This window comes from Pan paniscus, chromosome 23 (assembly GCF_029289425.2).
Source record: "Pan paniscus chromosome 23, NHGRI_mPanPan1-v2.0_pri, whole genome shotgun sequence".
Lineage (NCBI taxonomy): Eukaryota > Metazoa > Chordata > Mammalia > Primates > Hominidae > Pan > Pan paniscus.
The window spans coordinates 60,721,695-60,793,783 of NC_085927.1; the positions used below are offsets into that span (position 1 = coordinate 60,721,695).

Genomic DNA, 72,089 nt, shown 5'->3' on the forward strand with positions numbered 1-72,089 from the left:
CAACTATACTGCGAGCAAGAGAGCCCTGGCGTGCCCTGGCGCCAGCAGGGGGCGCTGGACACCACTGTAAGCAAGAGGGCCCTGCAGTTGCCCTAGTCGCCAGCAGGGGGCGCAATGGCACAGCACCGTGGGCAAACGGGTCCTGTTGTGCCCGGCTGCAAGCAGGGGGCGCTCGAACCGGGCTTTTCAGATTACTCAGGTTCCACCCGTCTCTGCGGCCGCGCCGCCGGGGACGTGTGTCTCTGCGCTACACCGCCCCACCCCCGCGCTCCCCGCCCGGCGGCGTGCGACTGTGCGCCTGCAACACGCCCCGCCACCCTCAGCCCAGCGACGTGCGTCTCTGCGCCTGCGCTGCGCCTCACCACGCCCGCCCAGCGACCCCTCCCCTCCGGGGACGCGCCGGCGTGCGTCTATGCCCTGCGACGCGTCTCCCCAACAGCGCTGCGCCTCCGCCGGCGCGCCGCGCCTCTCTGCGCCTCCGCCGGCGCGCCGCGCCTCTCTGCGCCTCCGCCGGCGCGCCGCGCCTCTCTGCGCCTCCGCCGGCGCGCCGCGCCTCTCTGCGCCTCCGCCGGCGCGCCGCGCCTCTCTGCGCCTCCGCCGGCGCGCCGCGCCTCTCTGCGCCTCCGCCGGCGCGCCGCGCCTCTCTGCGCCTCCGCCGGCGCGCCGCGCCTCTCTGCGCCTCCGCCGGCGCGCCGCGCCTCTCTGCGCCTCCGCCGGCGCGCCGCGCCTCTCTGCGCCTCCGCCGGCGCGCCGCGCCTCTCTGCGCCTCCGCCGGCGCGCCGCGCCTCTCTGCGCCTCCGCCGGCGCGCCGCGCCTCTCTGCGCCTCCGCCGGCGCGCCGCGCCTCTCTGCGCCTCCGCCGGCGCGCCGCGCCTCTCTGCGCCTCCGCCGGCGCGCCGCGCCTCTCTGCGGAGGCGGAGTTGCGTTCTCCTCAGCACAGACCCGGAGAGCATCGCGAGGGCGGAGCTGCATTCTCCTCTGCACAGACTTCGGGGGTACTGCGAAGGCGGAGCAGAGTTCTTCTCAGGTCAGACCCGGGCGGGTGGGCTGAGGGCACCGCAAGGGCAGAGCTGTGTTTTGCTCAGCACAGATCTGGGGGGCACCATAAAGGCGGAGCAGCATTCTCCTCAGCACAGACGTTGGGGGCACTGCCTGGCTTTGGGACAACTCAGGGCCGCATCGACGGTGAATAAAATCTTTCCCGGTTGCAGCCCTCAATAATCAAGGTCAGAGACCAGTTAGAACGGTTCAGTGTGGAAAACGGGAAACCAAAAGCCTCTCTTTTGGTTAGGGTGAGGCTGAGGCTGAGGGTGAGGGTTAGGGGTTGGGGTCGGGGTCGGGGTCAGGGTCAGGGTCTAGGGTTCGGGTTCGGGTTCGGGGTTACGGGTTAGGGGTTAGGGTTAGGGGTTAGGGTTAGAGGGTTAGGGTCAGGGTTAGGGTCAGGGTCAGCGGTCAGGGGTCAGGGTCAGGGTTAGGGTTAGGGGTTAGGGTTAGGGGTTAGGGTTAGGGTTAGGGGTTAGCGTTAGGGTTGGGGTAGGGTTAGGGGTTAGGGGTTAGGGTTCGGGTTAGGGTTAGGGGTTGGGGTTAGGGTTAGGGGTTCGGGTTCGGGTTCGGGTTAGGGGTTGGGGTTGGGGTTAGGGTTAGGGGTAGGGGTAGGGGTGGGGTTGGGGTTAGGGTTAGGGGTTAGGGGTAGGGGTGGCGTTGGGGTTGGGGTTAGGGGTTAGGGTTAGGGTTAGGGGTTCGGGTTCGGGTTCGGGTTAGGGGTTAGGGTTGGGGTTGGGGTTGGGGTTGGGGTTAGGGTTTGGGTTTAGGGTTAGGGTTTTAGGGTTTTAGGATTAGGGTTAGGGTTAAGGGTTAGGGTATGGGTTAGGGGTTAGGGGTAGGGGTAGGGTTAAGGGTTAGGGTTAGGGGTTAGGGTTAGCGGTTAGTGGTAGGGGTAGGGGTAGGGTTAAGGGTTAGGGTTAGGGTAGGGTTAGGGTGAGGGTTAGGATTAGGGGGTTAGGGTTAGGCTTAGCGTTAGGGTTAGGGTTAGAGGGTTAGGGTTGGGTTTGGGGTTGGGGTTGGGCTTAGGTTTGTTAGGGTTAGGGTTAGGTTTAGGGGTTAGGGGTTAGGGTTACGGTTAGGGTTAGGGTAGGGTTAGGGTAGGGTTAGGGGTTAGGGTTAGCGTTTAGGTGTTACGGGTTAGGGGTTAGGGTTAGGGTTTAGGGTAAAGGTTAGGGTTTAGGGTTTAGGGTTAGGGTTAGGGGTTAGGGGTGAGGGTGAGGGGTGAGGATTAGGGTTAGGTTTAGGGTTAGGGGTTAGGGTTAGGGGTTAGGGTTAGGGTTAGGGTTGGGTTAGGTTTAGGGTTAGGGTTAGATATTTCCATGTAAATATTTCCATGTTTATAGAGATAGCGGTGTAAATATTTCCATGTTTATAGAGATGGCGGTGTAAATATTTCCATGTTTATACAAATGGTGTAAATATTTTCATGTTTATAGAGATAGCGGTGTAGATATTTCCATGTTTATAGAGATAGCGGTGTAAATATTTCCATGTTTATACAGATAGCCGTGTAAATGTTTACACGTTTATAGAGATAGCGGTGTAGATATTTCCACGTTTATACAGATAGCGGTGTAGACTTTCCACGTTTATACAGATAGCGGTGTAGATATTTCCACGTTTATACAGATAGCGGTGTAGATATTTCCACGTTTATAGAGATAGCGGTGTAGATATTTCCACGTCTACACAGATAGCGGTGTAGCTATTTCCACGTTTATAGAGATAGCGGTGTAGATATTTCCAAGTTTATACAGATAGCGTTGTAGATATTTCCACGTTTATAGAGGCAGCGGTGTAGATATTTCCAAGTTTATACAGATTGCGGTGTAGATATTTCCACGTTTATAGAGACAGTGGTGTAGATATTTCCACGTTTATACTGATAGCGGTGTAGATATTTCCACTTTTATAGAGACAGCGGTGTAGATATTTCCAAGTTTATAGAGACAGCGGTGTAGATATTTCCACGTTTATAGAGACAGCGGTGTAGATATTTCCACGTTTATACAGATAGCGGTGTAGATATTTCCACGTTTATACAGTCAGCGGTGTAGATATTTCCATGTTTATACAGATAGCGGTGTAGATATTTCCACGTTTATTTTGGGCAGGAAGAAGGTCGAAATAAGAAGGGGCAATGTTTTTGGCCATATCATTGGCTTGACTATTTTATCTGGGTAACTTTATTTGCTAGGCAGGCTAACAAAACTGAATATTTAGCTTTTAGCCTTTGGAGTGGAGGTAAGTAAGGAGAACAGATTTATGAGTGGAATAAGCAAATATATTTCCTACAGAAACTGGAAATCAACAATGTTTAGAAGTAAACTCCAACTTTCTTTCAAAATCTGTTCCCTCTTGTTCATTCCCTGTTTTAGTCATTGGCAGTTGTTTTTTCTCACTCAAAAAGTTAAGAGTAATTTTTACATATTCTTCTCTTTTTTTCACCTTTATATCAATTTGGCTAAAAAATATTATGGAGGGAATGTCCTACCTTATTTCTTAAATTTTCTCCTCTTATTTATTACTACTATTTATCCAACCCTGACTTTGTTCCAGCCCACATTTTTCCCCCCTATGGGATATTTTTTTTCTTCCAATTTTAATGTATTCTACTCAACAATCTACTTCCAACAGATTGTACTTTATAACAGACACCTATGGCCAGGTCTCCACTTGTCATAGATCCATCAATAAGTCTTACAGCCTCCAGGACAGAATTCAAATATTTTATCATGATATTAGCTCCTCACGATACTGCTCTTTTTCAGTAGTCCAATGTCCTCCTTCACAATTCCCCCAAGAATCCCATACCCTGGTCAAAACAAATTACTTGTGAGTTCAGCAACACAGTGTCCTCTAATTCTTGGGTATTATGCAAACCTCTTTTCCTCTGCCCGAAAGCCTCATTCCATGACTTTTCTTTTTCTTCTTCTTCTCATTTTTCCTCTCCTTCATCCTCTCCCTATCCTCCCCACCTTCTCTTCCCTCTTTTCTTCCCATTCCTCTCCCCTCTGTCCTCCTCCTACATTTCTCCTCCCTCCTTCCTCCACCTCCCTTGCCTTCTTCCTCTCCTTTCCTTTTTCTTCCTTCTTCTCCCTTCTGCCTTCTTTGTTCCTTCCTTTTCTTTCTTTCTTTCTTTCTTTTCTTTGTTTTTGATATGTCCTTCCACCATTTATGCTCAGGTTTCTGAGCAAAAGTTTCTTGTGAGTTGAGGTTTCTTGTGCAGGGAATTTTCCCTTATAGACTATCCCTCCACATTGCCACTACCACCCCCTACACACACACACACACACAGACACACACACACAGACACATGTGTATTGATTTATCTCCATGACTAAATTCTAAGTGCCTTGAGGCATAGTTCCTACCCTGTCTAATTCATTTGTGGACCCTAGAACAGAACAAGCACTTAATAAATATAGATTGACCAAATGATTGAACAAAGAACATGTGCAGTTATTCAAATGCCAAATATTTGAGATTTTGGATTATTTGTTCTTCCTTGTGAGATACATATGCTCTATTCCATAAAAAAGCAGATTTAAATGAAATATCAAGGGAAGAGGTTTTTAACAGTACTTACATTTGTGCTAAGAATGTTATATTATTTCTAGGTTTTTGTTTTAGTATGAAAAATGAAGCTAAGTCCTCAAACTATATAATGAGGCTTTATTGAAGAAGAATTAATCTGGGCCAAGCATTTCCCATATTTTAATAGACATACAGGTACTTTTGCCATATTATAACAGAATTATTGTATTTAGAAATGAGTGGACTTAAAGAAAATGAGTGGACTTAAGTTGTAACATAGCCGTCTTGTGGTAAGTCTTTTTGGTTTATAGAAATGATTGTTTAGGAGGCTGAGGTGGACAGATCACTTGATGTCAGGAGTTCAAGACCAGCCTGGCCAACATGGTGAAACCCCATCTCTACTAAAAATACAAAAATTAGCTGGGCATGATGGCGTGCCGCTGTAATCCCAGCTACTCCAGAGGGTTGAACCTGGGAAGTGGAGGTTGCAGTGAGCTGAGATGGCACCACTGCACTCCAGCCTGGGTGACAAAAAAAGACTCTGTCCTGGAAAAAAAAATGATATTTAGATTTCCTAAAAAGACTTCTTTTCACATACGTAGGCCATAATGCACCTGCCCTACACAAACCAGGGCTAGTATATTAGTCTATTATGGCTGCCATAACAAAGTACCTCAGACTGTGTTACTCAAACAATAGAAATTTATTTTTTCTTGATTATTGAGGCCAGACATCCAAGTTCAAAATGTCAGCAGGATTGATTGAGTTTTGTGTCCTTTCTTCTTGGCTTATAGATGGCTGTTTTCTCCCTGTGTCTTCACATGGTCATTCTATACCTGACTATGACCTAAACTCTAGTTTAAGTACACCAGCCATATTGGATTAGGGCCACCCTGGTTACCTCATTTTACCTTAGTTAGCTCTATAAAGGCTGTATTTCCAATACAGTCACTTTCAGTAGTACTTTGGGTTAACACTTCAACATAGGAATTTTGGGAGGCATGATTTAGCCCATAATAACCAAGTTCCAGACATCTAGAAACAGCTTCTATGTTCTAGGGCCTGCTGACATCATTAAAACTAGCCAGTCCTAGGCTTGCTTACCCTGCCTCCCCTGCTTCTTCTCCTAGAAACCAGAAGAAAGTTTCTTACCCACATTTCACTCCTCTTCCTCTGCCTCCTGACTGACGCTGGGACTTTCCCACGTGCTCCCTCTTCTTGGAGAGGAGGTGTCTAGAGACACCCAAGAGGAGGTCTATACTCTGGGTGACCAAATAATCTGTATAACAGACCCCCATGACACGAATTTACCTATATAACAAACCCACATATGTACCCCGAAGTTAAAATAAAAGCTTTTTTTTAAAAGTAAAAAACAACTCATAGAGCTGAATACTGGAAAATAGGAACTTTACCATATGTAAATTTATAAATAAATTTGAAAATGAAATGACCAACTTTTAAAGTTGAAAAATTCTGAGATGAGGAAGTTTATAATATATGGCTTATTTATTATACCGTTATTTATGAAAATGAAACTATTATTTTACCATATATATTTCTCTTTACTCTAAAAATATATCATGAAGTCAGGAGTTCGAGACCAACCCGGGCAACATGGTGAAACCCTGTATCTACTAAAAATATAAAAATTAGCCAGGTGTGGTGGCACATACCTGTAATCCCAGCTACTGGGGAGGCTGAGATGGGAGAATCGCTTGAACCCAGGAGGCAGAGGTTGCAGTGAGCTGAGATCACGGCACTGCACTCCAGCCTGGGTGACAGGGTGAGATCCCATCTCAAACAAAAGAAAAAAGAAAAAAATACATATAAGCTATTTTATTTATAAAACTGCTTAGTATTAGGTATGTTCACAGTTTCTGAACACTTTGCAAATTGGACAATAAAACTAATTTTTAATATGAAAGAAATTGTTTAGCCTATTTCCAGATTTTCAAACAATACCGTTCTAACCTCTGCCCCTTCCAAGATATGAAATTTTATTGTACATTTATTGAAAAGAGGATCACTTTAGATTTTACCAAAGTAGCTAGTATGAAAAAAAAATCAAGCCTTACTATTGTGATTAAATAAGAACATGTTTAATCACTGATTCTTGAATAACACTGATTCTTAAAGAAACAGCTGATTATAATTTTGTATAACGATTTCATGCTGTGGCTCACAATCAGAATATTTTGAATATTCTGTGAATATTTTTAGATTGGTTTTTCAGGACTTTGCCTAAGTCTCATTTGTAAAGCCCTCAAATATACCAATCATCCCTTTATTAGAATCTGAATGATGCATATATATTATCCAGTTAAATAACTAAGGACCTTTTTTATTTTAGTAGCTTCCAGTTCTCTTTTAAGAGACAGTAACTGTTCCTTCCTTGAAATCCACTACAAATAAGGATAACTGACACATTGTCTAAAACCTCTGGAGTAAAAACTGGATGTCAATTATAACTTTTACCACAATGGCCTTGAGACTTGGACTTCATTTTCTACCCTCTGAGAGAGTCTGGACAATTTCATTTAATCTGTTTGTGCAAGATAAGATTGGAAGGATGGCAGGCCCTAGACATGTGACTTTAGTGGTACAGACACCTTGAAATGGTTGGCAAAGCCGTATTCCACTAATCATGTATCATTGATGGAGGATTTGAAAACCCCTAAAATAATATTGTACTGCCAGATTGTGGTACAATGTAAGAATAAGAGAAAGAGAGTTGGGCACAGTGGCTCACACCTGTAATCTCAGCACTTTGGGAGGCTGAGGTGGGCAGATCACCTGAGGTCAGGAGTTCGAGACCAGCCTCAACCTGGCCAACATGACAAAACCCTATCTCTACTAAAAATACAAAAATTAGCCAGGCGTGGTCTTGGGCCCCTGTAGTCTCAGCTACTGGGGAGGCTGAGGCAGGAGAATCGCTTGAACCTGAGAGGCAGAGGTTGCAGTGAGCCGAGATTGTGCCACTGCCCTTCAGCCTGGGCAACAGAGTGAGACTCTGTCTCAAAAAAAAAAGAAAGAAAGAAAGAAAGAAAGAGTGAGAGGAGAGAGGGAAGAAGGGAGAATTAATATGAGTATAAATAACTGACATCTTTAAATAGCTTTGAGCTCTGGGATTGAATGCACTAAAATAAAAATAGCTGTCCAGATTTATTAATTGACAATTTATGCATACCAGGCCAAAATACTTACTCATATACCACTGGTTTTATGGTTGTAAATTCCAGTTTTCAGGCCAAAGGTAGTTAAAGTGGTAGACACTGGTGAAAGAAATGAAATACATTTGACAAAATCTACGTTTTTAATTCCATGCAATTTGTACTCAACTGTTTTGCTATTTTTGTTTATAGTGCTTCTGGGTTTTTTTTTTTGTCTTGTGTAAATAGTGATGAATTAGAGATAATATGCAACATTTAACTGAACTATGGCCAATATTTAGTTATGTAGCTCTAGGGACAGAAGATTTGTAGCTATTATATGAATCTACAAAAATTACAGTTTTAATTATTTCATGGTAATCGTTATTGTGCAATCTTAGCTTCATTTATTGCCAACATTCCCTTAATTGCATATGCAGCTTTGTTTTCAGTGCATCTTACATTCTAGAGGATTTGCATATTCATCATTTGTAAACTCCCATTATGAGGAACCAGATTGTGGATGCATTCATAAATCATTTCCATAACGAATTGCTTCAGTTTTATCACAAATAAAAGTGAACATGATGTATATTGAGTCTACAATGTTTTAAAATTTTTCATCAGGTTGTTCTTAGGCCATTTATTCATTTATCAAACAAGTATACATTGAGCACCTATTATGCCAATAAGTTTTTTAGATAGTCATGTGATAGCAGTGAAAAAGCAAATAGTAATCATTGCGTTCACCAAGCTTACAATTTAGTCAGGGAGAAAAATGATAATAAGCAAATAAATAAAAAATATACTTTATGTCAAGTGGTGATATTTGCTATGGAGAACAGTAAAACAAAAAACTGTGATAAGAAGTTCTAGAAATGAGGATGAGATGGTGATGTTTAAATAGTCAGTATGGTCACATTAAAACATATAATCTGAGAAAAATAGCCAAACAATAGAGGAAATAAGCCATGTGAATATTACATATGTTGACAAAAAGAGTCAAGCTCTGTAAAATATTAAAAGAGATTTATTCTGAGCCAAACATGAGTGATCAATGGCTCATGACACAGTCCTCAGGAGATCCTGAGAACAGGTGCCCAAGGTAGTTGGGCTACAAGTTGGTTTTACACAATTTGGGGAGACATAAAATATCAATCAATGAATGCAAGATGTACATTGGTTGAGTTTAGAAAGGCAGAACAACTGGAAGAGGGGGCTTCCAGGTCATAGGTAGATTCATAGATTTTCTGGTTGACCATTGGTTGAGTTATTATCTGAAGACCTGGAATCAATAGAAAGTAATGTCTAGGTTACAGTAAGAGCTCGTAGAGACCAAGGTTTTACCATGTAGATGAAGCCTCCAGATAGCAAGCTTCAGAGAAAATAGACTGTAGATGTTTCTTATCATACTTAGTTTGTTCTACCAGTAATTGCAAAAGGGAGGAGGGTATAATGAGGCATGTCTGGCTTCACTTTCCCATCATGGCCTGAACTAGTTTTACAGGTTAACTTCGGAATGTCTGTAGATAAGAGGAGGAGTCCATTCAGATGGTTGGGGGCTTAGGATTTAATTTTTTTATTTATATATCCAGCTATAAATGCAGAGGCCTTGAGGAAAGAGGCTTTGGTTTATATGAGGAAGGTCGTAGTAAGGCATTGATGTTTACTTCATGTAGGATGAAAACCCATGGAAGGGCTTTAAGCAGAGGAGACATGATCTGACCCTCAAGATTATAGTGGAGCAGGGACAAGGACAGAAAGACAAATTAAGAAGTTACTAAGATGATCAGGAAAGAGATGATGTTTCCTGAGCCAGAGTTGGTAGTAGTAGTGGAGGTCGTAAGATGTAGTTGGATTCTGGATGTGGTTTATTGATAATGCAGAAATTTGCTGATGGATTGCATGTTTGGTGAGAGAGAGAGAAAGAGATGAGTCTTGGAAGACCCCAAATTTCTCACCTTAACTAGAAGGATGGAGTTTCATTAACTGGGATAAGAAAGGCTGTGGGAAGAGAAAGTTTACGTTGAGAAAAATCAGAAGTTTATTGAGATAGTAACCGCCCAAGGGGTTCACCTTGCCAGCTGCCTGGGCAGAGCCAATTCATCAAGATGGGAATTGCAATAGAGAAAGAGTAATTCATGCAGAGCCGGCTATGTGGGAGACTGGAGTTATATTATCACGCAAATCAGTCTCGCTGAGCATTCAGGGATCAGAGTTTTTAAGGATAACTTGGTGGGTGGGGGGAAGCCAGTGAGCCAGGAGTGCTGACTGGTCAGAGATGAAATCATAGGAAGTCGGAGCTGTCTTCTTGTGCTCAGTCGGTTCCTGGGTTGAGGCCACAAGATCAGATGAGCCAATTTATTGACGTGGATGGTGCCAATTGATCCATCAAGTGCAGGTTCTGTGAAATATGTCAAGCACTGATCTTAGAAGCAGTTTAGGGAGGGTCAGAATCTTGTAGCCTCCAGCTGCATGACTCCTAAACTATAATTTCTATTCTTGTGGCTAATGTTAGTCCTACAAAGGCAATCTAGTCCCCAGACAAGAAAGAGGTCTGCTTTGGGAAAGGGCTGTTACCATCCTTGTTTAAACTATAAACTAAGTTCCTCCCAAAGTTAGTCCAGTCTCCACCCAGGAATGAGCAAGGACAGCTTGGAAGTTAGAAGCAAGATGGAGTCGATTAAATTAGATCTCTTTCACTGTCTCAGTCATACTTTTGCAAAGGTGGTTTCAAGATTTAGACCTATTTCTGTGACCCGAGGGAAGAGGCTTAAGTCAGTATCAGGATACTGCTGGAGTGTAGAGTTGGAGTCCACAAAAATTTTGGGCCTGAGGTATAATTTTATGAGTCCCCAGCATTTAGGAAAGGGTTTAATAGCATGTTACTAGGTGATATTAACAAGGTTGTGGGTGTGTAGAGAGGAGAAGAGATGGAGGGACTGAGCTTCCAGGCAGTCTCATGTTGAGCAGATGAGGGAAAACCACAAGAGAGACTGAGAAAAAAAATAGGTGGTAACACAATCAGAAAACCAGAAAAGAGTTTTATGCAAAAGCCTGGTGAAGAAAATATTTCAAGAAAAAGGGAGGGATCAGCTCTGTCCAATATTACTGATATGTCAAATATGTTGATGAAAAAAATTAAATATGAGATTTAGCAATATAGAGGTCAATCTTGATATATGCAGTTTCAGGGGAGTGGTAAAGGTGATGAAAAAACAAACAAACAAGGAATAAAATACTGATCCGTGCTACAACATGGATGAACCTCAAAAACATTTTGCTGAGTGAAAGGAAGCAAGCACAAAGGCTACAGCCTGCATGATTCCATTTATGTGAAATAGCAGAGTCGGCAAATCCATAGAGATAGAAAGCAGATGTAGTGGCTGCCAGGGTAGGGGGGAGAAGAGAGAATGGTGAAGTGACTGATGGGTACAAGTGATGAAAATGTCTTGGAATTAGGTAGTTTGATGATTGCACAACATTTCAAATTTAATAAAAGCCACTGACTTGTACACTTTTTTGTTGTAGTTGTTGAAGCAGAGTTTTGCTCTTGTTGCCCAAGCTGGAGTGCAGTGGCACGATCTCAGTTCACTGCAGCCCTGCCTCCCGGGTTCAATTGATTCTCCTGTCTCAGCCTCCTGAGTAGCTGGGACTACAGGCATGCAACACCACACCTGGCTAATTTTTGTATTTTTAGTAGAGACGGAGTTTCGCCATGTTGGCCAGGCTGATCTTGAACTCCTGACCTCAGGTGATCCATCTGCCTCAGCCTCCCAAAATGCTGGGATTACAGGCATGAGCCACTGTGCCCGGCCTTTTTTTTTTTTTTTTTGAGTTGGACTCTCACTCTGTTGCCCAGGCTAAAGTGCAGTGGTGCGATCTTGGCTCACTGCAACCTCCGCCTCCTGGGTTCAAGCAATTCTCCTGCCTCAGATTTCCTAGCTGGGATTACACGCGTGTGCCACCATACCTTGCTAATTTTTGTATTTTTAGTAGAGATGGGGTTTCACCATGTTGGCCAGGCTGGTCTCGAACTCCTGAACTCAAGTGATCCACCTGCCTCGGCCTCCCAAGTGCTGGGATTACAGTTGTGAGCCACTGTGCCCAGCCTACTTGTACACTTTAAAATAGATAAAATGGAAATGGTTAATGATATGTTTTGTGAAGTTTATCTCAATTAAAAAAACTGTTATTGACATAGATTCGAGAGAGAATAGGAGGGGAAAGAACTGGTGTTTGAGTCAGTGTGAGAATAGGCAGAACTTTGAGAAGTTAGTTGGAGAAGGTTGTCGGATCAGGAGAATGTTTTTCTAAGATGGATGAAGTTTTGGCCATTTAGGTCCTGAAGGAAATGATCTTGTAGAGAAAGAGAACACATCGTTGTAAATGAGAGGAGAGGAAATTGGCAGCATGATTCCTTAAATAGCCGAGCAGAGATGAAATTTCTGTCTAAATGGAAGACGTCATCCAGAGAAGGGCATGGAGAGTTGACCCGCTCCTACAGGGGGCGAAGCGTGTGGACAGCTGGCCAGTGAGATTGATGATGCGACTTGTAAAGTTTTCTTCTGATTTCTCTCATTTTCCCAATGAAATGCGAAGCAAGGTGGTGAGCTGAGAATGACAATAGGGAAGGAAGAGCTGGAAGTTAAAAGAGGGAATAGAAAGCTTTGAATAGTTGTCTAGGAATGCGGAAAAGGAAAGAATGAGGGTCACCCTGATGCCAATGGAGTGAGTAGTCATGAATACGAAGTCATTTCAGTCTGCATGATTGTGGACAAAGTGAAATCTGCATGATTTCTTCACTCATTCAGCTGCACAGATACAGGCTAGAGTAAGTGAAGGGATTTATTTTCTAGAGTTTTTGCCATGAGAGTATGGAGAAGTATGAGTGTGGCCAGGGAGTGATTGCTTGTCTGACATCTCTAATAAAGGAAATGAAGACAAGATAGGTGAGGGAAATAACTGAAAATAATTTAGGATCCTGGGCTTGTAGAAGCTGGCGCAGCTGAAATATTGTTAGAGTAGAGATATGAAAAGAAGTGAGCTGGACAGATAGGGATGATGGTTGGTGAGTGGACCACTTGAAATGAAGACAAGGAAACGTTATCATCATTAGTAATGGTAATACTTCTTTTGAAGAGTGGTGGCAAAGGTTGTTTTTCATCAAAGTTCTCCTTCAAAGTCATCAATAAGAAGAGATCAAGAAACTGAGAAGCAAATAAAAGTGAATATTTACATGACAGAGAATGACAGTGAGCTCAGAGCTAGAATCTTCAGGGGTTGAGGGGCAGGGCATCCTCAGGGCTCACCTACAGTGTCTGTAGGTGATTGTAACAAGCTGGAACAGTGAGGGGTGCCATTTGACATGAGAGTCAAAGCTTGGGTATTTAGGAAGGTCAGAGGGAGAATTGTCTGCAAGTGGTATGGGCAGAAAGGACTCCTAGTCTACCTTCAAGTCTTATATTGGGGGGCTTGGGGAAAAGAAAACAAAAACACAGGCACGATTTTTTTTTTTTTTGAGATGGAGTCTCGCTCTGTCACCCAGGGTGGAGTGAAGTGGCGTGACCTTTGCTCACTGCAACCTCCACCTCCTGGGTTCAAGCAATTCTCCTGCCTCAGCCTCCCTAGTAGCTGGGATTATGGATGCATGCCACCACGCCCAGATAATTTTTGTATTTTTAATAGAGACGGGGTTTCACCATGTTGGCCAGGCTCATCTTGAACTCCTGACCTCAGGTGATCCACCCTCTTTGGCCTCCCAAAGGCCAGCCCATGCCTGGGATTACAGGTGTGAGCCACCATGGCCGGCCAACAGGCACAATTTGGGAAGGCTCCAGAGAAAGCAGTTCCAGGGAAGATCCACCTTCCACGTTTAAGGGGCACCATATCTTGTATTGGACACATGTACAACTGTCCTTCAAATAGTAGACTCTGAGTTCCAACATTAGGGCAATTTTTTTACTCCTATGAAGGATTGGCTTTGGGGCTTGCTTGTCATTATGGAGATATGATTAAAATTCTGAAACATTTGCGTAGTTGTTTTGTTCTGTTTTTCTCTGTCTCTATTTGAGTGGTGTGTGTGTGTGTGTGTGTGTGTGTGTGTGTGTGTGTGTGTGTGTGTGTGTGAGAGAGAGAGAGAGAGATAGGGTTACCTAAAGGGTGATGATACCATAAAGAGAAATTGGTTACAGAGTGCTTTGTAGAATGAATATTAACATTAAAGCAAAATACTTGAGTCTTACCAGTTGCACCTGCATTTCACTTCTTGCCAATCTTTAAATTTAACAGATGGAATTTTACTGTGTCAAGAAGCATTGAATGCTGAGCGGGAGCTATGTCATCCAGATACAGATCTCTGCAGATTTGATGCTACAGATGAAGAGTTGAGATGTAAGTGTTAAATTGAGATATTCACTTTTCTGGTATATGTGCAATATGTGAGACTCAGAGACCACTCACAGGAAAGTGCACACGCCAACCTTTGTTGCCATTAATGTCCTATTTTTAGCTGGAGTGTTATTGGGAGGCTGTGGTGGTTTATACTAAATACATCAATTTAAGGCGATGTCATTTTGTGAAACAAACTAAAGCCATTGTGGAATGATATGCAATGTTTCTTCTATAAAATTTCAGTGTGATTATGAATAGTAAATAATTTAAACTAACTAATCTAATCCCATAAAGTAGGTAAGGTAAAATATAAAGCCATTTTAAAAATTGTTGACTGGGTATGGTGGCTCATGCCTGTAATCCCAGCACTTTGGGAGGCCGGGATGAGAGGATTGCTTGAGGCCAAGAGCTCAAAATTAGCCTGGGCAATATAGCAAGATGTCATCTCTACCAAAAAAAAAAAAAAAAAAAAAAGAATTACCTGAGCATGGTGGCATGCACCTGTGGTCCTAGCTACTTGGGAGGCTGAGGCTGGAAGATTGCTTGAGCCCAGGAGTTTGAGGCTACAGTGGGCTATGATTGCAACACTGCATTTGGCCTGGGTGGCAGAACAAGACCCTGTCTCTTAAAAAAATTAAAACATATTGTGACTGAAGTGGTGACACATACAACAAAAACTAGGAATCTCCTTTTTTATGGCAATGGGTCACATTTGAGAGGATATTGTACATGTGGATCAACTGAGAAATTTTTGCAAAATGGAGTTGCTGGTACACTCTAAGGCTTATTGAATCCCAACTTCCAGATATAAATTAGTGTGTGCTGATGTGTATGCGTGTATATAAGCCTTTTGGTTGATTACAACACATAACTTGGTTAAGCAGCCACTCTAGCAGACTAATAGTCCACCAAGATCTTTTTCTCCCGTTTAGTGTGTCAGGCCTGTGGGTTTGAATTTGACATGTGTGAGTGGACGTCAGAAGCATCTGCTGGCCAAATTTCCTGGATGCGCACAAAAGCGAGAGAGATCCCTGCATTCGAATCCACACCTCAGCAGGATCAAGGAGGTGATGATGAAGGTAGAAAAAAAAATAATATCTTTTATGTATTACTTTCAGAATTCTGCTTTATGGTGACTAGTTATAAGACATTACATAGGAGGCCTTGGTGAATATACTGAGTATATTTTATTGAAAATACATTCTGCCATAGGAGATGAAGGTGAAAATAACAATTATGTTTCCAACAGTGTAAAACAAGAATTATACTAGGTTAACAATATTTTTTAAGTTTTATTATTTCCTTCAGGATTTATTATCGTATGAACAAAAAGTATTAAAAGGCTTTTTTTTTTTTTTTTTTTTTGAGACAGAGTCTCACTCTGTCACCCAGGCTGGAATGCAGTGGTGAGATCTCGGCTCTGCAACCCCCGCCTCCTGGGTTCAAGTGATTCTCCTGTCTCAGCCTCCCAAGTAGCTGGGACTACAGGCACGTGCTACCATGCCTGGCTAATTTTTGAATTTTTAGTAGAGACAGGAATTCACCATGTTGGCCAGGCTGGTATCAAACTCCTGACCTCAAGTGATCCACCCACCTTAGCCTCCTGAAGTGCTGAGATGACAGGTGTGAGCCATCATGCCCAGCCAAGTCAGCCAGCTCTTTCTTTCTTTCTTTCCTTCCTTCCTTCCTTCCATCCATGCTTCCTTCCTTCCTTCTTTCTTTCTTTCTCTCTTTCTTTCAACACTGCTCTGTTGTCAATGAGTTTCTTCCTCTTGCTAACATATTAATTTGTATTTTCTGTTTACTTTTATTCTTTTTGCTTTTTTTTCTTTCTTCCTTTTCTTGGAGGGGTGAGTATTGTTACATTTTTATTTTTATTTTTTTCACTGATCTGGAAGCTTTAATTTGTATATCTTATTGTTATGACTATTCTTAATTTTTAGGGTATATTCTTTATATGAAATTTCTTTAACAAAACCTAAAGTGCTCTAGTATTCTGCCTTCTTGAACATGAGAAAGACCAAACTATCATTTAATTATTTTTTGGTCCTGAGTTACAGTTGAACATTTTAAAGAGTTTTAAAGTCAATATCTTGTTATGATACTTGTAATTAGTAAGTTTATATATTTCATTATTTTTCTTACTCACCATTGTTTTTTAGATTTTATGCTTTCCTTCTTGGTTCCCTTATCCCCTTGCAAAGGTTGACTCTTTAATCAGTTTTTCTTTTATTTAGAAAAGATCTGTGGTGATGAGCTCCCATAGTACCTGTAAACTTAAAATGTTTTAAAATTGTTCTCACTTCGAAATAATAATTTATCTGGTCATACAATTTTAGAATTTTTTTTTTTAATTTCTAAGTACAGGGTGATTTTCCCTCTTTAGCTCCTGATATGTGCTATAGTGACGGAGAAGTCTGAGTGCATGCAATGGTTTTTAGTTTAATGCAGATTTTAAAAATGTTTCTTTATCTTTGTTATTTGAAAATTTCAGTATGATGAGTGCAGGAATGAGTATATGTTTAATTTTTAATGCTCAGAATGCACATATATCATCACTTGCAGAAATTATGTTATTTTATTCAAGTAATTCTCTCTTACTCCCTCTAATCTTTTCATCTTGAGTTTCTATTAAACACAACTAATGTTCACACTCCATAACCAGACTCCTCCTTTTTATTTTCTATATAATTTACTCTATTTTGAGTTACATTTCAGGGCTTCTGGTACATGAATTTTCTCTTTGACACTATGGCCAGTCTAGGTTATATTCTGCCTATTGGGCATTTAATTTAAAGTCTTAATTTATTTTTGTTTTAAGTGTATACTTGCTAATATTTTCTTATTTATTTCCTAGTGTATCTTAATATGTTTTTAATAGAATGTATTAGAATTGCATGAAATTTAATTTCTTTTTTGTACAATTTATAAATGTAATTCGTTTTTGCTGTCTTTAGCATTATATTTATATATTTTACTGTGCAGATTATTATTTTTTATTTTTTTATTTTTTGGGGGTAGCAGTAATATTATTATTATGGTTATTTATTTTATTTAAGTTCCAGGCTACGTGTGCAGGATGTGCAGGTTTGTTACATAAGTAAACATGTGCTGTGGTGGTTGGCTGCACCTGTCAACCCATTACCTAGGTATTAAGACCAGTGTGCATTAGCTATTTATCCCAATGATCTCCCTCCCCTCACCCCTCAACAGGCCCCAGTGTGTGTTGTTCCCCTTCCCTGTGTCTGTGTTCAAGTTGTTCAGCTCCCACATATAAGTGAGAACATGTGGTGCTTGGCTTTCTGTTCCAGCATTAGTTAGCTCAGGATAATGGCTTCCAGCCCCATCCATGCTCCTGCAAAGGACATGATCTCATTCCTTTTTATGGATGCATAGTATTCCATGATGTATATGTACCACATTTCCTTTATCCAGTCTATCATTGATGGGCATTTGGGTTGATTCCATGTCTTTGCTATTGTGAATAGTGTACAGACTATTTTTAAAAAGATTAATAGACTTTACTTTTTAGAATTACTCTTTTCAAACTGCTTTTTGCCTTGCAGGTGCCTTGTAATTTTTTGTTGAAAGTCAGACATGATTTACTGTGCAAAAGACATTAATGTAAATAGTGTAAGCTTTTACATTACGTTTATCCAGTTAAGGATCATATTATGCTTAGTATTTGCTGTAGCTGTAAATATGTGAGGCTAAAATTTGGTCTCATGTTCTTGTTTTTGTCTTTCTTGTTGTATTTGGGTTTCCTTAGAGACTTCTTTTTAAATAAATGTCAGAGACATGCAGCAGTTTCAGTAGCATGAAGAAGTATTTCAGACTTTATTTTTGAAAATGAAGTTGTAAAATTATAGAAATCTCTTTATAAATCTGTGTTGTCATTGTTATTAAGTTCAAGAACAGCTCCAACTGGTTTTAAATATCAGATGGGGAAAAATTTATATACAATATCTTTATGTAAAACAAAATCCATAGGTGACGTTTAAAAGGACTGTAGATATCTCATACCTCTATGTGGCTTGGTAAGAAAGAAGACATTTTAAGTTGTATTTCCTAAAACTATAAAGGATTTTCTACAAAAAGTAAATCAAAAAATCATCCAGAGGGGCAAGAATTCTGGGAAGGATGAAGAGAAATTCTTGATTAAAAAAGGATTGAATTGTGATATTTAAAAGAAAATGACAATAATTTGGTGGTATAGCAATTTGTATATGTAGGTTTCTTTTACAGGAATCTTGAATTTTTACAAAAGGGTGTTATCAAATTTTGATTATAGAAATTAGGAGATTTCTCTACATATTGGAAATGATATATAAAAATGAAAACCTGTTATTTGTAGTTGATGTAATCATTTGAAAACACTCTATCCTTTTAAGTAAAATATTTGTGTTTTAAGTCTGGTTTTGAAAACTTCAGAAATGAGATAGTTTTAGTCAGACAGAAAGAAGCTAATGTTTTCCTAAATTGCTTCTTTTTTCTTTTATCTTTCAGGTTATTATGTATGGGTAGGCGCTAAGCATGCTTTCACTCTTAACCATTTAGACAGCAGGGCTTACCTAAATAGCTCTGTGTGTCATTGCCTGGGCAAGAGCTGTCATCTTCAATTCTATTATGCAATGGAAAGCAGTGTCCTGAGAGTAAGACTGTATAATAATAAGGTAAGAAGAAAGTTGCATTTATTTCAAATTCATTGAATCAATGAAGTTTCTAACTCTTGGCAACTTGTGTTTCGATTTCTCAGTTGCGCATAGGCTTTTATTCTTTAACTTGACTTTATTTGGTATACTTTTAAAAAGAATGATTAAGAAACTAGGATAGGGGACACTCTCATGTACAAAAGTTAATGTGATAACTTGCCCAATATTATTTCATAAAGTTTTCAAAATTCATGGAAGTATATTAAAGAAACTATAGATCTAATAAAAATGGGATAGCTGAGATTCTGTATTGTGAGCTCTGTATTGAAGCTCTGATGTGATCTGTTTTGGACATTACATCTATATATCATTAGAACTATAAATATAATGGTTAAAACTTACTTGTTTGGGTAGCAGTAGACATAATTTTTAAGACTGGTAATTATTGATTAAATATTGAACAATGGCACACTGGGTAGAGTGAGTCCATTCTTCTTCTCTCTCCTTGTCCAATATGCTCAATGAGTTCTAAAGTGTAAAGCTGGGTGAGTACTCCAATTAGTATAACAGATAAAAACAAACTGACAGCTGATTCCATAGTATAGGAAAACACCCTGCTTTTTCTACTCTTACGCACTCAGCACTCCCAATATCTCACTTCTGACAACAGATGCATGTTTTTTTTCCAACACAGCAATTCAGTTCTCTAGTGGACACCAACTGAGTGTCCTTTGATTTGCCTCAATTCTGACACTGCTACGTGAAGATAGTACAGATTCCACAGGTTGAGGTCTCAGGCCCACAAGACTACCCCTACTTCAGAGGTCAATCACAAGCTTCCTATTGTGCCTCTTACCTACCAGCTATAAATTGGAGTTCCCATGACCCCCTTCTTAGGTTTGATAATTTGCTAGGATGGCTCACAGAATTCAGGAAAACACTTTACTCATGTTACCCATTTATTATTAAAAATGTAGATGAACAACCATATGGAATAGATGAATAGGGCAAAGTATGTGGGAAGAGGGGTGGTGCTTCTCTTCCATGCATTCCCGGGTGTGCACCCTCTAGGAACCAAAATGCGTTCAGCAATCTAGAAGCTCTCTGAAACCTGTACTTCAGGAAATTGTATAGAGGATTTGTCACATAGGTATGATCATTTATTAGCTCAATCTCCAGCCCCTCTCTTCTTCCCCAAAGAGGTGGGGCTGAAAGTTCCAAGCTTCTAATCATAGCTTGATCTTTCTGGTGATGAGTCCCATAAGATTCTATTAACATCCCTACTGATTAGGAAATTAACAGGTTTTTGGGAACTATCTGCCAGAAACTGGAGATGAATAAATATATTCATAATAAATAATATATAATGTAAAATTATATGTAATATAATATATAACAAATAATATATTTATTATTTTATGTATCCAGATTTATATGATTCACATAATTACATCTATATGTATGTGAGATATCTATAGGTATATATCTCTACACATCCATATAGATATAAATATATAGATAGATAAATATGGATGTCATATATATATCACATATCTGTAGATATGTGGATGTGATTATATATATATATATATCTCCCCACACATCCATATACACACATATAGATATATAAAGAAATATACATATGTATATAAATTCTTTTTTAATTGAATGAGATATAATTTTCCTGGCATTCTGGAACTTGTTATGTTTTTGTGTTTTTTGCAATAGTACTTTGTAGTCACTGCCCTGCAATCTATTTAATATATTTCACTCCATTTGGTAAGGTGTGGGGGGAGGAAGAAAAGGGGACAACATCTCCCTATCCTTCCTGCAGCATTACAAACTGTCCAGATATGTGGGATCAATTTTACCAAAAAGGAAGAGAGAAAAAATTTAACTGTATCCATGTATGTTCCACCATTCATGCCTCAATATTTCAGTTGCTGTCACCTGTGCTGTTTGAACCAATCCCAGCAAGCCTCCATGCAATCTACAACATTCTATAATTTCCAACTCCTTCTTCAATAAAGGCATAGTAGAGAAATTCTAGAATAATTTCGATGAGTTTAAATTATAGTTAAAATGGTTAAATTATATATGTGGGCCTATGGTAATGCTTTTCAGATGACAGATAATTAATTATTTCATTAAAATTGAATGAATTTTTAGCCTAAATTTAAGTGGAAATTTGTATTATAATATGGTCTAATCCTGAGGATTATTTTAATCTGCTCTGAAAATGAGTGATGTATTTTAAAAGTTTCATTGCATGTAGAATGGAATTGTGTATTTAATTATGAATGTGAGTATGTACTGTGTATGTAATTATGAATGTGTATATGTATTATGTAATTATGAATGTGTGTATTTAGTATGTATGTAATTATGAATGTATATAGATTGGAATTACTGAAAATGAGCCATGCCATTCTTCTGGTGGCTTTAAAACCATACAAGAAAAGAGTGAAAACAAATTGGCTTCAAGTGTTACATCATATAAAAATGACGTTAGATACCACACATCATTAACTCTATTAATCAGTAATACAGTTATCAAGATTCTGTCTCTCATATTATAAGAAAAGAAGTTAATCATAGAGAAATGATCTAGTGTATTAACCAGAACCAAATGAATGTACATCTTAGAGATTGTTGACTGATGTTTGATTTGTTAGTATCCTGTGAGGTGTCCTGTCTTTTCTGACACTATTTGCTATCCTCTATACATATGTTACTCACTGATGCAAAATCTGCATCAAAGTACATTTAAGTCCCAAGACAATGTTTTATCACACACTTAAAATGACTCCAAACAAACCTATCATTTAAAAAAGTAGCTCTTGATGAAAATGATGATTTACATCTTTCCATGAACAGAATGCTGTTGTATGTTGCGAACATCTATTACTCTATAAATGTGAGGAGGTAAGCCAAGAAATATCTAGCAAGAATGCTGAAGGTTGTTTTCTTTATTTCCAGAGGACATTAGAACTTGAGAAGTGAAAAACTCAGGTGAAGGCAAGTTGTTAAATAAAGAGTTCACTCTTTAGAATCAGCTCAAGTGTGTAGCAATTCTAGTTTGTACCATCTAACCATTCTTGGGTTAGATCTGTGTCCATGATCTATAAAATAATACTCATAGCAACAGACTACTTTTGTTCTGTGTAGGGTTTCCATGTAATTATTTACCAAGAAATTTCCATGTAATTTTTCTTTACAACCAAATTTACTTGTAATTCTTTACCAAATTACATGGTCTTATTCCTAGATGCGATCAAAAGTAGTGAAACTCAACATTGACTTTGGTACCCTTGATTTCTTCACTGGAAGAGAAAAGCATAGACTGGCATCTCTAAGAGATAGAGTGTTAATAAATATGTTAAATATTTTTCTTGAAAGGTAAATCGGCATTATTGATCCTGGACCGGCGGAGCAAAGATATATTTTTAAAAAAATTATTTACTGATTTTTAGATAAAAGTAGAACATCACTTGAAAAGCTTTGCTGAGTTGGAGATTTCTTTTTTACATTAACACCTGTGAAAAGTAACTAGAAAGTGGAAGAGTAAGAACAGAAATAAAATGAAACCTGATTTCACTAAGAATAAATTCTTTTTACAAAACATTGCTAGTGCCATCAGACTGGAAAATGTATAGAAAAATATAGATCTCATTCACTGTGTACTATGAACCTGGCTTATGAAAAACTATTTAAGTTTGGAAAGAACACTGCTCACTTTTCAAAAATGTAAGTGCACCCATCTTCAGGGGGAGCAGAGGGGAATCAATTAGTCACTGTGAAAAAAGAGCACAATAGCTCTAAATTATTTTCATAAAATGAAAACGGGGGAAAGTGGTGAATGCAATTTGCCAAGAGGTGTCACTAAAAGCATCTGTGTAGGGTGTAAGTGTTTTGATGCTAAATAACTGAAGTTGTGTAAGAAATAAGCAGAAGAAAAATTAGTTGCTTGTCTCAACTTTTTATAACTCCAGTTCATCCTGATCCGCCATGAAAGCTATCAGCCAAAAATATGTCCACCCCATGTGCTTCATTGTCTTGTGGAAATCTTCACAGTTGATATGAATAAGTAATGAAGCAAATTGTAATGGATTTAGACTATCTTCTGAAATATTTAGGTCTTGGAAATTTGGAGTAGGCATCTGAGGGTGCAGGACTAAGTTGAAAGTAGATTCATTTTTAGAAAATCTTGGGCATGCATAAAATATGTGAGGCTGAGTGAGGACACAAATATTGATATCACTTATCATTTGGATTAAAACAAGATGTTGCCTTTCAGGGCCGTTTTCTATCTCATGCTAGAAAGTGGGACAGAGCCAGGCTCAGAGCTCAACCTGAGACATAATTATGTCAATCTTCACATTTTTACCATATTGTTACCTAAAAATTCATGCATTCTATATGTAAACATTATGAACAATTTGGTCTATTTTTGGGAAGAAATGTGAATTTGAATGTCTAATAAAATGTAAATAAAAATAAGATTTCAGAGCATAAAAGCATCAACATAAATCATAAAGACAAATGCCATACATGCCGTAGACAAAATTTTGAGTACCTTATAGACTTTTTTATTTTATTTAGTTTTTTTGAGACGGATTCATGCTCTGTCGCCCAGGCTGGAATGTAGTGGTGGCATCTTGGCTCACTGCAACCTGCGCCTCCCAGGTTCAAGTTATTCTCCTGCCTCAGCCTCCTGAGTAGCTGGGATTACAGGCACCCACCACCATGCCTGGCTAATTTTTGTATTTTTAGTAGAGATGGAGTTTCACCATAGACTTTTATTGAGCTTCTTACATTCAATACATGTTTTGAATGCAGTAAAGGCTTGTTACTACACTCATAGCACGTAGTAACAATTTTACATAGATTTTGCAATCTGAAAAATGATCATTGTACAGGTACATAACATAGATTTCTCTAAAAGATGTAAATAGGCCTTTGATAGAATGACCAAATTAAGAATATAATTTTCAGAATGTAACTGTATTGTTTGGAACTTGGACCAAATGTTTCCACAGGAAAAAATATTTAGTATAAATTGAAATTGTGCAGAAAATGCATCTGACAACATTTTTAACCTTTATATTGTTTGCTTGTAATCTTTTTCTTTTCTAGTATCATGGCAATATTACAAAATGTAATAATGTTATTGAGATCAACATTTAAATTGCTGATCTTATTAACTGTTATTTAGAATTTTATTTTTGAAACGCAGTACTGTTTTTTTAAAAGATTTCATCCAAATTTTTGTTCCATCCTAATACTGTTTATCTACAAAAAGCAGCTTTACTACATAAACATGCTTCATTTTCTTATTTTTTAATGATATTCAGCTTTTTCAATTTGACTACCAAGACTTTAGATTTCCTAGTACTTTATATCATACAGGTAAGGTAATACCTACTACAATGTAACTAAAAGAGCATGTATGTAAATGTGAAGATTAGAATATGGGTAATGAGTGATGTCTTTCTCTTCAAATCAAAGGAAGAAGAAATATTTTGGACATACAACATATCAACTCACAGCCAATGGGTGAAAGCAGATGTGTTAATACCAGAAGATCTGAAGACATTTAAGCTATGAAAGAAAAAAAAAGTATTTTTTAAATCATGGTTTAAGTTTTAGCTTTGCAGCAATAAATTGATCATGCACTGCTAAAGTTAAATTAGCATTTAAGTTAGGGATGCCTGCTTGTATATTTGGGGAGAGTGATTGCTTACTTTTTAAATTGTACCTTTTCCTTCTGAGACCAAATTTCCCATGGCGGGGGAAATAGAGTGTATCCACTCTTGTTCACAGCTTCCTCATTCTCCACAGCCTTCCTTTCTTGCTCCCCAGCACCATGCTTTGCCCCAGGGAAACAAATTGCATTATGAAGTAGGTAAATAGTAAACTGGTATTGAAACTTAGTAGAGCATAGGCAAATGTTTTGAATGCAATAATTCCTATCTTTATAACACATGGAAAGCTCTATGTACACCAAGAAACATATGAAACATACATAGGCTCAATAGGAATGCTGTCTCTTAAAAAATTAAATTGATATTTTGTGTTGTATTAGGTTGGTGCAAATGTAATTGCAGCTTTTGCCATTGTGGCTTTTGCCATTGCTTTTAATGGCCAAAACCTCAATTATTTTTGCACCAACATGATATACGGAATGCGTAAGTTTATTTATGCTGGAGTGTGAGTATAAAATGATGATACTGATTATATGTGTGGGTTATGAAGCCAATTTCATTTCTTTGTAGTGATATTCCATTTATACATCCTATCACAGCCTATTGAGTTAACATTTTGACACTTTAATTTTCATAGGCTGATATCTGTTTTTATAACTTCTCAGGTACTAAACAAGTTTCTTTTTTTATAAACTGAAGATTAAATTTTGTTTTAACTCAAAGATAAAACAAAGTAAAATGTAAAGAAAATGAATTTGAGAGTTATTCCAGGTTCTCAAGTGGATATGTAATGTAATTAGCTGTTCAATAATTATAGGCCTTTGAGATCTAAGTTTAAAACCATCAATTTTTGAACCTCAAATTGATATCATTTCTGCATTTCTGATCTCTTGCTGCTATGAAAATATACAGCTATACATTAATAATTTTTACATGTATGATATTCATTATGGGAAAAGTATGTAGCAGCATACAAAGTTTTCTTATTGTTGGATATGATTTAAATTTAATATTATTTTCTAAACCAAATTATTAGACATATTTGCAAACTGAAAATCTGACCTTAAGTAATTATTAATGAACAAACAAGTATATATCCCTCGTATTTTGTTTGTTTGAAATGGAGTCTTGCTCTGTCGCCCAGGCTGGAGTGCTGTGATGGGATTTTGTCTCACTGCAGCTTCCACCTCCTGGGCTCAAGCAATTCTCTCGCGTTAGCCTCCCAAGCAGCTGGGACTACAGGCATGTGCCACCATGCCCAGCTAATTTTTTGTATTTTTAGTAGAGATGGGTTTTATCATATTGGCCAGGCTGGTCTCGAATTCCTGACCTCAAGTGATCCACCTCCTTGGCCTCACAAAGTGCTGGGATTACAGGTGTGAGTCACTGCACCTGACCTATCCCTCGTGTTTTGAAAAGAAAATCTATTCAGAAACTTTAAGCTGGATGAAACTGAAGGAAGTCAATTTTAATTCTTAGTATCTGGCTGGAATTTTAACCACATTTAGTGCTGTTTAATAGAACTTTCTGCCTAATGGAAATGCTTTATATCTGATGTCCAGTATGGTAGCCACTCATCACATGAGGCTATTGAACAATTGAAATTTGGCTACCATGACTGAGGGAACTAAATTTTATTTTATTTTCATTAATTTGAATTGAAATAGTCCTCTGTAGCTCATGGCTAATGTTCTGGACAGCAAATAATTAGTTATCTGTGATACAGTCAGCTATTTATACTTCTGCACTTTTGGTGTTAAGTAATAATTGCTCTTGGTAGAAACTCAAGGAATGCTAATACTTTGACATTATCTTACACTTGACCAGCAATGTGTGGTTGTTTCATTTGCTAATATTGCTTATCTCCAGAAAAGCTAGCAATTCAATTGGTGACAACAAAATTTATTTACTTTAATTGACACTTCTTTTCTCATTAAAGAAGTTACTCTTTTATGTAAGTTGAATAGAGTTTTATGTTTATTCCCTTACATTTTTTTATTCCTATATTGTGTCTGTTTCCGTTTGCCTGATATTTTTCTTCATGTATTCAAATACTAATTTCACTAGTTAAAAAATAAGTCAGATGCAGTTACAGCTCTTGTTCTATAAGTAATGACAGTACTTCTTATTTTCCTTGAAAATGAAAGAAAGAGAGCTGTAAAGATGATGACCAAGTAACAAGTTTGCAGTCAGGGACATTTTTGATAGTTAAGTGGGATGCTTGTGTTTTGTCTGATCCTGGGAGGTTTCTCTGAGCCTTTAGTGGAGCAAATGTTTCCATCAGTTTTTTTTTTTAATACTTTAAGTTTTAGGGCACATGTGCACAACGTGCAGGTTTGTTACATCAGTCGTATGAGCATGGGTTGAGCTTATCAAACAGGAACTTTGTTATATATTGCCTTGGTTGCTTTAAACACTTTTTCTCAATAACTACTTTGTCTTTATCAACCTTCTTTAGTTTTTTGTCTTATTAAGGAGATTGCAAACTCATAAATTAATCTTTTTCTTCCTAAAGATTATTTTTGAAGGGACTCTTTAGAGCCAGAGAAGTTTTATTGCCCTTGATCACCTCTGGGTCTATGCCTGCGGACAGACCCAATCCAGAAAGCTTTGCTCTGCAGACGAATTCCCTTGCACTAGTGGCCAGTGCATCGCCAAAGAATCTGTCTGTGACTCTCGGCAGGACTGCTCCGATGAGAGTGATGAAGACCCAGCAACTTGCTGTAAGTGAGTGAATGGCTTACTAGTTTACATGCTCTAATTCAAGACTGTTAGTTGGATTTAAAACAGTCTTTGTTTCTATCAAGGCAAAGGTAAGTCATATGTATGAAATGTGATAAATATGCATTATTGCTCTGAAACTATTAGTACTATGCCTTCAGGGATCTCTATTTTAACTTAATGTTTTGGTGCTTGTTGCAAAGTCTGCAACATCTCTCAATTTATTCTACAAATGAATAGTTGTGATTATTGTTGGCTGGGTGTGCGAATGTGTGTGCTTTGATTAAAGAGAAGATGGGTGGTAGAAGGAAACTTTTTGTACCTTTGCCTTGGAGGCATATAGTATGGGTTGCTAACTTTTATTGTGTATGCTTTTTTCCTCTCTAGTCAATCATCTTGGAAGCTGTAGCTGGGAGGGATGAGTAGGAGGAGGGTAGCCCTTCCTCCAGGGCAGCTACCATGATTGTAGAAATCACTTCAGCCATCATGGCTGCCCTGGAGGAAGGGCTGCTCTCCTCTTACTTGCCTAGAAAACACTTCAGCCAACCGGGTGCAATGGCTCACACCTGTAATCGCAGCACTCTGGGAGGCCGAGGCAGGCAGATCACGAGGTCAGAAGTTCAAGACCAGCCTGGCCAACATAGTGAAACCCCCGTCTCTACTAAAAATACAAAAAATTAGCCAGGCGTGGTGGTGGGCAACTGTAATCACAGCTACTTGGGAGGCTGAGGTAGGAGAACTGCCTGAACATGGGAGGTGGAGGTTGCCGTGAGCTGAGATCACGCCATTGCACTCCAGCCCAGGCGACAGTGTGAGACTCCGTCTGAAAAAAAAAAAAAAAAAAAAGAAATCACTTCAGCCATGACTGGCGTTTGGGAGGGCCAAAGTGCCCCAACACCTTTCTTTCAGGCCTTTTCTGAAGAGTCTTTGATAGAAGTGATGACAAGAGATCCCATTGCTATTCAAGCATAGTCATAGTTCAACAAAAATATAATTTAATTTACAATCCACAGGATGATTCTCATATGAGGTAACTTAGCAACTGAGATCCCTGTGTCTCTTTAGAAAACATGAATTCCAAGGATATGAATCCAATTTCTGTATCACAAACAGGTGGTTTTTAAAAGATATTAAAAATTTGACGTTTATTTTACTGCAGTGTCTTATTTTAGTGAGATGTTTTGTTGAGCAGAGGTGAAAATATTGTAATAAGATAAATGCCACCTTTTAAGAGAAAAGCTCTGTATAATTGGTTTCTCTTGGGAAGCTTGGATTTTATTAAGAGCAATGCGGAGGGACACAGGAGAGAGGAGATGAGAAAGTAAGGCTAAAATCCCCTTCTGCCATGTTCATCAACAGCAATCCAGTTAATACTTCAGACTCCTAGCTTTAAACCAAGTAATCGGCTAACCAGTGTGAGCTCAACGGAGCTTTTGGGCTGCTCTCTTCTTTTGTTCAAAACAAGCGATGTAAGAGCAATTTATTTACTCCAATGTATGTGAAGTTTCTTTCTATGTTTTATTTAAATTTTTTACAGACAATTTGCTTCATTTCTGTTGGGGAAATATTTCTTTCTAACAGTTTCTATAATTCTTAATGTCAATAACTGAAGGAAAATATATTTCCTTTCTTTCCACGTATATAATTTTTTTTTTTTTTTTTTTTTGAGACAGAGTCTTGCTCTGTCACCCAGGCTGGAGTGCAATGGCATGATCTCGGCTCACTACAACCTCCACTTCCCGGGTTCAAGTGATTCTCCTGTCTCGGCCTCCAGAGTAGCTGGGATTACAAGCATGTGCCACCACACCCAGATAATTTTTGTATTTTTAGTAGTGACAGGTTTCATCATGTTGGCCAGGCTGGTCTTGAACTCCTGATCTCAGGTGATCCACCAGCCTCAGCCTCCCAAAGTGCTGGGATTACAGGCATGAGCCACTGCACCTGGGCACTTGTATATTTGGAAGCTTAGCTTTTTCCCCTCCATTATTTTCCCCGTAGTAAATCATACTTTATGTTCACCTTTAAAAAATTGTTTAGCATTTGATTTTCGACATATTTTCTCATTTATTGAAGTTTCATTGATTATGTATATGACATTTTTCCAGTTCAGTAGCTCTTGATGCCATATTCTGCTATTTTCTTTGGGTGAATGCAGGAATGGGTAATTGTGTTTCTCAACAAAAACGGCGTTACTTATTACTCTTTTAAGTTTTTAAATAGTGTAACCTCATTTGTCCAAAGAAAACCTGTCATGTTTGCATGATTAAGATTGACTTGATATAGGGAATATGTCATAAAAATGTAGCCATATAGCATACAGTATATATGTGTATTCATGTATCTTGATACCAAAATGAGTGTTTCATGTAAATATATATACAATTATTTATGCTGTGAAATTATATAGATTTGGATTATTAGAATTGATGTAAATTTACACTATTTGCTGCACTAAAGTATTTAATATATTTTTGCATATAGACACGTGCATATGTATATTCTTACAAAATAAAAGAGGCTTTCCTTTGAAATTTAAAACCATATTGAAACATTTTACACATACGAAAACATTGGTGTTTTACAAATTTGAATTTGTAATATCAAGTTTTTTTCATAAACGATTCTTCCATGTTCATGAAGCACAAGAAAAATATCTTTATATATTTTTTTATTGCACTTTAGAATGAATCTCTAGGAGGGTATAGCTTGTGCAGGCAGTTTGAATAGCACCAGGAATACTTACCAAATTCTGGAGAATGAGTAAATATGAACTTGTGAGGATTGTCAGTTGGTATTCCACAGCCAGTGTGCTTTTCCCCAAAGGCAGACTCACTCAGGTCTTCTCTCATTATCAAGTTGCTCTTACTTTTAGGTATTATTTTAATATATGGCATAACATAGCCTCCAGACCGGTGGCTTTTCAAAATCAGTTAATAAAAATGGCCTGTGGGTTTTGCTGCAACAGCAGACTCCATGGACCAGAGCATCAGCATTACCTGGGAACTTAGCGGAAATGCAGAACCTCAGGCCCTGGCCCAGCCTTACGGAACCAAAAGCTACATGGAACAAGGTCCCAGGTGATTTGTCTGCATATGAAACTTTGAGAACCACTGTACCAAAGAGGCTTCAGGAAGGAAGACAGCTAGGGGAAGAAACAGATGGCATCTAAAAAAATTGAGAAAAACTAAAGGCAAACAAGTCAGAGTTCTCTCAGGGTAGAAGCAAAAACTCTCTTTACTTTGCTAGTCCTTAAGAGCATCAATATTAATACAATATTTATAATGTGTATTTGTAATGTATATTAACACAATATTTATAATATAATCCTGTTAGAATCTAATATATTCTCATTAAATGAAATATTCCCCATTCATTTCCCATACATAGCTTTCTTTCTTATTTCACAGAGAGCTGATTAACTTCTGGAGGATTCATAAAATATTTTACTTTTCATGATCCAGAACTTTCCCAGCTGCACAATGAAATTCTTTCTTGTCTGCTCATATGCTGTAGTGGTTAAATATGCAAGAGAAAGCTTTGTCATGGTCTTAAAATATTACTTTAACTGATGAACTCTGAGTAAAATTTCTCTAAAACCAAACAATAGATTTTTGATGTTTATTAACATAATCCTGTATTAAATGAGGGCAGTTAAGATTAAAATATATCTGCACCCTCATGTTCATTGCAGCATTATTCAAAATATCCAGCCAAAACAACTGAAGTCTCTGAGAACGGATCAAACAAGTGGGGTGTGTGTGTGTGTGTATGTGTGTGTGTGTGTGTGTGTATAAAATGTATATGTGTTCACAATGAAATATTATTCAGCAATAATGAAGAAAAAACTTGCTATTTGTGACAATGATGAGCCTGGAGGGGATTATGCAAAATGAAATAACCCAGACAGAGAAAGACAAATACAGCACGATCTCACTTATACATGGAACCTAAAAAAGTTGAATTTGTAGAAACAGAGAGTAGAATGGCAGTTGTCCAGGGCTGAGGCCTGGCCGAAATGGGGAGGTGTTGGTCAAAAGATACAAATTTTCACTTACAAGATAAATAAGTTCTGGGAGTCTAGTGTACAGCCTGGTGACTATAGTTAATAACACTGTATTGTGTACTTGAAATTTGCTGAGAGTAGATCTGAAATGTTCTGATCACACACACAAAAGGTAACTATATGATGAAATGATGCTAATTAGCTTTACTGTGGTAACCCTTTCTCTATGTATATGTATATCAAAACATTACATTGCGTACCTTAGTTACAATTTTGTTTGTCACTTATACATCAATAAAGCTTAAAAAATTAATACATATATATGCAATATGTTTTAAAAATCTCTATCAAAATAATTACAACATGCCAAACATGTCCAAAGATACACATTGGATCCCTGAACAGTTTATACATGAAATAGATCTAATTTTCAGACACACGCTACAACATGGATGAACCTTGAAATAAGCCAGAGACAAAAGGACACGTATTGTTTGGTCCCAGTTATATGAAGTACCTAAAGTAGGCAAACTCATAGAGACAGATAGTAAAATGGTGGTTGCCAGGGTTTGAGGGGAGGGGATATGGAAATTATTGCTTAATGGGGGTGGAGATTCAGTTTGGGAATGAAAAAGTTCTGGAGATGGATGGTGGTAATGGTTGTACAACAATGGGAATGTACCTAATACCATAGAAGCTTACATTAAAAATTGTTAAAATGTTACATTTATGTCATGTATATTTTACCACAATAAAATACACATTTGTATTTATATATAAAATTTCAATAACTCATATAGGAAAAAAAAATATATATAGAATCTACTTCACTGTGTTCCAAAAAAGTTGGCATGATAGATATATCTTCAAATCAAAATAGTTCAGGAAATTCCATGAAAAAGGGGTTTTTTAAATTATAGGACTTTAAAAACAATTTTAAATGCTAATATGAATTGTGTACCTTCACAGGGGACGTTGGTATAATAGTCAAATGAAAGAAATTTAAACCAAGGATCTTGTATGATGCATTAATTTTTACTATTATATTGTCTCCAGATGTCTTTCATGTAAAAAAAAATGTTGGGCCGGGTGCGGTGGCTCACGCCTGTAATCCCAGCATTTTGGGAGGCTGAGGCGGGTGGATCACGAGGTCAGGAGATCGAGACCATCCTTGCTAACACAGTGAAACCCCATCTCTACTAAAAATATAAAAAATTAGCCAGGCGTTGTGGTGGGCGCCTGTAGTCCCAGCTACTCGGGAGGCTGAGGCAGGAGAATGGCGTGAACCCGGGAGGTGGAGCTTGCAGTGAGCCAAGATTGCACCACTGCACTCCAGCCTGGGCCTCAGAGCGAGACTCTGCCTTAAAAAAAAAAAAAAAAAGACAAAAGATAACACCAGCTCAGTTCCGAATATCTAATTTACCTGCAATTCCAAAATGGCTAGGTATTTTTTTTTTTGAGAAAGTGTTAGGATAGAATAATAAAATGCATACTGAGATGCTGACCTCAAGTTATTTGTGTGTCCAGAATTAATTTAAACTTCCCCCTTCCCAGTGGATTTTTTTCATTTAAACTACCATCTCAGCAGGTTTATACTGGGCAAGCAAATTAGTTACTCCCTGAAAAGCTTTGGAGTTCCACCTTGCATCATTAAATAAAATGGAGATGGCCAACCAGAATGAAATGTACCAGACTTACAGATGGAAGCATGTGGAAGGGTCATGCCTCACACAGCACCTGAGATATTGTGTGTGACTAGATAAAGGAAAGCTATTCCGATCATTAGAGAATATTCACTACCAAGCAGAATAATTTTGCAGGCCTCCTAAGATGATTAGCTAGCGTAGAGCAGTGTTTGCCTGCATGCTCTTCATTTCTCCTCACCTGTTTTCTCTTCTACGTGTAACAGCAAAGCATCTCGCCTGTGACTTTGAGTCGGGTTTCTGCGGTTGGGAGCCATTTCTCACAGAAGATTCACACTGGAAGCTGATGAAAGGATTGAATAATGGAGAGCACCGCTTTCCTGCAGCTGATCACACAGCAAACATAAATCATGGTAGGACATTTTCCTCTTTAAAAAAAAAATAGTTTTCTTTCTTGCATGTTGTGGAATGATGATACTGTGTATTTTCATTTCTATTCTGTAGACTGTATACATGGAACTCTGGTTTGTCTTGCTTTAAAACCTCCTGACCAAGTTAATAATTGGCGGGTAACTGAGTTCCCTGAAAGGAGCATTGTTTTAATCACCAACATGTTTGTTGTTGCAATTTTTATAAGTTGGGTTAAAGGCATAAAGAGGTGGAAAAGTTTTCTGATCATTTTCTCAAGTTGCCCAGAATCAAGTACAGTAGGCTTGCCTTCTTTTTAGAGCAATCCAATTTTTTCAAAACAGGAAGAAAAATAGTCTAATCTTGTTTCTGGGAACTGAGAACAGAGATTTAGCACTATCTGTGAAATAAATTTACAAATACTTGAATGCAATTTAATCAGACTTCGGGCTTCTTTATAATAAACAGTCTTATTCTTCCACATATATATTTTTAACCATCATTCCAGTGTTTACATATCATCTTAAAATAGAGGAACCATAACTACCTGTGGTATTCCAATAAGTGTCTGTGAAACTCCAATAAAACAGAAAGGGTTTGTTCTCTTTTCTCTTTTGTTTTGTTCACATTTATCATCGGATGTCATTCCCCATATACGTTAGCATCGTGTTAACTTTACTTTTTAAACGTATATGTTTTAAGTAAAGAGTGTCTCGCCATGTTGCCCAGGTTGATCTCAAACTCCTGGCCTCAAGCAATCCTCTCACCTCAGCCTCCCAAAAGTGCTGGGATTACAAGAGGGAGCCACCACACCTGGCAAACCTTACAATAGCACAACTGTACTTGTACTATAGATCATCTTTCAACCTCATTGAACATTATCCTATTTGTTTCTTCTTTCAGACTTCCAAAGAATTATACCAAAAATAAGTATTGATCATATTTTTAATTACAGCCATTGGAAATTGGGGTTGGTGGTAGTGGGTGAGGGTGCTAGGGGATGGGGTGGGAAAATTCAACCATCCATCTGTTGGCTACAGCCATAAACCTAGTTAATTGTTTAACAGTGTGGTAAGTTCTTAATTTTTGCTTTTGTGCCATGACTCATTTCTTTAACATTTTGTAGCAGACAAAGTTAAGTTTAAAGTTTAAAATAGAAAGGGGACTATAAATCACTGGAACTATGTATTAACAACACATTTTCTCTAAACTCATATAATATTTTACTTCTTTTTCTCTGTTCAAGCCAATTATTAAATACATAGCATAGACGATACCTGGATGCACAAAGATGGATGCCACAATCCCTGCCTTTGAGGTGGTCTCAGTCTGGTAGCTTAAGTAGATAAGCAAGGAATTGCAATCGGTTATGAAGGATGCTTTAAGAGGGATGGAAGGTGATTCAGATGGATTCGAGATGCCTTGTTGAAGGAGATGACTCCTGAACTGAGCACTGAAGGGAAATGAAAAGTAGTCAGGAAGCCAGAAGTAAGGAATTACTGAGAGAAGACGGAACCAAAGAGAGGTGGGAGGGATCATGTCCTAATTGTAGGGAAGAATCCCCAAAGAGGGCAGAAAGATGGGAGTGGTTAGGGATGAAAGACGTGTGTGATTGGACAGGGAGAAGAGAACTGATGAAACAGGAGAGGAAGGAAGGGGACTCTAGAGAGTGCTGAGGAATTGGAAATGTGTCTGCAGGATGATGGTGACCCAGGTAGTCATGTTAAAGCATGTGACCAATCAAATTTGCTCTAAAGGGCTGTTCTGTCTGAGATGAGGAGAATGGAGAGGGTGAAAGGCTGGAGTCAAAAAAACATGGATGTGCTGAAGAAATATCAGTGAGAGATGATGAAGTCCTAAGCCAAGACAGTGATTCTCAAAGGGAAGCTGTGCGGGCAGTGTGTCATGGTGGTCTGATGTGAGCATACCATAACCAGTTAGGGAAGAGCACGGGCTGCCCAGGGTTCCGACACGATGTTGACACTGCACCCATGTCTAAATATTAGGGTGCTTCAGTTTTATTAGATAGAAAATAGAGAAAAGAAAAGTAGCTTCCCTGTGGAGTTGTCATGAGGATTAAATGAAATAACACCTGTGAAGGTTTTTCCATGTAGTAAGAGCTCCATAAACATTAATAGATATTTGTTGTCCATTCTAATAAGAAGACTAGGAAAAACACCAGATAAGACAATTAGAAAATATGTTTGTAATTCACCTTTAGTCTTTTGCCATCTTATAATTACTACATAACTATGATTTGCATTAAAAAGATTCTAATAGAGCCCCTGTGTTAGATGTTGAAAGACCCATTCTTTTCCGGTGAGTTGAAGAATAGTGAAAGATAACAATATGACTGATAAAACTAGGGGCAGCTGGTCTCACCCAGAGTGTGAGGGACAAAAACGCAGTCTTTCTCATTTTAGAAAGGGCCAACTAAAAAAAAAAAAAAAAAAAATATATATATATATATATATATATATATATCTAGATCACGGAGTCAACATCTCTTTACCCATGATTACCATGATCAAACCTTAAAGAGAATCAGTAGTGGTTTTAAATTGCAAGTGAGGAGGAGAATTAAAAAAAATGAAAAAGGACTAGGAAGGGAAAGGAAAGTGAAATGGAAATTTCTGGTAGAGTCAGAGGCAGCCTAATAGTTCCGATATCTAAGAAAGTGGAGTTCTAGTTCATTTTGTTCTTACAGCCTTAAACATATAGATTGAGGCTTTTAAATCTATCTATCTGTCTATCTATCTATCTATCCATCTATCTATCTATCTATCTATCTATCTATCTATCTATCTATCTATCTAACTAGCTGAGACAGAGTCTCACTTAGTTGCTCAGGCTGGAGTGCAGTGGTGTGATCCATGCTCACTGCAAACTCCACCTCCCAGGTTCAAGCAGTTCTCCTGCCTTTTCCTCCCAAGTAGCTGGGACTACAGGTGCACACCACCACGCCCAGCTGGTTTTTTGTTTTTGTATTTTTAGTAGAGCCAGAGGTTTCACCGTGTTGACCAGGCTGGATATGTTGATATTATGTAGTTTTTGTGTGTATGTGTGTAATTAAGCCTCGAATTTCCTTCCTGCCTTTTTTGCTTCGTTTCTACCTTCCTATTCCTACTCTGTTAAATTTCCATCGAAATAGGCAACTCATGTTAATTATGTTCCACTTTTATCTATGTTCATATAGTCACACACAGATATATATATAGTAGATACATACATATTCAAAATTATATGTGTTTCTGTGATTGTTTGTTTTTTAAGAAATATATTATCTTGTAACTATTGTCCCTATCTTCTTACTAAAGATAGCTTATGGCAGTTGCTCCAAGTCATCAAATACTATCTATTTTTTTCATTTTTTATGATAAAGTATTGGTTAAATGTAAAATTCAACCATTTTAGTGTACAGTTCACTGAGTTCTGACATACATACACAATTGTGTAACCATCACAAAAATGAAGATATAAAACAATTCTATTCCTGCCCAACACATTGTTCTGTGCCATTATGTACTCAATAATTCTCCCACCTCCCACCACTGACACCAATGATCTGATTTCTAGCCCTAGTGTATGCCTGTTCCAGAATGTCTTGAAAATGGAATCATATCATATGTAGCATTTTGATTCTGCCTTCTTTCAATTAGCATAAAGGACTTGAGACTCATCCATGTCGCTGGCTTCAGCCACAATTCCTTCCTTTTTCACTGCTGAATAGTTGGGTCCATTGTGTGGATGAGCCACACTTCATTTATCCACTAACCAGCTGAAGGACACTTAGATTGTTTCCAAATATTGTCAAATATGAGTAAAAACACCATTAAATTTGCATACGTGTTTTTGTCTGGACATAAGTGTTTATTTGGTTTGAGTTCTCTATCCAATGCCTATGTCTGTTTTTGTTTTTGTTTTTGTTTTTTTTTGCACTCTGGTTGGTGAGTGAACTCTACCATTCCTGACTTTCTGTGACCTTCAGGAAATGTTCCAGCTATTCATTTCAGGTGTTTTTACCCCCAGACTCAGGTAGTTTTCTCCAATCCATGCACACGATCGGTCCTTACATGGCAATTTAGGGGGGACTGTCTGCAGATCTCGGGAGCTTGCTGTCTTTTCAAAGCTCCAGTACCTGAAAGGGGCAGCTGGCACTCTGTCTTATGAATTCTACCCATGTGGGTCTCCCCAAAGCACCGACTCTGTCTGTTTCAACTTGAGGAGACTACCACACTCCTGTGTTTCCCCTCTGCACAGGCACCTGGAAACTCTGTCTAGGCAGTAAGCTGTGGGAATTACAGGACTTAACTCATTTGTTTCCCCTCTCTCAGAGATCACTATCCTGTGATCTATCACTATCTTACATTCCCATTGTCCTATATTTGACAGTCCATGCTAAATATGCTTTTTTTCTAATATTTTTCTTTTGCTCGTTTAAGACAGAAGATAAAATCCAGTCTGTGATACTGGATTCATGTTTGTTTATTTAGCTAAATTTATTTGATTTGGATATACCATAATGTATCTAGCTATTCCCCTATCCAGTGACATCAATATCATGACGATGTTTCAAATTTATTCTTGTACACATTTCCTCCTGTAGGATACTTTCGATTTTATGCAATAGATAATAACTAGGAGTGAGACTTCTATATTTTTTAAGCAAGATATGTATTTATATTTTCAATAAACATTTATAGATTCATTAACCCTAAAACTTTAGTACTTCAATTTTTAGTGACAAAATGGGACTACTTTTCCCTATTTTCCTACCAGCAAGAGGCATTATAATTCTCTATAAAAATGTCCAATTAATGGGTGTACAATAATTTCTCATATGTAATATTTATTTGCATTTCACTGAAAAATATTTTTTTCAAATGTTTCCAATGTCTCAATTTATTTGGGTTCTTTAATTTTACTAAGTAATATTTTACAGCTTTCGGGGTAGAGATTTTGAAAATCTTTTGCTAGTATTTTCCTAGGTTTTTGTGTTACTTTTAAAGAACTTCTGATTTTGATTATTGCTGACATATAGAAATGCATTTTTATAGAAAATATTGACCTTGTATCCAGTGGGCTTGCTAATTTTATTTATCATAGCTAGGAACTTATACATATATCTTTTATTTTCTAGGATCACAATTATTTTGTCTGCAAATAATGGCAATTTTATTTCCTTTTTTCTAAATATTAACAGTTCTATCTTCCTTTTGTTGTTTTATGTACTGGACAGAATTTCTAGAATGTGTTGAATAGAACTGGTGGTAGCTGCTAGACTTGTCTTATTTCTCTCTCAGAGGAAAAGCTGTCAATAGTTGAACCTTAAGTGCCATGCTTACTGAAAAATTGTATTCTTTATCAGATAAAAATGTTCCCTTCTATTCAAGAGTGTGCTTTTTAAAAAAATTAAGAAATTGAATGTATGTTAAAAGTTTTCAGTATTTTTCAGCATCTATTATGATATGATTGTCAGATTATCTTTTTTGTCTATAAGGTAAATTGATTTTTTAAATATTAAACCCCTCTTGCACTCCTGAACCAAACCTAACTGGAGTAATTTTATTTATTATTCATTTCTTTATTCTATATGGTAATGCTTGTTTATAACTTTTGCATTTGTGAAAGTTATAGAGACTGGCCTCTAACGTTCTTAAGACATGTAAGGTGTTACTTCTAGGCCAGTGCATTAACAAGGTACCTGTTTTGCAGAAGGTGAGGTCGAGCCAGATGTGAACACTTTAACCCAGGGAGACTATTCACTCTGTCCTTTAATTTTTATATTGTGCTGGTCACATAGCCACTCTGGGGTATGTGGGTGTGTAAGAGTTTTACAATAAACAATTCTGATTACGAGAAGTAAACTCCTTGCCATGACCAGGAATAAAACTGGTAAATTCCACATTTCTCTAACTTGGCTCATTGTTTAGAGCAGGCTGATAGAAAGATAAATCAAGGGACGTGTTCCTAGAAGTCCCTGGGCCTGTGGTCAGAGTTTAGACTCTCTATACCCCTTACCTGCACATATTAATTTTAATGCAATATTGTCAACTTTCTAAATATTTGGTTAAAATTATCATAGGATAGCATTTAGCTTCCAAATCAATGGTCAGTAACTTCATGTTTTAGTTCTATTATCTTTCATCTAGAAACATGTTATCTCTTTTCATCTAACCAGAGAGTTTGCAGTCTTTCACAAAGTTTATAATGTTCTTCATATAAATCGTGTCCCTTTTCTGTTAAATTTATTCCTACATTAAAAAAATTAATTTTGCTATCAGGAGTTGGACATTTCTTGCTGTTTATGTATCTGGAAACTTACTGCTAAGATAAGATAAGTAATTGTGTAATATATCTGTTTCCATTTAGCTTACCAAATTTTCTAAATGATACTATAATTATAAAAAATGGAATACTTTGGCTTTCTATTTTTACAATTATATTATTGGTAAAAGATGGGAAATTTACTTCTCTTTTTCTATAATGTCTACTAGATATTTTATTTCCTTGACTTCTACACTCACCAGACCTTTAAGATAATATTAGTCTAAGATTATAAATATTGCCTAATATTATCTCTAATTGATAGTTGTGACAGAAATATGTCATTTCCCATTTTAATTAATATTATTTTATCATTTGCCATTTAGAATGCTATTTATTTTGAGGTTGTTCACTAGTCTTTATTTAATTATTTCCTTTTATTTTATTAAGATTTGTGACTTGAAATTGTTCACTGGTTTTTCATAGTCTTTTCAACATTTAGATAGGATTCTATGACTTGACACTTTCATTTGTTGTTGTAACTGAATATGGAGACCGAGCTCCTAAATTAAACCAAACCTACATTCTTGGAAGGCTCAGATTAATCAAGACACACTATTTTTGGATAACAATTTCAAATTTATTTGACATCATTTTAATTAGAATATTTGTTCCTATGCTCACAAGTGAGATTGCTCTCTAGAGTTTTAAATTTTGTCCTATTTTCATCCATTTTATTAAAAATTAAAGATATTCTGGCAACCTAATATGAATCAGGGAGCTCTCCATATTTTTCTAAGATCTGAGGTTTCTCGAATAATGTTGCAAATATTTGTTTTTTAAAAATTAAATAGGGAGCCAGATGCAGTGGCTCATGCCTGAAATCCCAGCACTTTGAAGGCCCAAGGCAGGAGGATTGCTTGAGGCCAGGAGTTTGAGACTCTGCCCCTACAAACAAATTTAAAATGTATGTGGTAGTGTGCTCCTGTACACCCAGTGGGAGGCTGAAGCTGGAGGATTGTTTGAACCCAGGGGTTCCAGGCAGCAGTGAGCCACAATCATGCTACTGCACTTTAGCCTAGGTGACAGAGCCAGACCCTGTCTCAGGAAAAAAAAAAAAAAGAAAAGAAAATTAAATTTAACTCAGATGTGGGACCATACATTTCTCTCTAGATTTTCTTTTCATTACTTTTTCAGTTACTTTTGTTGTCTAAACGATTTATTCAGGCCTTTTGCTTCATTTAGATTTTGGCGTCTTAATGTGTACATGTTCTCACCTTCATTAACCAGCTTGTTTGAAATTGTGTATATTCTTTTGAATGACTGGAGGAGTAAGGTCTTTGAATATCGGTTCATTTGTTTTTAGAATTTTGATCATCTTTTTAAAAATATTCATTTGAATTTTACCTAAACCTGAGCATTTTTAGGTGGAAGAATTTTTCAAAATCAACTTTTCCCATTCTTTTCCTTTTTAGGTGAAGCATAGAGAATTTAATGAACTTGCTCGCATTCACTGTTTCCATTACCTGTAATTTGGAATTTGGGGACAGTAAACTTTATCTTTCCAAGTAGGTTTTGAGATTTAAAAACAATATAAACTGGGTTCTATTTTTCCCACTCAAAGATGACACTGCTGACTCACATCCTTGGTTGTTTGGTTAAACATGTGATGGAGTCTATAAAATAATACATTCTAATTCTAAATCCTTTCCTTTGTGTGCAGTCGGCATTGACTTGTATCTAGGAAAATCACTCTCTGAATACGGTATTTTCCAATGAAAATAGTTGGTTTTCCAAATTGCCTATCACTGTGATTATCAAAGGGCAGTATCAGACCTTGACATTGTTGGGTATAGCCTTCCTTGTAAGTCTTCAATATTCAATGAAACTACCCCAGACAGCAGCTCTGAACCTGTGATCTTTTAAGCTGCTGAGAGATGTTATCCCCTTCACATTTGCCATGAGCACATCCGTCGTAGTTAAAATCTAAAAGTGGTGATTTTGTTAATGTTCAGATTAGATCTTTAATTAAGCTTTAATCCCCTCTAGCACAGACAACAATGTCAAACACGTAAGACCCGGGAGAAACTAAAATTCATTCCATAAGCTCATATCCTTCGGTACTTTGTGAAGAAACTAAAAAATAAAGCTCTTTTGGGTATTTCATAAGGGCGTGTTGAATATCTAATTGTCAGCTTAGAAGCTTCATTTAATTTGATGTCAAACTCTATGACATAAATGAAGCCAACAGAAATGTTTGTTTAGGTGATTTGGATCAAGAGCTTGTTTTAATTGATTAAATGTTATTTTAGGTATTTAATGTTATACCGGTATAAATGCTATTTGTTATCTACAAACCATAATAGTAAATATGTCAAAAATGTACTTTTCTTTATCTAGTTGATAGTTTAGCATGTGCAAGGATAAGATTGTGGAGCAAAGAACAGCTAAGTGTGTAAGAGAACTTGCATCCGTATGACTTTCCCTTTGTTTTTGCAGGATCGTTTATTTATTTGGAGGCACAGCGCTCCCCCGGGGTGGCCAAGCTTGGAAGTCCTGTTCTTACAAAATTGCTCACTGCCTCTACCCCATGTCAGGTAATCAACTGTTCTGAATTTCCACTGGCCATTCTGTGGTTGTAAATCACTGAGCTTGGGTTACTCTGCTAGTAAATGCCCACCATGTTTTACTAGCACTTTAATAATGAATTAAGAGATTTACGTGCGCTATTTCAACACAAAATGCTATGTCCTTCTAGAAGACCATTTGTAACACATAACTGGCACCATCCTTTTGAGGGCTATTAAAGCTTTCTGTTATTTTATATTCTTTTCACACAGTCATTTCAATAATCTAAAGCTGTGGATACGCGTTGCCAAAATTTTTGGCCAACAATATACATTGAGAAAAATAAAGTCAGTTAAATAAGTGTTTGTTGAAAGAAAGACAAATGGAAATGATTATATTTACTGAAATTTGAGTTTTTTAAATGAGTCCTCTGGTGCCAGGCAAACACAAACTAAGGAGTGAAATACCCATTTTATTTCAGCAGCATATTAGAGAGGTTGGACTAGTTAGACTTGGTTCAAGTCTCTTTTGCCACTTTCTAACTGTGGCTCAGACAAATTGTATATTCCTTTTGAGACTCAGTGTCTACACCAGAAACATACATGATTGTATGGATTAAATGTCAGCGTTTACATTGGAAGCATACACGATTATATGGAATAATGTCAAGGATTAAAATGTGATTAAATAAAGCACCTGGCAAAATATTTGGTACATAGTAGGTAAACAATGTTTGTACCAAACATTGGTATATATGTACCAAATATAATGTTAATTCAGTAAACATAATTCCTTTGCTTTCCATAAAAGTAACACCTAAATCAGAGGTCTGTATTCAGCTTGTCTTATTTTCAGTCCTTTTGAGAGCTCCAACATGCCTCTCGGCCCTTAGGATTTCAGCTAATTTTGTCGTCTTTACTTATCAGAAAATAATGAAGAGATCAATAGTGCCACACAGTAAATTCATTGCCTGTAAGTGTAGTGTTAGAGCAGTTTACTTGGGCATTCCTGGTGATAAATGACATATTATTCCGAGGTATAAACCTAATTATACTTTCAGTTTGGTATAAGTCTAAGTGGGAGTGCCCTGAGTTCTTAATAGTGGTGTCCATAGATACTTTCTTTTAAAGTCCTAAAGATACTTTCTTTTCCTTTCTTTTGTTTTTTTTTTCTTCCCATTTCTTTGTGAGAATAAGAATTAAAGCAAATGCCTGGTCTCCATTTCCATTTTATCCAAATGCCTTTTACCCATTCCCACCTCTTTATTTTAATTAAATCCTATAAGATAGACAGAAAAAGAGAAAGATAGATATAGAGTGTTTTTTTTTTTTTTTTTGAGGGGAAACTCCAGAAGCACTTCTTCTTTGAAAGTACAAGCTAACTTAGATTTAATTCAAGGTCATACATTAAAGTGATGAGATCACAAATGTTAGATATATAGAAAAAATTGAATGTAAAGGAATATGATGTGTTAATTCTGCCTGCTTTACAGAAATTTGAAGATATTAAGAGTGTATTAGAAATTCCTATGACTCACCTAGAGTCACTGAGAAATCATATGCATGTATATGATTTTAAAATGTAATCTACCTTTCCCATCATTGTATGCTTCCCGATAGCCATTGATTTGTGGTCACTGGGATTGAGTTTCAGTTTATCATTGTTTCCACTTGAGGACACTTAATTTTTGCTTAAATTGGTAACTTAGTTGGGGTTGGGGTGTTATTTAGGTGGGGTCTCAGTGAAAATGCTGTCATGGACATTTTGGGTGCTTGGTAGTTTATCTCAAAACCAAGGCTTCGATCTCTAAAGGCTATGGATACTGACTTAATGGTTTGCCTTGGTTTTTGAAAAACTGAGACTGTTTCAAGGCGCCACTGCAGACTGCCAGAATAGATATTTGTTTTTCACGCTTTTCTCTATGTGCTTGAATTTTAGGAGTCTTTGAGTTAGCAGGAAGGATATTTGAGTTACCTTGTAATGCTTTCCAGTTTAGGAAGTAGGAGTAGACTGTAGGAGAATGTTATTGATAGTCTGAGATACACATAGCTAAGGTTCTCAGGATTTTTCTAAGACTATAATATGAATTTTTTAAATAAGTTTGTGGCAATATGTGACATTTTCTTTTTCTTTCTTTCTTCTTTCTTTTTTTCCTGAGACAGAGTCTCACTCTGTCGCCCAGGCTGGAGTGCAGTGGCGCAATCTGGGCTCACTGCAAGCTCCTGCCTCAGCCTCCTGAGTAGCTGGGACTACAAGTGCCCACCACCACTCCTGGCTAATTTTTTGTATTTTTAGTAGAGTCGGGGTTTCACCATGTTAGCCAGGATGGTCTCGATCTCCTGACCTCGTGATTCACCCGCCTTGGCCTCCCAAAGTGCTGGGATTACAGGCGTGAGCCACCGCACCCGGTCGATATTTTCTTACATAAAAGTTACAGAATAAGCAAACAAAACAAATTCTTACCTTCTTGGGTAACTGGAAAATCTAGCCAATCCTCTGAATTGGAACGTATTAATAATAGTGCTTTCATGGAACCAATGTTCTTCATTATAAGGTAGTAGAGTCAAGCAGTGAGATAACCAGTGTGGGGTACTTTGATATGATTAAAGCCTTCGTTTTCTGAAATTATATGGTTTTTTTTTTCCTACATAATCCTAGCAGACTAATACAGTTAAGAATTTTTTCTTTTTTTGAAAGGAATTTAAAGCAACTTGAGCTTTCTCGTGAGTTGCCATTTCTAACAGCATGATTTTAGGGCCATTTTGCATGGATTACCTTGTACTTTATATGTGGCCAACACATGCCATCAGCATGGACAATTGTTCTTGCAGCTAATCATTGTTCAAGATGCGGACTTTAATTTATGCTTCAAAAGTCCTTTCAGCCACTAGTGGAAAATTGGCATTTTTCTTTGAAATACAAGATAGGACAAACAGAACACGAGGGAGCCCGAAGCTATTCTATCTTACTGCTGTTGAAATGCTGTTACTGTTTACAATTAACTAGGAAATGTAAAGTATGAAGGGGATTAATGTGGGTACTAATATTTTCTGAGTTTTCATATTTGAGTTACTGTGTAAGTAACATAATCTCTTACTTTTAGGACTTCACAATTAAATACAGGAAGATGGATAATATGAAGCTTTTGCTTTCAAAGTTAGTTTGTATGTTCATCTATTGATCTTTCTTTTGTTTTTAATTCTCCAACTTGTTTTGCAAGTCCATTAATATTCCTTCAGTAAAAGATAATTCATAGATTGTTTTACAAATATGAATGAGAAAGTCAGGACAAAGGTAGTTGAAACCAGAGATAGGTTGGATCCCAAAGTAAAGTTTATGAGGGCCAGCCTACACATTTGAGTCTGCCAATGCAGAGAGGGCCACATGTGGTTCAGATTCAGGGAAGTAAAGAGAAATAAACAAAACTGAAAATAGTTCTTCTGAGACTTCTCCCGAGTGCTTGCTATATTACCAAAGTAAACATTATACCTACGATTCAACACATATATATTGCTTATCTACTGTGTGTTAATCACAGTCCTCGATGCAGGGAATATAATGACAACAACCTAAACACATGCTTGCTCTAACAAAATGTTGTTTAGTGGGGGATACTGACAGCAATTCAGTGTAAAATGCTGCAAACTACAAGAGGGTGAGTCCAGTATAATAATAACACTCTACAAATCTCTCTCAAAGAGTTTTAAAAGGCCATGTCTTACAGTGTCCCCAAAGTAGGACAATGAACTGGAGTCAAAGAACAATTTAGAAAAAAAGTAATTTTGGATCATGTCCTGCAATGGTGCAGTTGTGCTCTATTCCCTGGTCATTGTGTTTAATCCAAAGATCAATGTTAGAATAGCTGATGGATTCTAGAGGAAGCAACAGTCTACAGAGGAAAGGGCGAGCAGGTGCTCTCTCCAATCTGTATATCAAAGCACATAAAGATTAATCATTTAAACGGGAAAAACAGATTCTGTTTTATTGAAGATTCTAAACCTCAACATAAGCTTGTTCAGGAAAAGAATGCCCAGGAAAAAGCATAACTGACTAGGAGCCATAAAAATCACTATGGTAATGGTGAGGGATGTGTGTGTGTGTCTGTGTGTTTATGTATGTGATGAATGATCCCCTCTTTCAATATATACTTACTCCCAGCTGAATTTTGAGGAGCTATAGATATCTTAGCTTTTTTTTTTTCTTTTCTCCCATTTATTTATTTTGCTTTTTTGGCTATTCTTGTCCTTCTGTATCTTCGTATTCTAGATCTTATAAAGGTGCAGCAAGTGTGGCAATAAGCAGACTGAGGAAGGCATAAAGGGTCTAATGTGAAGCAGAGAAGGCAGAGGTGGCTGAGGGTTTGGAGTAAAATCGAGAATGGCCATGAAGATCTGACCAAGGAGCTCTGAGATTGAGAAGGAATTAGAACAAAGTCCATAGGGAAGTTGAGAAAATTGGCAGAAAATTTGAAGAGGAGGGTTTCAACAGGAGATGATCAAAATTAAAGAAAAAAGAAAGAAAGAAAACAGAAAAATAAGGAAGAATTCATTTTGAACCTCTGAATCATGATCTTGGGTGTCCCAGACTGAAGTATCAGAGAGCCCAAGGTCCCAGAGGCACTGTACAGACACGAGAGCCAATGGAACTTAGACTATCACCCCCTCTCCAGCTTAGGTACTCATCCATATGCAGTAACTGGTGTAAATCACCAGATGTTCTTTCCTTTGGTAGTAAAATATATGATTTAATGTATACATATATATTTTTTAAAAATAGAAATAATTTAAAATCATAAGGATACAATTAAAAATGAAATAATTGGAGCTTCCATTTTTATCTTCAATATTCAGAAAGAACTGTTTGTTGGAAACTTCTTTAACCACATGAAATTCTCTTGAATGCAGTGATTCAAAGTCTTGAATAGTCATACTATATATAAAATCTGCCTTAGTGGAGACCCAATAAAAATAAAAGCAAGCCCTTTTTATTAACATTTTACTTAACTTGTTTTGAATGAAGCAGGCATGCATCAAGAACATTTCCTTTAAAAATGATCAAGTAGTAAATAAAATTTGAATGTTTGGTGTAATTTTCACTTACATGCTTTGCAGACCTGTTTCATGCAACATTCTGGGATGATGGACAATATTCCCTATGTTAAGTATAGTAGCTACTAGCTACATAGAGCTATTGAGCATTTAAAACAACTGAGAGGCCGGGCGCAGTGGCTCTGGCCTGTAATCCCAGCACTTTGGGAGGCTGAGGCAGGCGGATCACAAGGTCAGGAGATCGAGATCATCCTGGCCAACATGGTAAAACCCCATCGCTACTAAAAATACAAAAATTAGCTGGGTGTGGTGGCACGTGCCTGTAGTCCCAGCTACTCTGGAGGCTGAGGCAGGAAGTGAACCCAGGAAGTGGAGGCTGCAGTGAGCCGTGATCACGCCACTGCACTCCAGCCTGGGCAACAGAGTGAAACTCTGTCTCAAGAACAACAACAACAACAAAAACAAAACCATAACTGAGAAAATGAATTTTTCACTTTGTTTAATTTTAATTAATTTAAATTTAACAGCCACACTATTTTCACAATTTTGTAGTTATGCTCATTATAATTAAATGTTCATTTTCTTTTGCCACTCTTCCTCCAAAGGACTCAAAGGTCCCTAAGGACCTGTAATGCCTTATACATTTTTTTGACATAGAATAGATTATCTTTCTTCCTCTCTTTCCTCTCTCTCTCTCTCTGTTACTTTCTCTATATATATTTCTGAATGTTTATAAGCATTTACTGACAGTCTTCTCTTTTCTTTCTTCTTTTTTTAATGCAATTAACTGAATACTTAGAAAATACAAATTACTATAATAAGTTCTGTGAGGAATTTATGACACGTTTCATGATTTGGAGTTTAAAGTTTAGTGTTCTGCTACTGGCATGTACCAGGTTGAGAGGCACAGAGTTTCCATACTTGGTTACTACTTATGTGAAGTCACAGCTTGTATCAATAACTTAAAATTGATCATTAGAGAAATTCAAATCAAAACCACAATGAGATATCATCTCACACCAGTCAGAATGGCCATTATTAAAATGTCAAAAAATAACATGCCGGCAAGGTTGTGGAGAAAAAAGTATGCTTATACACTGTTGATAGGAGTGTAGATTAGTTCAACCATTGCAGAAAGCAGTATGGCAACTCCGCAAAGAGCTAAAAGCAGAGCTGCTATTCCACCCAGCAATCCCATTACTGGGTACATATACCTACAGTACTAGAAATTTTTCTACTGTAGGTCAGGTGCAGTGGCTCACGCCTGTAATCCCAGTACTTTGGGCAGCTGAGGTGGGTGGAGTGCTTGAGTCCAGGAGTTTAAGACCAGTCTGGGTAACATGGTGAAACCCTCATCTCTACTAAAAATTTAAAAAAAAATTAGCTGGGTGTGGTGGTGCAAGCCTGTAGTCCCAATTACTGAGAAGGCTGAGGTGGGAGAATTACCTGAGCTCAGGAGTTTGAGGCTGCAGTGAGCCGTGATCATGCCACTGCACTCCAGCCTGAACAACTGGAGTGAAACCCTGTGTAAAAAAAAAAAAAAAAAAAAAAAAAAAAAAAAAAAAAAAAAAGACATCATTCTATCATAAAGATACATTCACATGTATGTGAATGGTTATTGCAGCGCTATTTACAATAGCAAGGATATGGAATCAACCTAGATGCCCATCAATGACAGATTGGATAAAGAAAGAGTGGTACATATGTACTGCGGAATATGCAGCCATAAAAAAAGAACAAGATCATGTCTTTTGTGGGAACATGGATGGAGCTGGAGGCCATTATCCTTAGCAAACTAACACAGGAAAAGGAAACCAAATACCGCATGTTCTCACTTACAAGTTGGGAGCTAAATAATAAAAACAATGAACACAAAGAAGGAAACAACAGACATGGGGGTCTACTTTAGGGGGGAGGGTGGAGGAGGGAGAGGAGCAGAAAAGGTAACTATTGAGTACAATGCTTAGTACCTGGGTGATGAAATAATCTGTACAAGTCCCCGTGACACGTGTTTGCCTATGTAACAAATCTTCACATGTACCCCGAACCTAAAATAAAAGTAAAAAGGAAAAACAATGAATTAAAAAAATTTGTGGGCTGTATCAATAACTTTTGTTCAGTGATTTCACCCTCAAAAATTCAAAAGATAATGGAACATTCCTTGGTATTTAATAACTTAAGAATTTAAGTCTGCATAATGCAAATTCTATAAAAAAAGTAAATTAAATATAAGTTCTGAGCTCTTATCCCATTGACTATGGATCCCGTTGGCATTTATACTTAATACACTATTAAAATAACTTCACACTGGTGATGTACTGAGTGACAGTTTGACAGCTCAAAATTCTGATGGGACATGCACATCTCTTGTACAACTAGGTTTAAAGCTCTGTTTTGCATATTTACAAGCTTGGGACATAGTGAAACTTACAGCAGGGATCTAAAATGTAATCACAGTTGAGAAATATGAATCCTCTCTTTCCATGGAATTTAATTAAACATTTCTATTATTTTTGTTTCTAACTCACCTGTCAAGGTGTGAATTAAGGTAAGCACAGTAATAAAATCTGAAATGAAATAAACAATCAGAATTTTTAAATCAGGTGGTCACAATTAAGTAGACATTGATAAAAATGTGTACCAAGTAGATGCTTGGTGTTTTAAAATGAACAATTTTTTTAAAAAAAGCATTTAAAACATTTTTTTTGGTCAACATTCATCACTGGAATTGGGTCCCAACAGTGAAATACATGGCTTGCCTATATATACACTAGTATCTGTCCATGTATCAGTATAAAAGCACAATGATGAATGGGAAAACATTTTTAAAAAAGAATTTAAAATATAATGAACCTGAAAAAATGTCACTGAATCTAAAGAGAAGTATTCCACTTTTGTGGGACCTCATCTTTAAATGTTGGGTTTTTCTTTAAAACATACAGCCTTAGGACCTGTTATATGATAATGAGAAGAAGCAAAAAAATTTGACTGCAGCGTACCTGAACTTGTTTTAATGGAGGTTTTGTGGGCATATTTTACAGAATGAATCATCCAGACAACATTGAGGGAATTAATTTTTGCCTCACACAGCTCCAGGTACTTAGAAAGTGGTCAGTAAATATTGGTTGAATCAATAACAGTACGCAATTTCATGTTAGGGCTACAGCCATCAGCACCTGGCATAATCCTCTCTATTCTCTTCACTATGTAGTTAAGCCATCAAACCTTTAGATTGTGTCATTATTGATGGTGAATAGGAAGTGAAATGATTAAGCCTCCCTACCCTCAAAGAATGTTGTCTTACTTGGCTCAATTATTGATGAACAGTATCCTGTGAGCTTCCCCGTTATTTGTTAATGCTACCACAGAGACTAAATTGATATAAAGTATTAATTACAGTTTTTAAAATTAACCTAAGAAAATAATTTTTAAGGAAAGTTTTTCTTGTTTGAAACATCAAGTTTGTATAGTAATACTTGATTTTGTAACGTTGAGTCTCAACGTGTACCTCTCATATTTGTAAGAAGCCAGAGAGAAGGACTCTGGAAACTTCCATGGAAACAGTGGTACTGCCCATGACTGGGTTACACATCTGGGGGAAAGGAGAATTGAGAAGATTATATTTAACACAGAATTTGTTTGGAATATATATATATATATATTTTTTGTTGTTTTGTTGTTGTTGTTTGTTGTTGTTGTTTTGTTTTGTTTTTTTTTTTGAGATGGAGTCTCGCTCTTGTTGCCCAGGCTGGAGTGCAATGGCGTGATCTCAGCTCACTGCAACATCCCCGCCTTCTGGGTTCAAGCGATTCTTCTACCTCAGCCTTCCGAATAGCTGGGATTACACGCATGCACTACCACACCCGGCTAATTTTTTTGTATTATTAGTAGAGATGGTGTTTCATGCCTGTAATCCCAGCACTTTGGGAGGCCGAGGCAGGCAGATCACCTGAGGTCAGGAATATTTCAAATTATAGGAAAAACTACCAGAGACAGGTCAATGGAATATTTATATCATTGAAAACATGTTTTCAACAGGTGCAGTTTTGGTATCATTTGTCTCAACATTCAAATCTCTCAGTTTTTACAAGAACGTCTCTAGATGGAAACTTGCAAAAGCAAGGCAAAATAATCAGATTCTCCGAATCTCAGTGGAGCCACGCAAAAATTGATCTCATTGCAGAAGCGGGAGAATCTACTCTACCTTTTCAGGTAAGCACATACGAAATTAATACAACTCAACAGAAGACACTTATTTAATGCTAATCCTTTCAGATAACAATATAACACACATAGCTCATACCTTTTCAGGTAAGCACATATGAAATTAATACAATGCAACAGAAGACACTTATTTAATGCTAATCCTTTCAGATAACAAAATAACACACGCAGCTCATGAATTTATTCAACATTAATGAAGCAAACACATTCAGAGATCAAACACATGATCTGTGATGAGTAGAGAGGTTGTTTTGACTATGCACTTAAGACATGTGTAGAATAGTGGCAAAAATGGAGATAAGAAATGAATAAGATGGCAGAGAGAAGAGTAACTTAAAATCATTTCTAAGTGAAGACATTGGATTATATGATGTAGTGAAAAAAAGTCTGACGTGGGCTGTAATATTTTAATCCTATTGCCTCACTTTCTGCCGCCTGGTAACGTTGAGAATGTTATCCACCTTTGGGAACTGGAGGACATTATACAAAGTGAAATAAGCCAGGCACAGAAGGACAAATATGGCAGGTTCTCACTCGTGTGGGAACTAAAAAGTTGATCTCATGGAGGTAGAGAGGAGAATGGTGGTTACTAGAGGCTGAGAAAGGTGGGGAGGAGGAGGTTAGGAAGGGAGGTTTGTTAATGGTTAAAAAATGTAGTTAGTTAGATAGAAGAAATAAGCTGTAGTGTTTGATAGCACAGTAGGGCAATTATAACAAGTTATTGTGTATTTCAAAATATTTAGGGGATAAGATTTGGAGCGTTCCCAACACAAAGAAATGAGAAGTGTGTGAGGAGATGCTATCCTAATTACCTTTATTTGATAGTGACACATTATATGCATGTATCAAAATATCACATTTACCCCATAAATGTGTACAACTACTATGTATTAATAAAATATAATAATAAAAGAAGGCAATTGTATCTTGTCAAATGGGTGTTCTAATTTCTACCTTCCTGTATATAAGTCTTCTGGATGACATTTGAAAAGAGCTATTTTGGAAACTAGATTGGATGGAGTGGAATATGGTTGAAAGCACCCTGTTTTGGAGTCAGTGGTCTGAGTTTTAGTCTCTGCTCTGCTCATTGGTTGCTAAGTGACTGTGTAAATATTGTCTTTGTGCATCAAATTTCCTAATGTGTGAAAACCAGTGATGATAAAAGCAATACTCCAGGGGAGTCTGAATATTAAAGATAATATAGCTAAAATGGCAGCCATGAACATGGGCTCTGGAAACTTGGGTTCAAGTTAAAGGGTTGGGGGTGGTGGCTCATGCCTGTAATCCCAGCGCTTTGGGAGGCTGAGGCAGGTGGATCACAAGATCAGGAGATCGAGACCATCCTGAGTAACACGGTGAAACCCCAACTCTACAAAAAATACAAAAAATTAGCCGGGCATGGTGGCACGTGCTTGTAGTCCCAGCTACTCTGGAGGCTGAGGCAGGAGAAGCACTTGAACTTGGGAGGTGGAAGTTGCAGTGAGCCGACATGGCGCCACTGCACTGCAGCCTGGGCAACAGAGTGAGACTCCATCTTAAAAAAACAAAAACAAAAAAGTGTATGATTATAGGGAAGTTACTGAAGCCGTCTATGCCTCTTTCATTAGTGGGGTGTGAGGATAATAGTTGGGGATTTAAGGTCATCTCATCCTCATTTCTGAACAAATTGAGATAAATATAGAGGTTAAACAGGTAGAGAATACATATTTTGGAGCAGATGGCTTTAGAATGTAGAGTCACTTATTTAAAATAATGCTTGATCTTAGAATAAATAGAATTACCCAGAGGACAATTGACTGTGCTGGAGAAATATAGAGCTCATACTCTAGGCGAAGTCTCTTACCTTTAGCCAGAGATAATATCAGTGTGCATGCCTCCTGAGGACAGGCTGGCTCCCAATAGTGGTTGTTGAATGGGAGAAGAGGATGAATCGAGCTCCCCCAGGTTACTCTTCTAACTTCACAGTCAGGTAAATCTTCCTCCTCCCACGAGTGAGGGGTAAGTAACAGCAATGTTACTACAGTGAACCACCTCCCCATGAAAGCAGGAAGACTAGGGCATAAGCATCAACTGTAATCAATTACTGTTCTCTACTTTATACAGTTATTGTGAGGATTATATGGTGTATACTTGTAAAGCACATGGAAGCAAATCTGGCACAAACACAGAATTCAGCTGTTTTTATTGCTGTAGTTATTCCTTGGATATTGTCTGGAAATAGTAGACACTCAATAAATCTTAGTGTTCTCTGTTTTATAAAGGGAATTCCCGCTTGATCAGAACTCTAGGCTTGATCATTAAAGGCTTCTTTACTCAGTGAAGGTCCCCAACGTCCCTTCTCAAAGATCAATTTATTCTATTCTCCTATTTAATGGACAAAGACATCATGAATACTAGCAGCTCTTAATTGGGAAGCATTTGACACAAAGGCTGGTCATGGAATCATTTTGGTGTCAATCTCCATTGCAAGGAGCAGGGCAATGAAATCAGAACAATTTGATCTTTTGCCTCCTGCATTTATATTCTATAGAAAATTGTTTTCATTCTGTTTGCTTTGAATTAGAATGAAACTCACCAAGAAGATCGTTCAGAGTTTGTCATTAATTGACATATTGAGAAGAAAATAGAATGTCCTTTCTAGCAGTAAGTAATTTAGAAATATGAGTTGAAACACATGCCATTTCTGTCTACAGCTGGAAGCTCTCATGGACCCATCAGCATTACTGAAGAGTTTCAGTGAATGCAATTTTTGTTTTCTCTTTAATGTTCTCCTTTTTGGATATAGTAATGGTTTTGCTTTGCAGTGCAAATGGAGACTATCCCTTATTATCTGGGGGCATATTAACTAGTTTGTAGATGGGCAGTGGTTTGGTTAGATTCTGTGATTTGGCTGCAATGGATGTGTGAGGGTTTCTAACCCAGCCCTGCTCCTCCCTCTCCCTTCATCCCCCTGCTGGTGGCTCAGCACCTTGTGTTGCTTTTTCTCTCCAATCAGCCTCAATGCTGAGTTCTTTCGAGGCCTCGGCCACATTGAATTCACCCCAGAGAAGCTAAGACTTTTCCTCTGTGCCTCCCCACTTAATCTGCCTATGAGTTGGCTACAGCACACATTTATTTTGGAAACTACAGATGAGTAAAAGAAAAATAAGAAAAAAACATCCCCTCACATTTCACTCTCAAGAAGCCCATGACAGCCCTATAATATCCAATCAGCAATTTAGAAAATTAAGTTTGGAAAGCAATAAGCTTTTTAAAAATGAGTTTAGAGGCAAAACCCAAGCTGCCCTGAACCACTGTGAGGCCTTTAGGCAGCTGATTTCATGATAGGTTTGATTAAACAGTGCTGCCCCCAATCTCCCAGAGGGTGTCATGTAATAAACACTCTCGGTGTTATTTTACCATTCTCAGCTCTGAGCTATTCACATTTCAAAACTCATCTGGCCCCAAAGACTTTAGATAAGGAACTGTGGACTTGCATTGATGTTCTGCTGTGAATCAGTCTGGATTTTATACATACACAATATATAAAAATAGATACACTTGCACAGATACATACATGGTAATATTTAATCCATGAGTATTGCATATATTTACTATTAAATATTTCTAACTAGTAGTTAAAACAGAGAGAAACAAATACCTAAATACAGCTCAGGATTAACTAATGTTAACATTTTGTTTGCTTATAATGTTAAAGTTTGTTTGCTTATGAAGATGCAACTTTTGTCTTCCTTGTATCTCTCTCCATCTCATTTCTTATCCTCTGCAGAAAAAAAAAGATGCTAATATTATGCTGGCTTTAACCTGATTTCTCTGAGTGTATTTTTAAAGATATGAAAATATACATGAGGATTCTAGCTAGGTACAGTTCTACTTTGTTCTTTTATTGACAACAAATGAAAAAGATATTCTACCTACAAATAGTTAATCTAGCTTTTTAAATATTCAAATATTTAAAGTTTGTCTTCTTGGATATAGGCTAGGATTTAAGATTAGTAGCCTGAATCATTTAAGGGTGACCTTAGTCATTGTCTAGCTTTCAGTTCCACGTGACTAAGCTCTGAACATATTTATACAGTACAGTGTAATCCAGTCCAAATATTGGAAAGAAGAAAGACATCAAATCACGTGACCTCCGTGTTCCCTTTTAGCCATGAAATTCTGATTCAGTGTGGTTCTTTTGATGTCAATTGTAGACAGTATAACAGAATACAGATTGCTTTGGGTTTCATAGCAAATAAGCACCCCAAGTTAGGTAGGGCATTTGCTCTTCCTGCTGGCAAAGAATTAGGTTTACTGTTTTCTCTGTAAGAACAGCAAATTAATGACATTTCAATATTCCCTCTATTTCTTGTGAGAGTTTATTTGAAAAATTTAGGTCAAAGAGTTAATAGTATTTTTCAAATGTGTTTTAACTTGGCCTGCTCACTTGCTATGTTCAGCTTTTCACACAAATAGATTCTTTTAATATTTCTTTTCCCCCCAACTGTTGTGCTGTTTTAGTATCTCAAGGTGGCACTTTTTCTGAGTAGTCCATTGATTTCAAGTTGCTCTACTTTCTTTGAGCTTCCCATTAAAATGTAATTGTATCATATTTTAGATTTCATTTTGAAATGAACCTTTTGTGAAATTTCACACAATGATGGATACCATGTTCTCTCTTTATCGGAGTCAATGATATAAATCAATAACAATTTCCTGACATTATTTGACGATTCAGTGAAGGGTAAGATTCATAACGCAAAAGTAAAAGGTGATCGAGTCTCCGTAAAGTTGCCGTGTCCTTGGCCTGCTTAATCTAGAGCTGCATGAAATCTTGTTTCTCCAGACAGCCCTATTCTGCAGCATCCACTAAAGCCCAGTTATCTCTTTATTTCATTAGAGAGATGCAGGATAGTATAATCATTAATGGCTCAGCTTACATATTTTTCTTACTTGACATGTGATATTCAACCAATTACTTCTATTCTCTAATCTTCTGTTTCTTTCACCTTAAAAGAAGACGAAAATAGCATCATCTTCACAGGATTAAAACAAGTGAATGTGACTGGCATATAGTAAGTGCTAAATAAAAGGTGGCTGCTGCTCTTATTATTGATACCATCATCATTCTTCAAAAATTAATATATTCCTACTACTCTCTACTCCTTCTTACTATATCTCTATTTTCTCTTGGATTCATATTCATTTTTTGCTCCTGTTATTTTTTTTTGAAAACAAGATTTCTATGTTAATTGCGTATTTGTCTGGAAAAGTACCTGAGTTTTGCACTTGTAAAAAGTAATCACTTGATTATGAACATTTATGAATTTTTGTGGTTCCTAAAAGCAAGAAATTATTTTGTTCATAGAAGGAATAATATAATTGAATAAAACAAAAATCAACAAGATCCCAAAAAATAGTTTTAGAAGAGTGAGTCATCTAATTCAATTTAAAATGTAAATTATTCAGTTACCTTGAGAATCTTATCAAATGAGGTTTTCACTCTTCCTCCATCTGTGGTTGAAACAGCTCTTCTGAGTGACCTCTTTCTCACTTACTGATTACCAATTGATGCTGACTGTAGTTCCGAAAGGGAATTGGTCACAACATTTTTTATATATATATATATATATATATGTATATATATACACACACACACACACACATATATATACACACACATATATATGTGTCTATGTGTGTATATAAATACACACACATATATATGTCTGTGTGTATGTGTGTATATATACGTATATACGTGTATATATACGTATATACACGTATATACGTATATATACGTGTATATACGTAAATATATCATAATATATGATATATATACACATATATGTGATATATATATCATATATACATATATGTATATATATATATCAGTTTGGTTATATATATACATATGTACCCATATATACACATATATATACGTATATACACGTATATACGTATATATATGATATATATCATAATATATGATATATACATATATGTGATATATATATCATATAATATATGTATATTTACACATATATGTGATATATATATATCATATATACATATATGTGTATATATATCAGTTTGGTTATGTATATACATATATACACATATATACACATACATATATACATATATACACATATATACATATATATACATATATATGTATATATGTATATGTATATATCAGTTTGGTTAAAAGCAGCAATAAAAAATAGGAACAGCCAAGGTGATTTTGAAACCATGAGATGGTCATTATTTACAGGTGTAACAGACATTTTTTGAAGGAAGTAATTGCTTGTATTTTAAAATTCGTATGATTTTAATTAATGGTAGAATTACAATTTCTAATTGTATAATTATGAATTTAACTATGTAGAAGTAAGCAAGCAAAATATAGATGACCTAATATTATTTTTATTTGGCTTTTGAAGTTGGATTTATCCTTCCATTTTAATATGAATATCTAAAGGAACCTGATGGGTCCCTTCAGGTAAAATAATGTAACCACATTTTAAAGACTACCTCAGGATTTTACTTCACCTCATCCCAGGGCCCACCCATTCCATTCAAATAATGTGAGCGTGTACCTCTTTAGGAGCATAGAGAAGTGCCTCAAACTGTCGTTTTTTTTTTCTCCAGTTTTCTCTGAGTAGCACAGACCTTCAAATATGATGGTCAACAAATGCTTGTCTAATGAGTCTGAAGAATTAAACATCTATTTTAATTGACATCAATGCAAGATGTATTATAATAATGAATATAGAAAAACTCTTTCAAAAGTTAAGCTGTCCAAAAGAATCACAGTCACTTAATGGTATTAAACACAATATATTTCTAAAGTACAATACTTGTGTATATTTTACCAAGATCCTTCTTCAAAACCTATGTTATTTTCTGCCTCTGGAATGAAGGCTAAATTTCTTAGTTTAAGATTCTACAGAAATCATCTCTAATCAGAATCTTAAAAAATTATTATGTACATCACATTAAAATATCAAAAATTGCAAATAAAGCAACAGTCCCTGCTGACCACCCTCATCACCCACCATAGATTTTATCTTGAGTATCTTTAGATACCAGTTTATTTTTACTTCCAGTCCATTTTCTATTTACTTAATATGTATAAATGTACCACATATACTTGGAAATCTAAACCATTGTATGTTTTCAGCCTAAGTAATATTATACTATAATATTTTTCTGTAACTTAATTTTTTTACTCCAAAACACATGTTGAATTTCTTTCCATAATGACACATGGCGATAGATATTATTTTTAACTGGTATAGTATTTCTCACTATTGATTGATTCATTCACATGTAAGTTCTTTCCTGTCATTTGTCATCAAAACCAGCACTGAAATAAACATTCCTGCACAAGCCTTCATGTGTATACCTTTGAGTGTCTCACTAGGATAAATGCCAAGAAATTAACTCAATTTTTATAGTCTATGCAATTTTTCTTTTTAACAAATGCTATCTAGTTTCTCTCCAATTGAGCTGTACCAACTCATGGAATTTTCCTCTCCATCTATTATCTGATTAATTTGTTGTTCTCTTAAAATCTTATACTCCGTTAACACCCATCAACATTTTCTAAACACACCATACACTTTCTCATCTCTGTGTTTTTGCTGCGATTGCTGCCTCAGTTTCTCGAGGTAAAATGTTTTGCCCAACAAAATTTGGTATCATGGAGGCTTACTATTACTTCTCCACCAAATCTTTTCCCAAACTCTCATTATTGGCAGAAATAATGAAGTGTCTTCTTTGAGTCTCCTAGTATCTTATACTTATTTCTTATACAGCATTTATGATGTAGTGTAGTGAATGTATCATACGAAGTGTAGGAGTAATACCGTTTCCTCACTCATCACAAGGGACATGGCTGGAAACCCTATATGTCACATTTTATGTGACATAGGGGCCTTCAAAAACAAAGGCCTGAAGACCTGGGAAAACTCTCTATGTTTATGCTTAAGTTCAACAATGAATGGACAATCATGAAGAAATACAAATGGACAGAAAGAATATGATCTCATTGTAAAAACTTGGAGAGAACTCAGCAAAGATCTTTATGGGCCTCTCTGTGTAGTGTTTCTTTCATCCAGGTATAGATAGGGTAGGACACCAGTTAAATGAGGTTCTTATGACCTATTTTGAGAAGAAGTAAGCCGGATAATTCCTTTATGGCTGGCTCTCACAAAGGAAAGAGAGGGGAAGGCAGAGAGGGACTCCAAGGTGCTATATTTTGGGACAGCATGTTCTGACTCCAAGGTGTTGTATTTTGAGATAGCATGTTCTGAGCCCTGGCACAAGTAAATTTAATGATCCTTGAGATTGGAGACCCTCCTTGATAGGATAGAAATGTACCTTCTGTCTGTGTCCTGGACTGGTGGTCCACTATGCAGGTTCATAAGATTCCTGGCATAAATTACTTCTTCCTTTCCCTCCTTTCTCTCTCTCTCTCTCTTTTTTTCTTCTTGGAAGAACAACATAATATGAGTAATTAACAAGAAAGAAAACAAATTATATCAGTCATTATTCAGCGTTAGAATAAACTAAAATTAAATAGATGTCTCTGAGTGCTTCAGCATATGAATATTATCAACCACTGTATGTGGTTATTGATGTGTGCTTTACTACAGTGAGTATGTTTCTGTGTATGTATATAATATATATTATGTTTGTATGAATGTATATAATTAAATATTTTAATATGGAAATAAATCATTGCCTTCAGCACACTGATTACAAATCAATTCATATCTCAATTAAATTGAGTTGTAAGTCACACAGTTGATTACCCCAAAGAGCTCATTATAAATGCATATGACTCTTAATGGCTCCAATGAGAAGAGAGCCCTTCACTCGTGATGAATGTTACCACTTTAATTGAAACAATGTTACCTTTGGCATTAAGGTACATAAGACGCTGTCAAAGCAGTTATGGTTTTATAAATTTAAATTAGGATGTTCTGGTCAGAACAGTTTTCTAAAATTAGATTGGAGAATGGGACAGATGTAAATAGGGTTCCTCTACACAAAGAAATATGATTGTAAGACATTACTTTTGTGATGTGTTTTTAACAGTTTTATCTTTCTGTAATTATAGTTAATTTTGGAAGCTACTGTTTTGTCATCAAATGCTACCGTTGCTCTAGATGACATCAGTGTGTCCCAGGAATGTGAAGTTTCCTATAAATCACTACCAAGGACCAGTACACAAAGCAAGTGTAAGTTTCTCCTTGTCGTTGTTGCTGTTTTAAACATTGAATTAAGCTCTTCTCAGTATCAAAATATAAAATGTATTAGAGTCACGAATACCTAATACAGGGTGTGGATTATATCACCTGTTCTTGAAACCTAAAATATATATATATATATATATTTTAAAAGGTAAACAACTGGTCTAGTCCTTAGGCCTCTCTTCCAGTAATATGGAAAATATTCTATGCTTGCAGCTGAAATTATTGCATCCAAATATTTTAATTATAAATATTATGAAAAAATTATAATTATTTTGCATATTTTAAATACACTTTTATAAATATTCACTTCTCCATTAGTTTTATTCAGAACTTCAAATGAGCATGTAATAATATTCATATTTCAGGATCACCCAGGAGTTCAAAAAAAGCAAAAAGTTGTGTTTGGGAAAATGATGTAAGGCCAACCAAAATTTAAAACTGGACCTTAAAATTCTGTGTTTCTATTCAAAATTTAATATTTTCAAATCACAGATGGAGTTTGTCTAATTCTTTGACTAAATTTTTTGGAGAGAATATCAATTACAGGCCAGAAATGTTGCCATAAAAATGGATCTCATATAGTCAACTATATATTTTAAAACCTAATCATTATTTAGATTCTGGGATCATGTACACATTGAAAGAATTTACACTATACCTTCAGTTACTTTCTCTTTCTAGTACTAATTGATGTTTCTCTCTGACCACTCCTACCCTGAGATCTCAATGAATCTGACAATATTAAAAATGTTTTCTGAAAAGTGTCACACTTTATTTTTCTTAATCTGTATCTATGGAAAAGATTTGCATATGAAAATCAGACATACTGTATATTCTTAAGTTATATTTACTTAAACAACATATTTAGTGAGTGCAACAGTTGTATTCTTACAGGAGCTGAATGGACTAATCAAGAAAAATTTGGGTCACATGATTCTGGATTGAGACGATTAAAGAACTTTTAATTAAAGATCCTTTATTAAAGATATTTTTCATTCAAGAGAGTGTATATTTCTGGGTGCTAACTTATATTGGGTTAACGTGTATTTACTTTGTTCAGAATGTGTATCCTGCATGCATAATAGACCATTCTAAGCTCTGCGCATGTGTTTATGCAAGTGTGTGTGTGTGTGCATGTGTGCGCGTGTCTGCCTGTGTGTCTGCATATGTGTGTGTGCATGCCTGTGTGTCCGTGTGTGTGCGTGCATGTGTGCATGCGTGTGCATGCGTGTGTGCATGCTTGTCTGTGCACATGTGTGTATGATTCTGATAGACACCGAGGAGTGCAGAGCAGCAGATTTAATGATTCATTTAAAGATTCATGAGTTTGGCCAGGCGCGGTGGCTCACACCTGCAATCCTAGCACTTTGGGAGGCTGAGCCGAGCGGATCACTTGAGGTCAGGAGTTCAAGACCTGCCTGGCCAACATGGTGAAACCCTGTCTCTACTAAAAATACAAAAAAATTAGCTAGGGCATGGTGGCGGGCACCTGTAGTCCCAGCTACTCAGGAGGCTGAGGCAGGAGAATGGCGTGAACCCAGGAGGCGGAGCTTGCAGTGAGCCGAGATCGCGCCACTGCACTCAAGCCTGGGTGACAGAGCAAGATTCCTCTCAAAAAAAAAAAAAAAAAAAGATTCACGAGTTTTTAAGGGTTAAACAGGATTACCTTATTTTTGTTGTTTAATTAAAGATTTTCTTTCTCCTAATTAAATACCACATCACCAGAATCATAATAGCTGAAAAGCATTAAAGTTGACATTGAAGAGCATTCTCTTGTAATGTAGTATTTGGAGGTATAGGGGCAGAAAGGTGTGACAAAAAACTTTCCTCGCCCATCATAAGGGTCACAGCTGACACTCCGAGAATGAAAGACAGTTTAATGAGAGAAAAGCATAACAAATTTGTTTATCAAAGTTTTACTTGACACAGGAGCCTTCAGAAATGAAGATGCAAAGACCCAGAGAAAAGCTTGTGCTTTATTTTATTTTTTCGTTTTTATTTGTTTTTCAGCCCCTTTTCCTATTTAGAAAACTGTGTATTTTTCTGCTTAGTTTTGGTGAAGAACAAACAGCCATTTTGAAGTGTGATCGGACAAAAGAGTATGATCCAATGGTAACAGACTGAGCAGGGAAACTTAGCAAAGCCTCTGTGTTCAGAGTCTCCTTGACTCCTTTGTGTAGAATTTCTTCACCCCTGGGAACAGGAAAGGACCCCTCTAGAATGAGGATCTTGTGACCTAATTTCAGGCAAGATAAGCCAGATAATTTCTTTATGACCAGCGCTCACAAAGAAAGGTCAGGGAAGATCAGAGTGACCTTGCTCCTGGGGTACCTCCCAATCTCCTTCAGTTCAAAGTACTTTGGGGCAGCCTTTCCTGAGCTCTTACCGAGGCAAAAGTGTGGTTAAAGGTTTTCAATCATTACTAAAGTTAACCTTAGCAAAAGTTTTTGAGACACTTGATCTTGCTTACGGAGAATTCTTTTCTTAAATTCACTCAGGATTCATGGATATGTGCATCCATCTGAACACCAGATCAGTTGGATAGATAATATATCTAATTAGGACAAATTACATGAATGATTCCTGAAAGATCAATGGATGTACACAAAGGAAACAAAGACGTTTCTTATTGTTTTTGCAAATATGTCCAGTAGACAATTATAGGATCTCATTTGTGGAGTTCAGTATTAGTAATGGGCAGAAGTTTATGGAGAGAAACTGAAAGGAATATTTAAAAACGTGCCATGCTCCATTGACAGTAAATTGTTATATGTATGGAGCAGAATGGCCAAAGGTTTACCCAGACTACCCAGACCCTGTACAGGACTTGAAGTTTTGAAATCTTTAATAGGCATAAAAATGGCTGCACCACTTCAAAGCAATCTTAGAGCTGTAGTTTTCTGCTCACAGTCCGCGTGATGAAAATCGCAAGTGCTACTTTGATTTGGCCTTTAATCAAGCTTCTTCTCCTTCAGAATATTTAAAAGCTACTGTTGATGAAATAATTTTACATTCTGTTTATTTGTTAAAGGGAGAGAGCCTGTTTTATGCTCTTAATCTCAATTTTGAAGCCAGATTTGTGCCTGGTGAGGATGCAGGTTGTATTTCATCCAGGAAGATACGCGATTTTCCAACTGAGTGCCCAAAGGGAGCACATGAAACTAATTGCTGTGAGTGCATTACTGACTCCTTCAGCAGATATTTATATGTACATATTTACTCTCTGAACGTAAAGTGCACACTACTCAAGTGAGCATTGTATGATGAAGACAGTCAGAACAGAGACCTCTGCATGATGGAAATGACTTGCCGGTGAGAACAAACCAGATTCTCTTTAAACTAGAGGCGATGAATGAAAACGTCCTGCTAACTTTCAGTTTTGCCCTGTTGGAGAATAACATTTGAAATATATGCAGGATAGCGCTCAAAACACAAGAGCAAGGATGTATCTAGCCAGTCGTAGAAAAATAAGTAACACATGACACCACTTATATGAGGTATCCATGTAGTCATATTTGTAGAATCAGAGTAAAATTGTGGTAACCAGGTTCTGGGAGGAGAGGAAGTGGAAAATTACTGATCAACAGGCATACATTTTCAGTCAAACAAGATGAATAAGCTCTAGACATCTGCTGTATAACATGGTATCTAAAGTCAATGACAATGTATTGTACACTTAAAAATGTGTTGTGGGGGTAGATCTGGCTGGATGCAGTGGCTCAAGCCTGTAATCCCAGCACTTTGGGAGGCTGAGGCAGGTGGATCACTTGAGGCCAGGAGTTCAAGACCAGCCTGGCCAACATCACAAAACCCCATCTCTACTAAAAATATAAAAATTATCAGGGCATGGTGGCACACACCTGTAATCCCAGCTACTCAGGAGGTGCAGGTTGCAGTGAGCTGGGATCACACCACTGCATTACAGTCTGGGTGACAGAGAGAGACCCTGTCTGCCACCCCCCGCATAAAAAAGAGGGTAGATCTTATATTTTCTTATCACAATATATATATTATAAACATTTATTTATTAAAGTATTTTTAACATCATAGTATTCTTATTATCGTAAGCAGTTGCTATTTCAGTACAACTAGCAGTAGAAGACTTTATACTGCTTACAAATGTTATTTCAAATGATAGTGTATCAATAAATACTTCTATGGTCATAAAACTATAGATCCTGCCTAGTTCTATATATTTTTCCACCTTTAAGAGTCTCCTTTCAGTTTGTCCTTTTCCAGGGCAATGCCTCCATTCTTTCTGCATTCTACTTAAATGATTCTAAAACTATCCTAGCATCCCTGAAAAAGTAATACAGAAGAAAAAAAAAGAAGGTTGTCTGTTGGTGGATAAGCTTTTCCAAAAGTATTTTAATAACTGTGCTATTGAACACAATAAAAAAAGGCAAGAGGAGAGGCAAGAGAAGCATCCCATTTTATTGATTACCCGTACCCGAGGTGAAAACCAAGGTGGTTTTGAGTCAAGCAGTGGAGGAACACAGACATTTTCCAGAAGCGTGGTGGCGCAAAGAGTTGGAGAGACTCTTTCCTCCGCATTCAAAACATACATGAGAATGACGAGAAAAATCAGGGCCATTGCTGATTGCTAATACATTGGCAAGCAGCCATGCTGTGACCCACAAAAAACCTTACGAGCATCTTTTCTATACCAAGAGATTTGGTAAGAAGAAAGTGTGATCATTTCCCTCGAGAAACATAATCTATTACAGAGAGCTCAGAAATAAATCTAAACATAAAAGACGAAATAAATTTTGACAAAGGCACCAAGAGGACACAGTAGGGAAAAAATAGTCTCGTCAATAAATGGTGCCAGAAAATCTGGTCGTTCTCATGCGAAAGAATGAAATTGGACCTTTGTCTTACACCGTACACTTAAATAAATTCACAATGTAAGAAAGTCCTAAATTTAAGACCCGAAATCATTAAACTCCTAGAAGAGAACTTAGGGGAAAAACTCCTTGACATTAGAGTTGGCAATGGTTTTTTAATATCACACCAAATGCTCTGGCTACAAAAGCAGAAATAAATAATGGGATTACCTCAAACTAAAAAGCTTCTGCACAGTAAAGGAAACACTCAGCAAAATAAAATAGCAACCTGCATATCGGGAAAAATATTTGCAAACCATATATCTGATAAGGGGTTAATATTCAAAATTTATGAAGATTTTATACAACTCAGAAATAGATAAATAGATAAAAAATGGGCAAAGACCCTGAATAGACATTTCTCCACAGAAGACATAAAAATAATCAACTGGTATATGAACAGATATTCCACATTTCATTGGCATTAATCATCAGGGAAATACAAATCCAAAACTCTTTTCGATACCTCCTCATATCAATTAGGATAGCTATAATAAAAAAAAGCGTAACACATTTTAGTAAGAGCGTGGAGAAAAGAGTACTCATACTGTTGGTGCAAATGTGAATTGTGCAGCCATTATGGAATATGGTATGGAGGTTTCTAAAAAAATTAGCAATAAAAGTACCGTATGATTTAGCAATCTCTCTTTTGGGTATATACCCAGAAAAAATGAAATTACCACTTCATAAAGCTGTCTGCACTCCCATGTTCACTGCAGGATTATTCTTGATAGCCAAGATATGAAAACAACTTAAGTGTCTGTTGATGTACAGATAGATAAACTGTGGTATCTAAAAAACAGTGGAATATTATTCAGCCTTAAAAAAAGAGATTCTGCCATTTTTCACATCCTAGGTGAATCTGGAGGAAATTATGCTATGTGAAATAAGCCAAACACAAGGAGGAAAATATTGCATGATCTCAATTATGTGTGGCATCTAAAAATTATATACAGATATAGAGAATGAAACAGTGGTTACCGGAGGCAGGGGCCAAGGGAAGGAAATGGAGATATGTAGCTCGGAGGATATGATGTAACAGATATGGAGGAGAAATGTGTCTAGAGATGTAATGTACAACGTGAGGACTACAGTTAATAACACTTGAGGACTACAGTTAATAACAGATTTGAGATTTGAGATTTGATAAATGAGTAAGTTTTAGCTACTCTTGCCACAAAAAAAGAAAAAAAGGGCAATTATGTGAGATAATGGATAATTTGCCTCACTGTAATAACCATTTTACTATCTGTATGTATCACATAACCTTATGCTGTATATCTTTAATATACATAATAAAATTTGTTTTAAAAAGTAAGAAAAGAAGCTTAGTCTATTAGGTAAGAAATGTATCGATTTAATAGTGTTGTAATGATAACTGGAATAGAGATGTAAACAAGTAGCTATTTTAACTCTAGGAAGTTGGAGAATATATTCAATAGAAAGTAGGTAAGTCCTCAGCAGCAATTTTATTTTATTTTATTATTATTATACTTTAGGAATTTCTTAAGATGTTTTCTAGTTTTCTTGCTGTGTAAGAAGAGTGTCTATTGCAAGTTCTGCCAGGGATTAACAGTTCTAGGGCTGTCTCTGATATACATTAAGACTGTTACCAAATGTACATGGTTTAAGAACCTTACCTATATAGTCTTTTAATCAGCAAAATAAATATAAGAGGTACTATTTTCCTCATTTTATGAACTTTCTTGTCATTTATTTTCTTATCAGTTAGAATTCCATTTTAAACACAGTCTGCCTCCAAAACCTACATTTTTTTTTTTTTTTTGAGACGGAGTCTGTTGCCCAGGCTGGAGTGCAGTGGTGCGATCTGGGCTCACTGCCAGCTCTGCCTCCCGGGTTCACGCCATTCTCCTGCCTCAGCCTCCCGAGTAGCTGGGACAGCAGGCGCCCGCCATCACGCCTGGCTAATTTTTTTTTTGTATTTTTTTAGTAGAGACGGGGTTTCACCGTGTTAGCCAGGATGGTCTCTGTCTCCTGACCTCGTAATCCGTCCGCCTCAGCCTCCCAAAGTGCTGGGATTACAGGTGTGAGCCACCGCACCTGGCCCAAAACCTGCGTTCTTAACTACAAATCGTATAGCTTTTCTATCCTTTTAAGGTCATCATTACATTGAGAATGATGTTTTTAGAAAATGTGAAAAGTTCCCTACATGAGCAGTTTAAGCAATGGGAAGTTTGAAGCCAATGATCAAAACTTCACTTTTGGAGGAGAAACGATGTCCTTAGTCTCTAATATGTCAAATGGTCACTTAGTAAATGCTGTCGAGAAGTTTAAGGAATGAATGTCTTTAAAAAATAATACTTAATACTTTCTCCTTAGTAATTATTTCTTTAATCACAGTACCTTTTATAATCTGAAATGTATTAAATTGCTTTTAATTCTTATAGTGCTTTTCGGGGACCTAAAAGATAATTTTTTAGACATAAAAGGAAAATAAAAGATCACTATTTGGATAAGGGACCCACCCTCATAGGGAATTGAATTAGAAAATTAGCAAACGACCTCCAGTTCTCTAAAGTCTTATTTTGAGGGTTTTTTTTTTTTGCCTGCTTTTTTGAAAAAACTAATTTTTATACTGTGAATCTGTTTATTCATAGAAATGCTAATTCTTCATCCCATTTTTGTGAATCCTTTCATTAAAGATTCTGGCAATGAGTGGAGGTGAGGTAAAGACACAGTGAAGAATACAGAGAAGTAGGAGTCTTTTTTTTTCTTGTATTCTTTGCTGCAAAAAGGTTTGAAGGAAGCTTGCAAAATTTAGGCTGCGATTCTAATGTTGAACAAATGAGCATATCACTTCTCTTACAGAGACCTTAACTGCTTGAAAAAACAGGGGTTTCTTATAAGGAGGAAAAGGCAATGCCACCCTCAGGATTTCTATTTATGAACTTAAATCCTCCTAAAAAAGACCATTGCTATTCTTGAATTTCAAACATTTAATATTTTAATGCTATTTATTTTAATTTTTCTCACTTTCACAACCTTCTTTAACACAATTTACTTTCTTTTTTACATGAGACTGATTATGACCTACTTCAAACGGGTTATTAAGTTTGCTAAAAATTTAGGTCTTCAGTGCCTTGAAATATTTTCAGATTTTGTAGAAAAAAATAGCAAACATAAATTGCAACCAATTTTGGTAAATGAGAGAACAAGTTATTGGATTTGTTCAAGAACTGTTTGGGATACATAGAGGTTAGGAAGTTTTGCAGAATTTTGATAGCCTTGGATAATGTAATCGAATGTTTCCATACTTATTTATATTATGATATAAAAGTGCAGTTACTTAAAATGTAACCCAGGTGTACAGGTTTTCAAGGAGTCTCTCTCTCTCTGCCAGTTAAAACACCACACACTGACTATGATGTTAAATTATCTCTGATTTTCATTTATGATAACTGAAGGGCTGAAAAACCTACATAGCATGACAAATACAACATATCTCAACAAAACTTCTCTGGACCTTCAGAAACTCTAAGGGACAGGCTGCAGGGTGAATCACTGTTGGATGTAATTTTTGCCTGGACGTAGCGAAATTACCGTGTGTCAGACAAGTTCAATGCCAGAGTGGATTTTAGACCTGGGATCATGTTGCCATTTATGAGGAACTAGACAAATACTCTGTATGTTTTCATTTAAGGGAATGTTTAACATGATCTGCACATCTTAGCTCTCAAGTCAAACTTGGCATCAGGACAAACCCTAAAAGAAGGCAGATGAGGAGTGAGCTCCAGAGAGCAGAGCCAGTACCTAGGTGTCTTCCCATAGTTCCAGTGTTCTGAAAAGTCCATTTCTCCTGGACGGGTTATTTGATGTTGAGGCCAATCAAAATGCTACCTCATCATTTTTGAAAGCTTATCTTTATTTTTTTTTAGATCAAAATTGTTACTCTGAATTGTTTCTTTAGGATAGATCATAAAAAGGGAAATTTGGGGTTTGAGTTTTTTGTAGTTGTTGTTTTGTTTCATTTTTGAAACAGGGTCTTGCTCTGTTGCCCAGGCTGGGGTGCAGTGGTGCGATCTTGGCTCACTGCAACCTCTGCTTCCCGGATTCAAGTGATTCTCCTGCCTCAGCCTCCCTAGTGGCTAGACTACAGGTGAGCACCACCGTGCCCAGCTACTTTTTGTATTTTTAGTGGAGATGGGGTTTTGCCATGTTGGCCAGGCTGGTCTCGAACTCCTGACCTCAGGTGATCCACTCGCCTTGGCCTCCCGAAGTGCTGAGATTACAGGCATGAGCTGCCATGCCTGGCCTAAATTGTCATTTAATGACATTCAACACATTTTGCCAAATGTTTCCCCAAAACATTATGCTAATAAACAATCATATCAACAAAGTAAAACTGTGGCAGTGTCCCTGTGTTTGAAGTCCATTTTGAAATTTACTTTCACTTTTCATGATTACGTAAATACTATTTATAAGTTCCTATTTTTGTGAACAAATACTTTGTTTCATCAAGACTAAAATAAATAATGCTACTTTATGTAGTGCTTTCTTTCGTTCCAAGAGATAATGTGTATACTGGAAAATGAAGATATTATGTGTCAAATAGTATGAATGGTACATTTTCTCACACCTACATTGTATTAACAGGACATATATAAACTATTTTGTTCTGGCTGTGCTATGTAATGCAGGCAAGAAAGCCAAAATTTACTTAAGCAGCTCTGTAAGTTGTAAAGACATTTTAATATTTCCAAACAACATTTAGTGAGCACTATAATTTATTTCTGTCTAAAACCTATTTAGTCCAAAGTGCATGTACTAATTTTATGAAAAAATTCTAAACAATTTCCTATATTCTACTTTTCTGTCTACTCATGAGAAAAAAAAAACATGTAAGTCTCTACTGAGTAGTTGAATTCAATAAAACCTTAGCCAAGGTTGAATAGTACAAGGAAAAGGAGTGATTTATTATATATTTATTTATTCAATCTTAGATGCTGATTATATATTTTCCTCAAACTAGTATATCTGCTAAATACAGAAATATGTGCATTAGACACTGGCATTTCCACAGCAGAGATGCATAATAGAGACAAAGTCCTTTTATGTGTGTTGATACTTTGCAAGCCATGTATCTTATGTACTCAGTATTGACCAAGAATAATTGCATTACTCTGCACTGAGACTTATGTTTTCTTTTATTACATAAATGCATTAAGAGAAGGCTTGAATTTCCTATAGCAACTCTCTGCTCTATATGTTTTGAGATGTGTGTGTGTGTGTGTGTGTGCGTGTGTCAGTCTTTGAATTAGGACGACTTTTTTCAGTGTATTTTCTGAAAAATATTTCTGAGTAGGCCTTTTTAGCTAGATTGGAGATACTTCATCTTAATTATAATATGAAAGGATTTCTATGATGTGTCTCTCTGTGTAATTACAAATTACTTTTAATTTTGTAAGGTCTAGAAAAATGAGCTGCTGTTTTCTATGTTCTATCTTATATTCTTTTTCCATAGCCCTGAATACAAGGAAAAAAAGTCTGAAAATATACCTACACTTGCTAATTATTGAGTATCTTCCCCTTTTATTAAATGCATATTGGCAAATAAGTCTCTGTAGGGAAAAAAAGGCTATGTAGTTATTTTTCCTTAGTAAACTGGATTTCCATTCTCTTCTCATTGTCCTCAAGTTTAAAATCTAGACAACTATTTTCTATTCAGACAAACCCCTCTAGACAGATGTCATTGTGAAAGACCCTAATGGGAGGTTGTTTCTGGTGAAGGCTCATCATTTCTGTGGCATGAAATCAAGAAGTGGAGAAAACGTCCATTCACCCTCATTTATGGAAGTCACTGATCTCTGATAAAGAAAAGTGAAAACTATTTCTATAGTCAGGTAAAATCTGATAAATAACCCATGCTATTTTGATCAATCTTTGCTGCAGATAATCATGTTGTTAAATTAGGAGAATTCAGGATAGTAGTGAAAATAAGTGATTCTTCTTCCGCCATTGAAAATTCTATTGAGAATAAAAGTCAGGCATTTAACAAGAAAGCCTTTTTCTGTAATTATTTAAGATTAAGTTTCAATACATTAGATTATTAATGGTGACTGTGGAGAGAGTGGATTTTTTTTTCCATGTCATACTTTGAGCTCGGCTGGGATATTATTTTTTTTGACAAGATCATTGTTCTTCTTCACTCTTAAAATTGTGTTAGAAGTATTACTGCCTTTCCTTTTCTTTTTGTTGCTTATCTGCTGAAACTATTCAGTTCTTCTCTTTTCTCACATGCCACTACTCTTGTTCATTTTGTTTCCATTTTCAGGTTAGCAATGTGTGTGATAGGTAAAAAGGGGGTGGAAAAAGCCTTCCCCACCTAACACTAAGTGTTCCAAGCATCCAAGCAATCGACGTCTCCCTGCCTTGCAGAAACACACCACTGTAGGGAGTGAAATGTACACTGCTTCTGATGTGATATAATTATCTCTTTGGGTTATACATTTAAAGACACCTAAAAGACCACATAATAATTTAGTTAATTTATGTAGTATAAATACTCACATGCTTACTTTTAAGCACTTACTTTATAGCTGACAGTGTTTGAAGTAAATTTGCATGCACAAA

The 72,089-nt window shown here is 37.0% G+C and overlaps 1 protein-coding gene and 1 long non-coding RNA gene across 2 annotated transcripts; both read left to right on the plus strand.

The window, feature by feature from the left end:
* Positions 1-837: 837 nt before the first annotated feature.
* On the plus strand, positions 838-24,510 carry LOC129395072 (MAM and LDL-receptor class A domain-containing protein 1-like). The gene is made up of 5 exons (XM_063603131.1): positions 838-1,026; positions 14,024-14,125; positions 15,058-15,204; positions 18,632-18,798; positions 24,286-24,510. Exons 3-5 carry the CDS (start codon positions 15,087-15,089, stop codon positions 24,382-24,384), a joined length of 384 nt encoding a protein of 127 aa, XP_063459201.1. The 5' UTR covers positions 838-1,026; positions 14,024-14,125; positions 15,058-15,086; the 3' UTR covers positions 24,385-24,510.
* A 17,191-nt stretch (positions 24,511-41,701) lies between these two features.
* LOC129395040 (uncharacterized) lies at positions 41,702-60,562 on the plus strand. The gene is made up of 3 exons (XR_010111746.1): positions 41,702-42,121; positions 51,179-51,352; positions 60,477-60,562. It is a non-coding gene; the product is annotated as an uncharacterized LOC129395040 (long non-coding RNA).
* Positions 60,563-72,089: the final 11,527 nt, after the last annotated feature.

Excerpts from the sequence above, each read along its gene's own strand:
- LOC129395072 (XM_063603131.1), top strand. The coding sequence starts at position 15,087 with ATGTGTGAGTGGACGTCAGAAGCATCTGCTGGCCAAATTTCCTGGATG. Across the intron at positions 15,205-18,631 it reads TCAAGGAGGTGATGATGAAG|GTTATTATGTATGGGTAGGC; the intron begins GTAGAAAAAAAA and ends TTTATCTTTCAG. Across the intron at positions 18,799-24,285 it reads TAAGACTGTATAATAATAAG|GAAGAAGAAATATTTTGGAC; the intron begins GTAAGAAGAAAG and ends TTCAAATCAAAG.